Consider the following 72,089-nt stretch of genomic DNA (forward strand, 5'->3'; position numbering starts at 1 on the left):
CAAGCCCAGCCCATTCTTTTAATCAATTAAGTCTTTATATTGAAAGTGATTTTCTTATAAATAGCATGTACTCGGGTCTTGTCTGTTTAATGTAGTCTGACAATCTCTGCATTACAGTTGGTATATTTAGACCATTTACATTTAATGTAATTATTGATTTGGTAGGATTTAGGTCTACCATTTCTAATCTGTCATCAAGTTCACAAACTCCTATCATTGTCATCTGCATTCTGCTATGTAGCCTATTGAGTGAATTTTTGAAAACTATTAATAATACATTTTATTGTTTGAACAATTTCAGCTTATCAGAAAAGTGAGCAAACAGAAGAGAATTCCCATATGCCCTCTTACCCCAAACCCTCCCACCCCCGTTTCCCTTATTATTAACATCTTGCATTAGTATAGTACATTTGTTACAATTGATGAGCCATTATTAAAACTTTGTTAACAATAGTCCTTTGTGGATTACATTAGAGTTCATTCTTGGAGTTGTATAGTCTACAGGTTTTGACAAATGTATAATGACATGTATTCATCATTACAGAATCAAACAGAATAGTTTCACTACCCTAAAAATCAGCTGTTCTCCACCATTTATCCACCCTCCCCGCCCCCAACTCCTAACTCCTGGCAACCACTGAACTTCTTACTGTTTCTATGGTTTTGCCTTTTTCAGAATATATATATATAATATTATATATGATATATAATTATATATCATATATAAAGAACTATTTTTTGCAAAGATTTCCCATTTAATGGCTTACCTTTTCATTCTCTTAACAGTGTCCTGTGTGAGCAGAAAAATTTAATTTTAGTGAAGTCCAACTTACCAATTTTTTCTTTTATGAGTCATGTTTTTGATGTTATATCTAAAAAGTCATCACCAAATCCAAGGTCACCTGAGTTTTCTCCTATGTTATCTTCTAGGAATTCTGTAGTGTTGCATGTTACATTTAGGTCTATGATCCATTTTGAGTTAATTTTTGTGAAAGGAGTGAGATCTGTGTCTAGATAAGATATACTTAGGCAGGACTAGTGGCTCATGCCTGTAATCCCAGCACTTTGGGAGGCCAAGACAGGCAGATCACCTGAGGCCAGGAGTTCGAGACCAGCCGGGCCAACACAGTGAAACCCCATCTCTACTAAAAATACAAAAAATTAGCTGGGCTTAGTGGCGGGGGCCTGTAATCCCAGCTACTTGGGAGGCTGAGGCAGGATAATCGCTTGAACCCAGGAGGCAGAGGCTGCAGTGAGCTGAGATTGCACCATTGCACTCTAGCCTGGGCAACAAGAGCGAAACTCCACCTTAGAAAAAAAAAAAAAAGATATACCTCGATGTAACATTTTTGTTATTTATCCTATATGGTGTTTTTTGAGCTTCCTGGATCTGTTCCTTTATGTCTACCTTAGTTCATTTGGGCTGTTGTGACAAAAATATCATAAACTGGAGAGTTTATAAACAACAGAAATTTATTTCTCACAGTTCTAGGGACTGTGATGTCCAAGACCAAGGCACTAGCAGTGTCTGGTGAGGCCCTCCTTCCTCATAGATGGCACATTCTGGCTTTGTCCTCACATGGTGTCAGGGGCTAGCTAACTCCCTGGGGCTTCTTTCATAAGTGCACTAATCTCTGTCCTGAGGATAGAGCCCTCATAACCTGATTGACTCCCAAAAGCCCCACCTCAGTACTATCATATTGAGGATTAAGTTTCAATATAACTTTTGAGAAGACACAAACATTCAGACCATATCTTTATATATCATTAATTTGGGGAAATTTTCAGTCACTGTTGCTTCAAATGTTTCTTCTGTTTCTTTCTTTCTTTTTTTTTTTTTTTTTGAGATGGAGTCTTGCTCTGTTGCCCAGGCTGGAGTGCAGTGGCACGATCTCAGCTCACTGCAAGTTCCTCCTGCCAGGTTCACACCATTCTCCTGCCACAGTCTCCCGAGTAGCTGGGACTACAGGCATGTGCCACCACGCCCTGCTAATTTTTTGTATTTTTAGTAGAGACAGGGTTTCACCGTGTTAGCCAGGATGGTCTCGATCTCCTGACCTTGTGATCTGCCTGCCTCAGCCTCCCAAAGTGTGGGGATTATAGGCATAAGCCACCATGCCCAGCTTTCTTTCTCTTTTTCTTCTCTTTCTGGTATTTCCAAAAAGTCTCCATGTTCCACCTTTTGTAATTGTCTCACAGTTCTTGACTCTTGTTCTGTTTTTTCTTTTTCATTCTTTTTTCTCATTGTGTGTCAGCTTTTGAAGTATCTATTGACATCTCTTCGAGCTCACTGATTCTTTCATTGGCCATATCCATTCTTTTGATGAACCCATCAAAGGCATTCTTCATTTCTGTTATGGTGTTTTTTATTTCTAGTATTTCATTTTCATTTCTTCTTAGTGTTTTTATCTCTTTGCTTACATTACCCATCTGTTCTTGCATGTTCTGCCGTTTTTACATTAGAGCCCCTAGCATGTTAATCTTAGTTATTTTAAATTCCTGGTTGGATACTTCCAATATTTCTTTCATATCTGAGTCTGGTTCTGATGCTTGCTCTGTCTCTTTGAAGTGTGGGGTTTCTTGTCTTTTAGTATGCTTTGTAATTTTTTGTTTGAGGCTGTATATGATGTACTGGGTGAAAGGAACTGAGTTAAATAAGGCTTTAGTATGAGATTTTGTGTTTCTCTGGCTAGGAGTTAGGCTTTGTTTACTCTTTGCTATATAGCCATGGATGTCAGAGGCTAAAATTTCCTCTCGTGTCCTTGTGTTGTCTCCCCTGTCTTCTCTGGGGAGCTCCCTAGAGGCTTCTTTGTAAAGTAGCTCTGAGTCTTGCAGTGTCTATCCCTAATCATGGGAAAACATCAAACAAACCCATACAGCGGGACATCTGACAAAGTACCAAGTGTCAAGGATCATGGATTGAATCCTGAAACAGAGGAAGGACACTGAAGGAAAGACTGGGAAAACCTGACTGAGGTCTGGAGTTTAGTTAGTGATACTATACCAAGACTAATTTCTTAGTTTTGATAATTTGTTAACAGTTATGTTAACATTGAGGGTAGCTGCACAAGGGGTGTGAGAAAGCTGTTATATCTTTAACCTTGGCCCATGGTTAAGGTGTTTCCAGTGTAAGGTCACTGTTATTCCTTGTAGTTAACATATATTTGGCACCACAGGATTCATTCTGGAATTCTCCTTGGCTTATTTTTAACTTTTTTTCTTTTTCTAGTAGTGAGAAACCTGACTTTCATGCAGAGTTTACAAATGCCAATTTAAACTTTTGTTTTGTCATATGCAATGATTTTATTACCTGTATTTATTTCAGAGCTTATGAATTTTTAATTATTCTAAGGGCTAACACAGAACTTTTTCATGTTTTCTACTCTTCAAGAGTAGGTAAGACTTTAGTTTGTAATACATTACAAAAGGAATCCTGTGGTTCTCTAAGAGCTAATTTGTCTTGGCAAAAGGCCTTAGTGAGCTGTGAGTGGTGGCTCATGCCTGGAATCTCAGCACTTTGATCTGAGACGGGTGGATCACCTGAGGCCAGAAGTTTGAGACCAGTTTGGCCAACATGGCGAAACCCCATCTCTGCTAAAAATACAAAAAATTAGCCAGGCATAATGGCATGCACCTGTAGTCCCAGCTACTTGGGAGGCTGAGGCAGGAGAATCACTTGAACCTCGGAAGTGGAGGTTGGAGTGAGCCGAGATTGTGCCACTGCACTCCAGCCTGGGAAACAATGAGACTGTCTCAAAACAAACAAAAAAACCAAAAAACCAAAAAAACAAAAAAATTAGACGGGCGTGGTGGCAGGCACCTATAGTCCCAGCTACTCAGGAGGCTGAGGCAGGAGAATCACTTGAACCCAGGAGTTGGAGGTTGCAATGAGCAGAGATCATGCCACTGCACTCTAGCCTGGGTGACACAGTGAGTATCCATCTCAAAACAACAACAACAAAAACAAAAACAAATTAAAAAACCCAACAACAACAAAACCAGCAAACAAAAAAACTAAACAGGCTTTAGGGAAAGAGCAATCTAATTATCTGATTATATGATTGGCACTAAGATGGGAATGACTCTGGCCTAATTTCTTCAATTTACATTTTAAAATAGGAGCTTAGTTAGCCCCCAAATAATATGTAATTGATGTATTAGGGTTGGGGAGTGAATATTTTTCAAAGCAGAAGATATTTCTCAATTCTTGCTTACTTTTAGAGGTTGAAGTTCAAGGAAGCCCCTGCCTTGGCACTATATTCCATGGAGGTATTTGGAGTTAATTTCAGGGCTTAGCAGTGACTCTTTAGAAAAGCAGTATACGATTGAAACGTAATGTGTTACAAATGAGATCACTACAAGTAATTTAAAAATGTGCTAGTAGTGTTTCTTTTTCTGAGACAGAGTCTCACTCTGAAGCCCAGGCTGGAGTGCAGTGGCACGATCTCAGCTCACTGCAAGCTCTGCCTCCCGGGTTTGTGCCATTCTCCTGCCTCAGCCTCCCTAGTAGCTGGGACTACAGGCGCCTGCCACCACGCCTGGCTAATTTTTTGTGTTTTTAGTAGAGACGGGGTTTCACCGTGTTAGCCAGGGTGGTCTCGGTCTCCTGACCTCGTGATCCTCCCACCTCAGCCTCCCAAAGTGCTGGGATTACAGGAGTGAGCCACCACACCCAGCCTCTAGTAGTACTTTTATCAAAAGTAAATAGAAACATGAAATTAATTTTCACAATATATTTTATTTAAACTAATATGTTCACAATGTTAAAATTTCAACATGTAATCACTATAAAAACTACTAATGAGATATTTCACATTACTTTTTTCATGTAAGCCTTTGAAATCTGGTGTGTATTTTATATTTACTGTACATCCTGATTTGGAATAACCACATTTCAATCTTTCAATAGCCACATGTGGCTAGTGGCTACTGTGTTAGAGCAGTTCTAGAACAAAGGAGTCCCTTTAAAACTATTTTGAAGTCATCGTCTATAAGGCAATATGAAAGCTGATCTGAATGATTTCTCCTTTTCCAGGAAGGGAAACAAAAATGAAATCATGTTAGGGCTGCATATTTTATGGATCCCAGGAGAAATACACATAGTCCGAAAGAATGATCTCAGTCAGAAACTCAGAATGAATCATATGAATTAAACATTGGACAATGTCCAATGCTCAGCATGTGTTTTTGGTTTATACTAAGAGCATATTATGCCACCAAATACAGATATTTACTATTATACTTAGTGTAGGAGGTATATTGAGACATTGTTCTAGACTACCACAGTTCCATATTTTGTGAAAAGTTATATTGTATTTTTTTTTTTTGAGAGTGTGCCCAGGCTGGAGTGCAATGGCATGATCTCAGCTCACTCCAGCCTCTGCCCCACCAGGTTCAAGTGATTCTCCTGCCTCAGCCTCCCTAGTAGCTGGGATTACAGGTGCGCGCCACCACGTCTGGCTAATTGTTGTATTTTTAGTAGATATGGGGATTTGTCATGTTGGCCAGGCTGGTCTCGAACTCCTGACCCCAGATGATCCACCCGCCTCAGCCTCCCAAAGTGTTAGGATTACAGGCATGATCCACCATGCCCAGCCTTATATTTCACTCTTTGGGAATTGTATCTTACTGTAATCTTAAACTACACTAAAATAAATAATGTAAACCTTTTGTCAAATTGCTCAGAGTAGGTTTCTACTTTGGTTATAAGGAATAAAATTCATGCTTTTGTGTACACACTAGACATCTAAAGCAACCAACCATAGTTAACAAGCAGTGCTCTTACCAAAAGGTAACTCTTTCTAGAATCTGGCACACCATTTAATATCAGTATGAGCATATGGTGGGTTTAATAATTGTTTTCCATGTTTATAAGTTTTCCTTAGTTTTATAAGCAGTTAAAATGAATCCCTTTCACTGAAATACAATCTGTGGTGGGACTTCTAGCTTTTCTCCATCTTACGCTGCTAGATTTATGTCACTGCCAAAGCTATGCAATGGGTGATATTTACACTATCCTCAAACAAAGCAACCAGAAAAACACATCACTGAATAATACAGATATTCTGAAGTCAAGCAAGCCAACTTTCATTAACAGATCAATTTCCTTAGAAAAGTTGATGAAACTAAAGACTGAAGTTCAAACAAAAAGCCCTCTCAAGGGGGTATGAATTTCTGGTAACTTATGGGGTAAGAAAAAGAGCAAGAAACTTGAAAGTAGGGAAGAGAAAAAAGAAAAGGAGCAAGAGGGGATAGCCAGCTCTCAAAAGAGTCACCAATAGGAAAGCAAAATCTGTATCTAGCCAGTACCAACATGTGAAGAAAGAGTGAGCATAGCAAAATTTAGAAAGGTTGCTTGAAAACCAAACAAAAAACCAAATACCTGTAATCCTAGCACTTTGGGAGGGTGAGGTGGGTGGATTGCCTGCACTCAGGAGTTCAAGACCAGCCTGGGCAACATGGTGAAACATTGTCTCTACTAAAATCCAAAAAAAAAAAAAAAAAAAAATTAGCCGGGCATGGGCTGGGCGTGGTGGTTCACGCCTGTAATCCCAGCACTTTGGGAGGCCAAGGTGGGCAGATCACGAGGTCAGGAGATCGAGACCATCCTGGCTAACACAGTGAAACTCCATCTGTACTAAAAATACAAAAAATTAGCGGGGCGTGGTGGCGCGTGCCTATAGTCCCAGCTACTCGGGAGGCTGAGGCAGGAGAATCACTTGAACCCAGGAGGTGGAGGTTGCAGTGAGCTGAGACCATGCCACTGTACTCCAGCCTGGCAACAGAGCGACACTCGTCTCAAAAAAAAAAAAAAAGTCTCTTTTGGCCAGGTGTGGTGGCTCACACCTGAAATCTCAGCACTTTGGGAGGCTGAGGTGGGTGGATCACTTGAGTACAGGAGTTCAAGATCAGCCTAGGTAACATGACAAAACCTAATCTCTACCAAAAACAAACAAACAAAAATTAGCCACATGTGGTGGTGCACACCTGTAGTCCCAGCTACTTGGGAGGCTGAGGCAGGAGAATCACCTGAGACCGGGAGGCAGAGATTGCAGAGAACTGAGACTATGCCAAGGCACTCCAGCCTGGGTGACAGAGCAAGACTCTCTCTCTCAAAAAAGAAAAAAACAAAAAGCCTCCTTTAAAAAATGCAGTTTGATGCTATAAATTTATCAGTTAATAGTTTTTGGGGCAAAAAATGTTTTCTGACATTTCAATAAGAGCTATAGATGAAGTCCAGCATTAGTCATGACTCTGGACTAAGTCTGGAAATCTGGAATCTCTTCCCAGCTCTGGGAGGTACAAAGTTTTAAAAAATAAGGTCAAAATGCTGGAAAACATTCCATTTATTTCCTTATTAACACAATTGTTCACTCATAAACGACAGTAACACTTGGTGCTATGGGTCATGCACTGAGGTCAGAACAAGGAACAGAAGAAAATGAGGTAAACTGGTAAATCTTTTTGCAGGCTGAGAAGGGAGAGAATGCTGGCATGCCTACTCTGTGCTGGTTTTTTTTTTTTTTTTTTTTTTTGAGATGGGGCCTTGCTCTGTCGCCCAGGCTGGAGTGCAGTGGCGCAATCTCGGCTCACTGCAAGCTCCGCCTCCTGGGTTCACGCTATTCTTCTGCCTCAGCCTCCCAAGTAGCTGGGACTACAGGCACCCACCACCATGCCTGGCTGATTTTTTGTATTTTTAGTAGAGACGGGGTTTCACCGTGTTAGCCAGGATGGTCCCGATCTCCTGACCTTGTGATACGCCCACCTTGGCCTCCCAAAGTGCTGGGATTACAGGTGTGAGCCACTGTGTCCAGCCCTCTGTGCTGGGTTTTATTATGTCATCCAATAACTCACAACTATGTAATTTATTTCCTTTTTACAGATAAAGAAATGGGGGCCCAGAGCAGTCAAGAACATGCCCCAAGTTATTTGTCAGTGAGGCGGAAATTGTGGTGTCCTTGTATAAGTTCACAGTTTATACTTTACCATTATACTGTGCTCCAAATTATCTGATATTTACTTTCAAAGCATGTGTAGGAAGTTTACTATGACGATGCAGAGACATTGTACAGAATCCAGTCCCTTGATTCTAAGGTCCCCAGAACACTCACTTCACCATTTTGTTGACCTCTTCTGTCAACTTAACCTGGCACTCTCTTGGCTGGCTTTCTCTGCTCTTGCTGGGCACTCCAAAGCTTCTGTACTTACATGCTACAATTCCAGTCACAGGAAGATGCTGAGTTCTTTAGTCCCAGATCCATATTCCTGAGAAAACCTAATTGCCTAGGCTCAGGTCATAACTCTGTATCTGTTTCAGTTGATTATGGCTGGGCCTACTGCCCCTCTGTATGGTGGTGAGGCAAAAGTTCCCAGAGAGAGGCAGGGGTGACAGGGACTGTTGTCTCAAATGCCAGGCAGACATCTGGAGTGGTAACCACTACATCTGTTCACAGTGAGCACATCCTTGCAGGGAAACTGGGTTAATCATCTCTATTATTGAAACTCAGGGGTATAGTGTTTCTTCACAGGAATTTTCTTTCCTTATTTGAGATGGGGGTCTCACTTTGTTGCCCAGGCTGGAGTGCAGTGGTGTGTGATCTTGGCTCACTGCAGCCTCCCCTCCCGAGTTCAAGCGATTCTCCTACCTCAGCCTGCTGAGTAGCTGGGACTACAGGCATGGGCCAACATGCCTGGCTAATTTTTGTATTTTTCGTAGAGACAAGTTTTCACCATATTGGCCAGGCTGGTCTTGGACTCCTGACCTCAGGTGATCTGCCCACCCTGGCCTCCCTAAGTGCTGGGATAACAGGTGTGAGCCATCGCGCCCAGCCTATTTATAGGAATTTTCTATAGGTATATAAGTAATAATTTGAAGGTCACAACTAGATGCCTTTTCGTGTAACCGTATCTTGAATGGAACAAACATTTTCTTTCTACATAATTATACATAAATAACCCAATGCTTTTTAATACCCATGAAAAACCATTAGCTCAAAGACACTTGCAAAATTGTATCAGGTTGTTTTCCTTGGTGTGTATTAAGTTTGAGGCAAAGGGGATTTTCAGATACCAAGACGAAGTATAAGTCTTCCACCAAGTTGATTGAAATCATCACATTGCAATTTAATCATATGATGCAACCAATTTTTTGATGTGTTATGCCATTCGCCAAATACCAAAAAATTTTTAGGGGAAACTTTACATCCTTAATACTATACACTTCCAGCTACATCACCACCTAACATGGACTTTAAAAAGAATACAAAGTACGGTATGCCTTCTCAGTGCCTTGTTAGTAATTCAGTTACAGTTCTGCCGAACTTTCTTTAAAGGAATACAATTCTCAATCTTACACTGTTCAGAGCACAAGCATAGCTTATTGTATACAAGAGATGTGCATCAGTTCCCACTCCTCAGGGACTGTATGAATTTGGCTTTATTTTTATTTATTTTTTTGACGGAGTCTCACTCTGTCACCAGGCTGGAATGCAGTAGTGTGATCTCGGCTCACTGGACTCTGCCACCCGGGTTCAAGTGATTCTCCTGCCTCAGCCTCCCAAGTAGCTAGGACTACAGGTGCACGCCACCAAGCCCAGCTGATTTTTTGTGTGTTTTTAGTAGAGACGGGGTTTCACCATGTTGGCCAGGATGGTCTTGATCTCTTGACCTCATGATCTACCCACTTTGGCCTCCCAAGGTGCTGGGATTACAGGCATGAGCCACTGTGCTGGGCCAAATTTGGTTCTTAGAAACCAAGGAGTGATGTGTGCACCAGGCCCAGGGCTGAAGAGCTGCTTCTCACTAGATGCCTCTCTTGGTCTGGCTGCTGTGTCCAGTCCTATCCAGGGTTAGCTCTGTTCCTCCTCCTTGTGGCATCTGTGTTTCTCTTTCTGCTCTGCCTCTCCCCATCTCCTAATCCAAACATCCAAAGAAATTAATTACCTCCAGGAGATCGAGACCATCCTGGCTAACACGGTGAAACCCCGTCTCTACTAAAAATACAAAAAATTAGCCGGGCATGGTGGTGGGCGCCTGTAGTCCCAGCTACTTAGGAGGCTGAGGCAGGAGAATGGCGTGAACCTGGGAGGCAGAGCTTGCAGTGAGCCGAGATCGCGCCATTGCACTCACACCTGGGCAACAGAGCAAGACTCTTGTCTCAAAAAAAAAAAAAAAAAAAAATTAATGACCTCTGCCCCTAACTGAACAAAGCCCTTCATCTAAGGCCACCCTTTGGTTGGCAGCCTTAGCCAGACATCTGCTTCTGGTCAAATCAATGTCTTGTCCACAGGGACGCCCAGCACTGTTTCTGGTTTTAGCTGGATGCTGGGTGTCAGACATGGCAGGTACTATGGTCTACCTGGCGGGTATCAAAGAGTTGGTCGACGTTCTCTCAACAACCTAATAGGGACCAACCATGGAAGGCCAGTAGTAAAGGAGTTTGAAGTTCCCTTTCAGAAACCAATTAACAACCCCAAAGAGACAGTGTGTAACATAAAAGAGCAGCCATAAAAATATAGTTAAACATATTTAATAGAAATATTAAAATAATCATTACACTTCCTCTCATTGCAGAAACCATGAAACAATATGCCTTTTGTAATCAAAGTAATTTTTTATCATGCAAAAAAGTATTTTGTTATGACATTCGTAAGTGGAGACTATATTTCAAAACAAGTTTACACAGACTTCAAAAAGTCTCAAGTCAAAGAGAAAGTGAAATATATTTAAATATGATTCGTTACATCATATGCAGCTGGCATACTCATATTCACAGTTTATGAAGTAAAAAAACTAAACTCTTCATGTTGGCTCTGAAATAGATGCATTTTCATTCATACATTCACTAGTTAGGTCTGTTCTTCTAAGGAGGAAAGACGAGATATATGAGATATTTTTTAAAGAACAAACTCAACATATCAGCAGCAAATTTCAGTTAAACTAAATTGGAAACCAATGTTCTGTGTAACCAAAGTGCAAAGTCAGTTCTCCAGCTCAGAAAGAAAATTAAGAGTATAAACTGAAGGCTTAAGAGAACTTCAGAGAGCATACTGTGTGATTAATACATAAATATTAAAAATTATCCGATTTTTGATTTAAGAACAACACAGTTTGGATCTAGTCATTAAAACACATGCAGAGGTGTCAAAGGCAAGTAACACGACCACCTAAGCTTATTCAGAGGAACTGTGAAGATGTAGCACGGACCTCTAAGGTGTCTAAAATCCCTTCTGATGGAAAGCTTATGGAACACTATCTGCCAAAAACACTGAAAGCACCAGTTTTACATTTAGATCCAATGCTGAGTGATATAGTCCCTGTTGGGACAGGTTTTTATTTGGGAAAATGGAGAGGATTCTCAAAACAGATTCATGGCTTGCATGCAGTGACACCCTATCAAGAGCCTGGAAAGACACCATGAAATCACCTCAACTCAAGTGGTGGGCCCACCTATTCATAGTCAGTGTTACACTAGCCAGCTCTAGGGCTCTGACAACATAATGAGTTTTGAGATAGTATACTTTAAAGAAAAAAAGAAGAGTTTATTTTAAAGCAAATAACTAAACTGCATTTTAACTTAGCATAATTAACTGCAGCATATTTACTTCATAGCCCCTTAACATGTCACTTTTACCAATAAAGCTTTTTCTTTCATATTCTAATCACAAAAATTCTCAACAATTTATAACAATCTATAAATCTGACCTTGCAATAAATAGTCATAAAACGTTATTTTTATTACTATTATTATTTTTAGAGACAAGGTCTCGCTCTGTTCCCCGAGCTGGAGTGCAGTGGTACAATCACAGCTCACTAGACTCAAGCGATTCTCCAGCCTCAGCCTCCCAAAGTAGTGGGATTTCAGGCATGAATCACCACACCTGGCCTTGAAACATTATTTTTAAAGCCTAAATTCCAGGTGGTATGGTACCAAAATTTAGTTTAACTTCAAAATTCACAGTACTGCCGAGAAATGGGCGGGTCCTGAGGTTCCAGAGAAGTGTGGAGTGAATTCATTCCTGGTGGTTTTATTCTGGCAGCATGCATGGGAGATCACACGAGTTAGAGGGCTGTGGCCTGGTATCAACACTTCAAGCTGTTGTACTTTTACTTCAAGTTGAAACTTTTAAAATACATCTGTCATATAGATGTACAAATATATGTAAATGCAAACATATATACACACTTTTTGACAAAAGAATGATGGTAATATACATGAACCATTTTTGTAAATAGATTCTATTTGGTTAATAAAAATATTCCTTCCATCAACCTATCGAAGTCCAAACCAACTACGAAGATAGGATGCCCATCCAGAAGAACGGGAAGCATTTTATTCCTCACCTTTGGAAAGTAAAACAAAAAAAAAGAAAAAAGAGAGTATTAAAATTTCTCAATGTAAAATCTATATTTTAGAACCACTCTACAATGAAGAATGGAAGGTGACTAGAGTTGCATCTAGTTTGCCTGTGTTCAAGCATGATACTAGATAAAATTAAATAAAAACTGTTACTCTATGGGTAGCTAACACTATAAAATCTAAGACCATTCATATGGCTGAAAACAACCCATCCCCAGCCACCATCAATGCAAAGGGCAAAAAATTAGAAAGAGAAAAAACTTCTATATGCAACCTGTTCTGATCTATTAATGTAAAGAAGAACTTCTGGCTAAAGGAGTTTAATAAAGTAAGCCAGTCATGAAGCATGCCATGTATACCAACTGGTGACAGGGAAACATTCTGAGAGCTATGGTGTCCAATATGGTAGCCTAGCCACATTCTGTTAAAACCTCACAAGGTGACTAGTCCAAATCAAGACGTGCTAACAGTAAGTGTAAACACACACACTGGATTTTGAAGACTTGGTGAAAAACAATGTAAAATATCATTAATTTTTATATTAATTAGAAGTTAAAATGGTATTTTGGACATAATGAGTTAAATCAAATCTATCAATAAAGTTACTTTCATCTGTTTCCCTTTTTAACTGTTTCTTTTTATTCTTTTTAATATGGCTACTAGAAAATTTATTTATTTATTTATGTATTTATTTGAGATGCGGTCTTGCTTTGTCACCCAGAGCTGGAGTGCAGTGATATGATCATAGTTCACTGAAGCCTGGAACTTGTGGGCTCAAGTGATCCCTCTGCCTCAGCCTCCCAAGTAACTGGGATTATAGGCACAAGCCATTGCACCAAATGACAATTTGAAATTACATACACAGGTTATATTTTATTTCTATTGGATGACACTGCTCTGCAGAACCAGTGCCCTTCCTTTTACAATGTTAAATTTGTCCCTCTCCTTCATTATAAACAAAAACTTAGTATCATTTCCTAGCTAGGAGAAATAACAGTACACCATAAGATACAGATTCTTGTTCCACTTCTGCTATTACTCAGTAAAGACACCTTGGGTAAATCAGATAGCCTCTCTTGGCCTCAGTTTACTCATGTCTAAAGTCTTCATTTCTAAGGTCCCTTGGGACAATGACATTATCAGATTCAAAACAGAATAAGGCTCTGTGTTCTACAGTAGTGTACAGGCACATTCGTTCTTAGGTCAGGGATTCCTAACCTAGAGCTCACAGAAACTGTATGCAAGTATACATCCACTTTTAAGTTAACACTTTTCACATTTCTCAAAGACCGTATCTTTAAAATAAAAGATTAAGAGCTACCTTAGCTAGTAATAAAACTGGTATACTTAAAAAAAAATCAGAGATTGTTACTTTATCATTGTACTTGTTTGGCATGGCTAAGATGTGTTACTGGTCACTAAGGGTGAGATTTCACTTCCCTAACCTGTTCTTGAAGGCCTTCAACAGATCCCACTTCTTGCTCCACTCTAGTAGCCACACTTCTAAAAATGATCTGTGCAACATATATAATATGCAAGCTGTAGAATGCTGGCTATTAAAAATGGGGTCCAGTTTCAAATACAACATTTTTCTAAACCATGCACAAAAGAACAGCCCTACAGGGACACTCTTCCATACTGTATACATGCCGTTGCCACTACATGTGCATACTGGCAGACGTTAGTGGCTAAAGATAAACATTAGATAAAACATAGATCTTCATTGAGCAGACCTGAAATAGCAGAGCAATGAAGTACATTACAAATCAGCATCCCAGTACATTTTAAAAAGCAAACCAACAAGGGTGTCATGCCACCAGTCAAAAGGTACTTTGCTTAAACTGGCATTCTTTAACATGCATGTTGTAGTGGTAAGTACTTAATTTCATACAGCCACAGTTATTAATACTTTGCTAAGGGCTACCAGCTGCTAAAAACTGCTGTTATCTCATACTGAGAATGCTAGTTCTATACCTTTGCTCTCAGGCTGTGAGGAAGGAGTGCTAGTCCAAAAGGCCATGGGATTAGATTTAAAAAGGCTAAAATTAAATCCTAGAAAACAAAGAATATTTCATTTTTTAACATTTTAGGAAACAAAATGAATATGCTTTTAAAACATAAAAAGCCAGAATCCCTCAATTTATACCACCAATCTGACTGTCTTACATATTCATTTATCCCTGTAGTTTCATTCTTTGCTGATTTAATACATCAGCAAGACTGACATATAACATATAAAATGAGAACATCTCAGTATCATATTTTTTTTTTGGAGACAAAAGTCTCAGTCACTCAGTCAGGCTGGAGTGCAGTGGCATGATTTCAGCTCACTGCTACCTCCATCTCCTGTGCTCAAGCGATCCTCCTGCCTCAACCTCCTGAGTAGCTGCTAATTATACGCACGCACCACCACGCCCGGCTCATTTTTGTATTTTCAGTAGAAACAGGGTTTCACCATGTTGGCCAGGCTAGTCTCGAACTCCTGAGCTCAAGCGATCTGCCCACCTCAACCTCCCAAAGTGCTGGCATTCTAGGAGTGAGCCACCGTGCCCAGCCTCAGTATCATGTTTTCTGAGTGACAAAAGAAACTGGACAAATGAAAATGAACACTTTAAAAAAAGACTCACGTTAATGTGCATGATTCAAGCATGAGTCCGTATACTGTACCGAGTTCTTTTGCTCTGCCCTAGCATGACAGAAGTATCTTCCAGTTACTGAAATGTCTTTAACTAAGTTCTCTTGCTCTTTGAAACCTCACCGTGAACTTATTAAGGGAGAAAAAAAATTGCTCAAATATTTTGGGGGTGTTCACAAAGCATCATTTATATCCCAACATTAGTATCCCACAAAGAGTCTGCATCAAGCTAAACATTAAAAGAAAGAAAAATTGTGCTTAACTTTAACAACAAAGTACTTACCCTTTTCTGGTGTTTTAAATGTGTAGTTGATTGAAGATTCTTCCGTTGGAAAGGAAGCAAAGAGATTTTTGACTTTGCGCTCTGAAGACTGTTCGATATCAGAGTTCTTTGACAGTTCACATTTGTTAGGTTCCACTTTGCTTTCAGATCCACTCTGGGCTACTGAACTAGTTTCACTATTGTTACTTTTCAAAGGTGCATTAAAACTAAATCCAAACAAAGACCCAGTGGCAGAACTGTTGCCAAATGCAAATGGTTTTGATTTTTCACTACTAAAAATGCTTTTAACAGACTCTGAACCAAATACAAACTTTGGAGGAGAAACCACTGCTTTTGTTGTTGTTTCAGATGTGCTAGACACTTCAACTTCTGAAGTTGCATCTGCTACATCATCACCCTGAGTAACATCTGTCCTCTCTCTTGTGGTTTCTTCTAATACAGCTACAGCAATTTTGCCACATGGTGACTCTCTGGGAGTGCTTGACCAAGAAACATGAGGTGTTATTAAATAATCTTTTTCCTGGGCTGTTTTTGCTTCATCAAAAATTTTCTTAAATGAGTCTGCAACATCCTGTAGTTTAAAACGAACAGCTAAATGCTCTACTTTTCTTTCTCCATCTGCAAAATCACATGCAGTCCACACCCATACTCTTTCTGTCCCTTTCATATTTTGCAAAGTCATGTCTGGAGTTATTCTGTGATTGGCACAAAGTTTTAATACTTGGTCCCTTCTCATCACTATATGAACTTGCTTATTATCATAATTCTGTAAAATCTTTACATCAACAATGCCCCTTTCTTTCCATTGACCAACATCTTTATTGTATCTGTAGAGTTCTGCCCTGTGACTAAAAACAACTTGTTCATTTTCCTCACCACTGGATACTTCAACTAGATCAGGTAAACGAACAACAGGTCCAAAGTACTGTCCATCTCTCTCTTCTTCTTGAGTAACATCAGATTCTTCATCAGTGCCAAATGAAGTCCCACTCTGATTCAACTTGGCAGGAGACTTAGATAGACTCAAAGCAGATTTAAAACTGAGGTTAAATCCTGTTGTTGACTCACCAAAGCGGAAAAGATTTTTTCTCACAGGGCTACTTGCCAATGGAGAATCATGTACTGAGCTATTACTAACACTATCATCCAAAGCATCTTTCCTTAAATCATAGTTATCCCATTCTAATGTGGGCCCAGTGTTTTCAGGATTGGGTTTTATTGTTGTGTCTGAGGCACCAGCTGCACCTGTACCTGAACCCTTATTTTCTTCCTCAGTGACTTTTGTTTGATCATTTGTCAAAAATGTTTTGAAATCTTTCAGTCCACTCTTCATTTCTTCAGCTCTCTGTATTAACTTGGCAGCTCTGCCAGTATCTACAAGTTTATGGGGAGTTTGAAGTGGTATGTCTAACAGAAGCCGCTGGCATTCCTCAAATTTCTGCTTGAATTCTTCAGCCAGCTCTGGGGTTTTAAATTTTGCTGCCAACTGCTCTAGTTTGGCATCACCATCAGAGAAATCACTGGCTGAAAATGTCCACGCTCTATCTGATCCAGAGAGAGGCTTCAGGTTCATTGTAGTCGTTATCCAATGATTAGCACACACTTTTAGTACTTGGTCTCTTCGCATCAGCATTCTTAGTTTGCCATTGACCTCATTTTTGAGAATTTTTAAGTTCCCCAAGCCCCTTTCTTTCCACTGACTTACCTCAGCATCAAATCTAAATAGTTTTACCCCCTGTGAATACAGAACTTTTTCATCTTCTTCTCCTGTTACAAGTTCTACTTTTTCAGGCATTTGAACTACTGGTTCAAAATGGATGTCATCGCTGTCCTCAGTCTTATAGGCATCATCATCTTTCTCAAAGTCACCAGAAGTGTTTGCTTTCTTGGCCATTTTACCGTATTGTGATGAGGATAATTTTTCTCCAGCACCTGAAAATCCCTTGAAATTGGGGTCTTTTTTGCCAAACTGAAATCCTTCTCCTGAAGTTGATTTTGCAAGATCTGCAAATGTAAAAGTGCTACTTGTTTGGCCAAAAATCACACCACGGCCATTCTTCTGGCCACCAATATCCTGAGCCTGGAAGCCAGTATCATTTTCAAGAGGCTTTTCACTTTTCTTTTCTTCATTTCCTGGTTCCGAAATGCCAAATTTAAATCCATCAGCAGACACAGGGATGGAAAATCCTTCTTTGGTTGACTTAAATTCTGTATTAGGAGAACCCTGAAATGTAAATGAAGGTGAATTTTCTTGATCCACATGCCCAAAATAGTCATAAAATAAATACCTTCTTCATTCCTAAACAATTTATCAAATGATGTTAACAATAATGATGATGATGATGATGATAACATTTATTGAGCATTTATTAATGTGCCAGCTGGGCACTGTTCTAAGCACTTTACATTATTATCTCATTTTAATATCCTCAAAAACCCTATGAATTAAGGTATTATTATTATCCTCATTTTACATATGAGGCAACTGATGCATTGAGAGGTTAAGAAACTTGCCTGTGGTCAAAATAAGCAGAAGAACAAGGGTCTAAATGCACCCCAACACTCTGTCCTCAAAGCTGTCACATTCAACTACCACTGTAATATTGAGTCTTCAATCAATTGTTATATATACAGCTGTATCAGGCCTGAAAGTACTTACCACATAGTGGGTCAGCAAGGGCATTACAGTTCTATTTCTGTTAAAACAGAATGATGAAGGATCCACCACCACCACTCCCATTTTTAAAATATTCTAAATATTCACACTTATTAACACAAAAATAAGGTGACTAACAAGGATAATTTCTGTATTTGGAGATAAATTTAAAATATCTACATTTTAAGGGACATAAAAGTTTTAATAGTGAACTGCTCTCTTGAATTTATTTGAAGGAACCCTAAACAATTTAAAAAGAAAATAATTATAAATGTATAAATTATTCCTTTGTTACCTTTGTGGGAGTAACATTAGCTGCTGGTCTGAGAAGATACTGGGAATTATATGCTGGTGACTGACTATAATATACTGAAGGGCCAGTAGTTGCAACTAAAAAAAAAAAAAAGAAAAGAAAGAAAACACTGTTAAAGTCTATACTACAGTTAAGACTATCTAGGCAAGAGCTATAAATACAAAAGCAATAGAAATTAAAGAAAGATTTAACTACATAAATTTTAAATTTCTGTACATCAAAATACACCAATCAAGATTATCAAATGACAAACTAGAAAAAAATTGCTAAATATGACATGAAGAATAAGAGAATAGCATCGCTGCGATCAACAAGAACTACCTCACAAGCATTAAAAAAGGAATAAAGAAGAAAGTAACTGTTGCCTTTTCTAAGAAAGATCAGTATGATGTGGAATTATGGACATTCAGTCACAGAAAGGACGTAAGGAACCAAGATGCCATCTGATGGTCAATGCATTTGAAGTGGGCCTAGAAAATCTGCAGAAAGACTAGTTTGTATTTTGTAAACTAAAGCTATTACTGAGAATGTTCAGCTCAAAAATCACCTGACAAATTCATGGAAAGGATGTCATAAATAACATAAAATGTTTTCCCTGGCTTAAAATAAAAAGCACATCAACACTCATGCAGATGTACAAACTGTCTGCTCCCTCTGTTTTGTGTTTTACCAGGAAACAAAACGACTAGAAGGCACCCATGTTAATGACAAAACTACCAATAGTCATTTGCTTGGACTGTTTTATGATAGTTTTACCAGAAAACAACCAAAAGACCTTTTATGCCTGTACATGGAAGAAGAAACAGAAAGTGTGCCAAGAGGTTCCAAACAATTGCCTCTGGAAAGCACTGAAAAATCAAGACCTAGAAAAGGCTAGCCAGAAGCCCAAGTTTGATTTTGGAAACCTTACAGAGGTGAGGATAGCTATTTTGAAATTACTATGGGGAGGAAGCAGGCACAGAACACAGAACAACCTGACAGAAATGGCCCAAGAATCTTAAAGTCTTGCAAGATGTCTGTCTGCATGAAAGCAAAAAGAAAAAATAAAATATTAAATTAAAAAAAAAATCTTAGTCTGAAGTTTAAGTAGGGACTTTAATTGACTACTGACTCTAAACTGTGCAGCTCTAATAAGTCTACTAAAAGTAATCTAATTTTTTAAAGCACTGTATGAATAGACAATTTAGGAAAGAAATACAATAGGCCTCAAGGAACATGTTTTTGAAGTGAGCCTTGAAAATCCACAAAATGACGAGGTTGCATTGTGCAAATTGAAGCTATTATGAGAATGTTCAGGTCAAAAAAATTACCTGACAAATTCAAGCACAGGATCTCACAAGGAACACAAATGTGTTCGTTGGCTTTAAAAAAATCACATTAACATAACATTCATGTTGATATACAAAAACTCTTCTCCATCTGTTTTGTGTGAGTTTTACCAAGAAACCAAACAACTGGAAGGTACCCACATTGAAGACGGCAAAACTACCAACTGCCATTTGCATGAATTGTTGAGCATGACTAGTATTAAAAAAACTTAAAAATTGATATCACTTTTGTTCCTACAAATTGGCAAAGGATTTTATAAACTAGTAAGTCAGCATTAGCAAAAGTGCGAAAATGGCACTATCAGATACTAGCGGTAAGAGCATAAACTGAATATTTTGAATACCCTATAAAACTAGGACAGTGTCCTAGAATTTGTAATGGCATAAACCAGAAACAACACAAATAAAGGAACAGAATTTACAGTACTTCCATGTGATGGGATACCATGAACTCATTAATATTCAAAAAACATTTAAGTTTAAAAATGCTCAGAACTAAAGTAACATTTAAAAAACAGGCTAGCTCATCTACACACAACATAGTAACATGGTAACAATCTCATAAAAAATACTATATGTATAGAGAAAGAACCAGAAGGAAATGCTCTCAAATATAAGAAATGTTAATAAGGTGGTTAGTTTTTAGTTTTCTTCACCCTGTTCAGTACTTCTGAGTATCTCCTATGAGCTCATTAATCTTTAATTTTAATCATCTTATTTTAAAAAAACAAGGACCATCTTGATATATGTTTACTTTTATTAAGGAAAAAGAATCTATGAACACAGGAACAGAAATCAGGAGATCTTGGCTCTCTCCCTTTCAGTGCTACAAAGCTGTTTTGTGAACCTGTAAATAATCCATTTGGAGTCTCCATGTTTCTCAATTGTAAAATGAGGATGTGCTGCTTCTACACATTTCATAGGGTCATTGCAAGAATAAAATGAGACAATGAGAATGTTGTATTTACATGCTTGTATAAGAACAGAAGACCTTTTATGCCTGTACACAGAAGAAATGGAAATCATGACCCACAAGGCACCAAATAACTGACTGCACACGTCACTAAAAAAGCCCCAGGAAAGGCTAGCCAGTTTGTTTATCCTCTTACAAGGACCTATATGATGTGTAAGGTTTTAAGAAAACAAGGTTTGAACGTTAGACATTTCATATACTTATCTATGACTTACGACATTTAATAAGCTTGACTTCACAAAGATTTTCTGTTATTTTGCTTGTGTTGAGAAGATACTATCACAAAAGGCTAGTGGGGTTGCCTTAACTATATGAACCATCACACAAATGTGCTCATCTAAACTACATTTTATTCTAAATCTTTCCTGGGCTAAAAAGAGAAAAATAAAAAGGGCACTACTACTACCATTTCAGAAGTCTGTCGTACGTAAAAGGAACAATTTTGTTATTTCTGGCTGCCTGGGAGCAATGTATTATACTGGCAAGTGCTTTGGAGTTACACCACTGGAGTGTGAATCTCGGCTCTATCAATAACTAGCTGTATAATAGTGAGTAAGTTACCTAACCTTTCTTTATCCATTTCCTTATTTATAAAAAAGGGATTAATAATGGTACCGGACATTCTAAGTTACTGTAATTAAATAAAATTACATTCACAAAGCACTTTTGCACATAGCCAACCCACAGTAAACACTACTAGTAACCTTAGTTCATTAACTGTTTACTGTATACTCTAATAAATGTCTGATACACACCCACGCCCACCTGCACATACACAAATGCTCATAGTAATTATGTAAGGCAGGTATTATCTCCACATTTCAGACAGGTTGACTTACACAGCTATTATAGTAAGTGATAGAGCAGAACTTAAAACCCCAGTATGATTCAGGTCCAAACTCCTTTTCTTTCTTTATATAACCATAATATTTCAAATTAAGTAAGATTTCCTATATAATGTCCTGCCTCTCATCATTATCATCAAAATAATTCCCCAGAGGTGTAGGTTCTTAATTAAGCATTTCTTAGTGCATAACTCTATTCAATAACATTTTTCAATTTAAGGAATAATCTCATCTCAGCTCATCTGAGGTGTGGATTAAGTGTTCTTTAAGCCTTTATATACATGTGATCACATACAGCTCGTTTTTTCTGCTTGGGATTATAAAAATCTCCGTAACACCAAATACAGCTTTTGAAGTCACATATAAACCGATGTTGACATGTATATTAACAAACATATAAAAACAAGGTGATTTCACACGTTATCTACTTAAAAGAGGGAAGTAAAGCAGTTTTACTAAAATATGCGATTATCCACTTGCCAGCTCACCTGTTAGCGGAGCCCCATGAAATGTCTGTGACCCCTGATATCCATCAGGCACCGAGTCTGGTCCATAATTCTCTGTGGGCCAACGACGAGGGAATGCTGACTTAATGCTATTTAGTTTCAACTCCTGCATTTCTTTCTATTGGAAGAAAAAAAAATCAAATAATTTTAAACATTTAATTATATCATGCCAGAAACAGTGCTGGGGAAACTTACTCTTTTAAATTTAGATAACTGATTTTTTTTTTTTTTTTGAGATGGTGTCTCGATCTGTCATCCAGGCTGGAGGGCAATAGAACAATCTTGGCTCACCACAACCTCCACCTCCTGGGCTCAAGCAGTTCTCCCACCTCAGCCTCCCGAGTAGCTGGGATTACAGGCGTCAGCCAGCACGCCCAGATAATTTTTTGTATAATAGTAGAGATGGGGTTTCACCATGTTTGCCAGGCTAGTCTTGAACTCCTGACCTCAAGTGATCCACCACCTCAGCCTCCCAAAGTGCTGGGATTATAGGTGTGACCCACCATGCCCAGACCTGATTATATCTTTTGAAAGTTTCTATTTGCCAATGAGTTCTAGGTACCTGGTGCTGATTTTAAAATATGATTCTTAATTTGTTAAAAATTTATCTGCTCCCATTTTCATTCGTTAATACAAAACCTAATTCATTAACTCTCTCACCTAAACAAATAACCTCCTAAATGATCACACCTTCATTTCCATTCTACACTTGCCTACATTAACCTTTCTGACATTCACCTCCAGCCAAGACAATTCCCTGCTCAAAAAAACAAGTACCTACAAACTAAACTTCTTTTCCCAACTTTCACAGTCCTCTAACATTACACTGACCATCCTTTCAGTATGTTCTTTCTACACTGCAATCTGGACTACCTGACATTCCAAATCACCTCCCCAAACTAGCTTTTCACTTAACCCCGTGCTGAAACAAAATACAACTAATTCTCAAGGTGATGTTCAAATGCTCCACCAGGAAAGGGAAAAAAGTAGTAGCTGCAGAGAATTTATTATGTATATAATAATATGTCCAATGCACTTAAACTCTTAATTTTTATACCATCTACACTGTTAGGTAAATAATATTAGCTCCTATCTTAAAATGAGAGAAACGGATGCAGGGAATAACAGCTGGAATTTGAACCAGATCTGACTCCAAAAATGTTTTCTTAACACAACTCTGCTGCCTTGACAAGATGGCAGATAGATACAATGCCGTCTAGTGTAGCTATGTGGCTACCTGATCTCTGCTGAAGAAAACTAAATGACAGCACCATACCCAACCCTAGAACCTACAAAATGTCCCCTTACAAAACAGACACTTAACAGGAAATTCTTTTTCCAAAGAAACTGTAGTGGTATCAGAAAACAGGTAAATTTTGAAAAGTTTCAAACTTCTCTGTATCAGCCCAGGAATCCGACCAGTTCTAACAAGTGAGGTCAGGGACAGATCTAGCATGTCTGCTTTCTTTTTCTACAAGTGTCTCAAATAAAAATTTCCCAGAAAGACCTAACCATGAGGTCCAAAACTATCTCAATTTTCAAGCTAAATAAAATTTCCCCCACTCATCCATCTACAGTGCCTAGTCCAGATGCTACACATACACATCCAAGAAATAAGAAACTAGCGGAATCACCTAGAAAACTTTATGGTCACTGTTGGTATCTGCACCAGAGCTTTGAATTTGCAATCACTGCTGTAACTGTAATTTTTAACATTCAGTGTGATGAGAACTGGCTTCAATAATTCTCTCATTTTAAAGATAAGAAGCCAAACAGTCACAAAGGAAGTGACTGGCCCAAGATCATTAATTAATGGCAGAGTCAGTACTAGTACCAAGCTTTTCAAGCTCATGGACTAATGCTCCATTATACTTCCACAGAATACAATGTTGGGAGCCTGAAACCTGTATGTTAAGTCAAAATTGTATGTAATTGTCATAGGCCACGACTACACAGAATTAACATTCAAAATTTTTGTGCAAATTCAAAAATGTCTTCCCCACCAAATAGTATTCTCTTAATTTGCAAATACTGCTGATCACACTGTAATAATCGCCACACATCAGCATATCCTTGATGTAACTTTAGCAGTATAATTTAGTTCTTGCTTGATAAACATGAAAGAACCTACTTTTATTTCCAATTCCAAAAAAGTCAAGCTCCTTTGAACACTATTGTTAAAATAAGATATATATACATAACTATTTCCTTACATAATGAAGTCAAATTCATATGGAAGTATTAAAATATAGTAAGACTTTTTGAAGCTCAGACCACTTTTCGATTCCTAGCTATACATTTGAAACACATGTAATCCACAGCTAATCTGGGAACGAACTCATAGACCAGAGTATGATTAGTACATTGTAGCACTTCAATCACTCGGGAATCTTCTCTGTGTCAGGAACTCTTATATTTTAAATAAAACAGTTTCTACCTTTGAAGGTCTCAAATTTTGTGGAAGATGAGAAGAGAGACACATAAAGTACTTTCAAAAATATGGTAAAGGGCTGGGTGCGGTGGTTTACACCTGTAATCCCAGCACTTTGGGAGGCCAAGGCGGGCAGATCACCTGAGGTCAGAAGTTCAAAACCAGCCTGGCCAACATGGTGAAACTCTGTGTCTACTAAAAATACAAAAATTAGCTGGGCCTGGTGGCGGGTGCCTGTAATCCCAGCTACTCGGGAGGCTGAGGCAGGAGAGTCACTTGAACCTGGGAGGTGGAGGTTGCAGTGAGCCAAGATCACACCATTGCACTCCAGACTGGGCAACAGAGTGAGACTCCATCTCAAAACAAAACAAAACAAAATATGATAAAGGGTCAAGACCGAGGTATGTAGGCTGGGCACAGTGGCTCACACCTGCAATCCCAGCACTTTGGGAGGCTGAAGCAGGAGGATTGTTTGAGCCAGGAGTTCAAGGCCACCCTGGGCAACATGGCAAAATCCCATCTCTACAAAAAATACAACAATTAGCTGGGCCTGGTGGCATGTGACTGTCTGTAGTCCTGGCTTCGTGGCAGGCTGAGCCAAGAGGCTCTCTTGAGCTAGGAGGTTGAAGCCGCAGTAAGCTGTGATCATACCACTGTACTCCAGCCTGCACAACAGAACAAGACCCTGTCTTAAAAAAAAAAAAGACCAAAATGTCCCCTTGCCATACTGTTTGGATGGCAAGGGGACATTCTGACCAGCTTCAGAAAAAAAGTGAGAGAGTGGCCAGGGAAGGAATCTTGGAATAAAAAGTACAGCTAGAGAAATTAAGTGACTTACCTTAATTGCCTTTACTTGTTGGCAAATCATTTTCATTAAAGAATTCTGATCTTCTGCCCATTGAGGTGGTGTTTTGGGAGAATACTAAAAAAAAAATAAAAATAACAAAAGAGCATTTAAAACACTTAGAAACAATTTCACAATGAAATGATTCCATTCTTTCCTGTTTACCTTGTAACTTTTACTTGGTGATAGTGAATATTTGGTAGGAGATGGTGTAGAATGTTTTATTTCTGAATCCGCATTTCGCAAAGAACCATTTTTATAGAGAGGACCTCCTTCACTATAGGCTTCGAGTTCCTCCATGACTGACTTAAGCATCTCTTTTACAGACTCCAGGGGCACAGGCAACTAAAAATAAAAGACATTAATTAAGAGCTTTCATTTGCAAAAAATTCCAAAAGTAAAAACTCTAAAATGATATATTTTATCTTATTTACATTTTTGTCACTTTAATAAGCACTTTACACTTTAAATAATAATACACGTGAAAGTGTTTTTTAATTATCTTTTTTCTTTGTTTTTCTGTTGTTTTGTATTATTATTTTTATTTTTTTGTCTTTATTCTATTTTTTTCTTCATGAACACAGAAAAGTGTTGTACAATCTAACATCTTCTGATTCTAAAGTCCATGCTCTTTCTATTACTTCTGTTAACCATGATAATTGTAGAGGAATGTTAACTTGGAAAGCTTTTCCAAGTGAACAAAATAAGTTACTGATGTTTTCTGATTTTCAATGGTGACAGAAATACAGATGCTACAATACCCCAGACAACATAAATCCTAATAAAAGAGTAGTAACACAAATTAACCAACAAAACACTCAGAAGACTGAACATAATTTAACATCATCATGACAATCTCAAACAGCTGACAGCAAGAAAACAAGGGCGTTCACAATGGCTGATGACGATGAGAAGAAATGCTCCTAAGTTGTCAGCAACAACTTTCAATTTCAGCAAAGTTCATTAAGAATTAGTCCTGAGGTTATAATATTTGTTTTGATTACACTGCTAAGAGAACAAAATCAATGTCTTATCTTAGAAATCTTTTCTAATTCCCCGAGAAGTACTTTTTAAGAGCATATACCTAGATTCCCAAGTTTAAAAAGACACACCAAACCTAAGACAAAGCAAGCAAATATAAGCATTTAGACACACACATCCCTTCTGTGCATTAATAACAACATATTACTGAGTATTTTTGAAATTACCAAAATATAACACCAACGCAAAAACACTGACCAGTGGGTTATCAGTAAGAACATACATACCACAACCTGATACTTACTTTCTTGATCACTGAAAGATTTGAATCACTGTCATCTAAAATCTTTATTAGGTAGCCCCTGGTCTTTGTCAGATAATTTCTGCATTCTTCTTGTTCTTCAGGAGAAAGGGCATCATTTGCAATGTCTTCTGCCTTCCTGTGAAAAATCTATACAAATAGTGCTTTCATGAAATCATTAGCTTTTTAAAACAAAAAACTTTCAGCTTGGCCACGCATGGTGGCTCATGCCTGTAATCCCAGCTACTCGGGAGCTGAGGCACAAGAATCGCTTGAGCCTGGGAAGCAGAGGTTGCAGTGAGCCAAGATTGTGCCACTGCACTCTAGCCTGGACAACAGAGAAACCCCGTCTTTTAAAAAAAATAATAAATAAATAAACAAAACTTTTAGCTCAAGTACTGCATCTACTTACCAGTGCAAGATTCCAATAAGAAACAACACTTTTTACAGATTCAAAAGCAGTCATAGCATCTTCTATATTTCCATTTACTGCATCCAATATAGCAAAAGTTATGTGTGCGTCTTCTTCATATTCAACAATTTCTGATGCCTAAACACACAGAATAGTTTTTAGTCAAATTGTTTATACTCAGAATATAAAACCCAAATGATTTTCCAAAGATTTTATATGATCTTAAGAGACAAACATCTCATTACTCTTCTCTGTCATATCTTATCTGTGAGAGCTAGTGAATTTAGAAAACAAGATTACCATTAAATAACAAGGCAATTAATTTAAGCAGTTTATAGCTCCACGTCTTTGTTTATAAACTGGAAATTCCCATCTCCAATAAATTCATAAAGGAACTCTGTTACCTGAATGTCTACACTATGAAAATGTTTAAACAGAGGATCAATAGGTTCAGGAATACTGTTCTTCTTTATTATCTTCAACAATGGCAAAACTTTCTTCCAATAATGAACACTTCTCCCTATGTATTCTTGTTGACCATAGAAAGAATTAAGACCGCTGCCCTAAAAAAGAAAGTTAAAAGCACACAACTTTAAGGAACACGCATGATTAGATCTAAAGTTCATTTACAAGTTGTAAGAACTGGCTAAAATTTCAAGTCAAAACCAAATGGTACCTCAATAGTCATTTGTTCAACTTCCAAATACTGTAATAACTAAACCACCTTAATACCAGTGAACTCACTGCAACCTCTGCCGTGCAGGTTCAAGCAATTCTCCTGCCTCAGCTTCCCAAGTAGCTGGGATTACAGGCACCTGTCACGATGTCTGGCTAATTTTGTAGTTTTAGTAGAGTTTTTTTTGTATTTTTAGTAGAGACGGGGTTTCACCGTGTTAGCCAGGAATGATCTCGATCTCCTGACCTTGTGATCTGCCCGCCTCGGCCTCCTAACGTGCTGGGATTACAGGTGTGAGCCACCGCACCCGGCCTCTACACTCAACTTTTAAACGCTTCTAATGATACCACCCTAACGTAGCAATCCAAACTACTTTTTAACAGTTGCCCTTTTTAGATAGCTGAAACCTGCCTCTTCTGTAGTGTCAGTTTGTTCAAAAGGCTGACCATCTACACCTAATGGTGACACAAAACACACCTTAAATATTTAGAAAGATCTATAATGGTCTTACCTACAAAGCCTTGTGCTAATTTTTTTTTTAATTTTCAGGCTGAATAATTATCAGAACTTAATTATTAAGGAAAAACAGTAACAGCTCAGCTAATATGTAACATTCACTGTGTGCTAGGCATTGCTCCTCTAAGTGTTTATATTTAACTACATTAACTATTTTGCAGCAATAAAAAACACATCTGTCATAATATGACCAAGCTGCTGTTTTCAGAACAAAAAAACTTTCAATAAAAAGTGCATGATTTTAAAAAATTAAGGTAATGTTCTTTAAAAATGCTTATACTTTAAAACTCACCGTTTTCTGAAGGCATTTTGCCCAATGTACAAGCAGAGCAGGTTGAAGGCCATGTTTTTCCTGGGCTCTTAGAGTGTTTATTTCATGCTGAACTAGAAGTCTCAATTTTGCTGAGTTTCCAGGTCTAAAAAATAGTTCAATTTACTAAAATTGCTTTCTAAATACACAGTTCAGCGCTTACATACATATATGTTAATGGGTCACATGACAAATTAAATCTTCACATGAGGATTAAATCCCTGGTAAAACCTACGCACTAAGTGAAAGCAATATTTTTGTTTTACTACTTACCCTGCTTTTCTGTGAATCAGAGTACAAACCGCATCCCACCAAGATTTTTGTCTTTCTGTACAAAGCTGTTTACATACAGGAAGGGGCAGGCATAACGGCTGATAGGAGCTGTGGTGAGAATTACATTTCTCCTTTAATTGTAAGTGGCTGGTATATACTACTCCAAGGAGAAATACCTGTTTTATTTAAGGAAAAGTTAAGTTAGAAAAAAAAATTAAACAAAATTCAGAATATTTAATTTGTTAAAATCTTTGCTTACTTCAAGATCTAAAATACATATTGATTCAGGTGCATTTGTTTCAAGCCTTGAGGTTTCATAGGGCAAATGATGGAAAAGCTGTTTTAGCCATTTTCGGATTCCAGGTAAAGCAGGCAATGAATTCCACTGTAAGCCAAGCCAAGTAAGGTGCTGAAGACTACCATTATGTGCTCGAATAGCACCTGAAATAAAATAAAAAAATTGGCTTAAGGGTTTGAAATTTTTCCTTGTGCCATTAGTTTTGCCAACATAAACAATTCACATTATGTATATCTTAATTATATAACTGCTTTTCTATATCAAAGCTGGAGGGAATTCTATGTTAGGCAAAATCTCATGTTCTTATTAAATGCATTCTCACTTGAGTATTTCTAGAAATTTTAATAAAAATAGTAGTGATGAAGAATGTTTAAGTCCATCTTAAAAAATGACACTGACTAGAACTCAATAAACCAAAATCAACTGACAAAAGCCAAATAAAGAACACCTAACCTAATAAGAAACCCCAAAACAATGGGTTTTCCTTTAAGTCATTAAAGCAATGGAACACCACTATATTAATCCATCGGTACAGTAAAGAAATCTGTTTTTCTACAAGAAAGTCAATATTGAAAAGGTTATGCGCAGTCAGGAGTTCGAGACCAGCCTGGCCAGCATGGTGAAACTCCGTCTCTACTAAAAATACAAAAAATTAGCCGAGCACGGTGTCACGTGCCTATAGTCCCAGCTACTTGAGAGGCTGAGGCAAGACAATTGCTTGAACCTGGCAGGCGGAAGTTGCAGTGAGCCGAGATTGCGCCACTGCGCACCAGCCTGGGTGACAGAGCGAGACTCTGTCTCAAAAAAAAGAAAAGAAAAGAAAAGAAAAGGTTATGCGCTTCTGGAAGCATGAAGAGGTATGATCTTTCTGTCATTTTGGCAATTTGCAAGACTTAAAGATGTTCATGTCCTTTGTCTCAGTAATTCTGTTTTTAGGTATCTCTATGGAAATAACTTGCAATGAAGACACTTTTTGTTGAAGTTTTTATCAGAGTATGATTATTAACAGTGGAAAAGTTGAGAAAACTTGGATGCCCAATAACAGAAAGTAGCAAGCAAATTATGACTACTTCATAAAAAAGATTATATTGCCAATAAAAGTGATATTTATAGTTTTAATACAGAGACTATGGGAGAGAATTCATGAAGGAAGCAAGATAAATCATACATAAACAACCATTTAGATGAAAAATATGGCCAGATGCAGTGGCTCATGCCTACAATTCCAACACTTTTTGTTTTTGAGACGAAGTCTCGCTCTGTCGCCCAGGCTGTAGTGCAGCAGTGTGATCTTGGCTCACTGCAACCTCCACCTCCCGGGTTGAAGCGATTCTCCTGCCTCAGCCTCCTTAGTAGGGACTACAGGCACATGCCACCACCCCCGGATAATTTTTGTATTTTTAGTAGAGACGGGGTTTCACCATGTTGGCCAGGATGGTCTCGAACTCCTGATCTCAGGTGATCTGCCCGCCTCGGCCTCCCAAAGTGCTGGGATTACAGATATGAGCCACTGTGCCGGGCCTAATCCCAACATTTTGGGGGGCTTAAGCAGGAGGATCACTTGAGCCTAGGAGTTGGAGACTAGCCTGGGCAACAAAGGGAGACCCTGTCTCTACCAATTAAAAAAAAAAATTATCTGGGCCGAGTGGCATGTGCCTATGGTACCAGCTACTCAGGAGGCTGAGGCAAGAGAATCCCTTGAGCCCAGAAGTTCAAGGCAGCAGTGACCTACGATCATGCCACTACACTGCAGCCCAGGTGACACAGCGAGACCCTGTCTCAAAATACAACAAGGCTGGTCGCAGTGGCTCACAACTGTAATCCCAGCACTTTGGGAGGCCAAGGCAGGTGGATCACCTGAGGTCAGGAGTTTGAGACCAGCCTGACCAACATGATGAAACCCCGTCTCTACTAAAAATACAAAAAATTAGCCAGGCGTGGTGGTGGGCATTTGTAATCCCGCTACTTGGGAGACTGAGGCAGTAGAATTACTTGAACCTGGGAGGCAGAGGTTACAGTGAGCCGAGATCACACCACTGCACTCCAGCATGGGCGACAAGAGCAAAACTTGGTCTCAAAAACAACAACAACAACAAAAAATACATGCCACCCCCACAGCACCACATTCAAACTCCCCCCAGCCCAACCCACACACAAAAGGAATACAGGAAAACATTAAGTCGTTATTTCTGGGTAATAAGATTATGGGCAATTTATAAGAATTAAGACGGAGACCATTTCCTCTGAAACATATAACTTACCAAAATCGTATCTAGCCAAATCTTCAAGCTCTGGTTCTTGTACATCAATGTTTCCAATATCACTGCTACCAAGAAAAGATGTATCCTTAGGTGACTGACTAGAAAACAGAGCATCATATAATGCAGACTGCCCAATTTTGTTGGCAAAAGTTTCAACAACCTCTTTTAAGAAATCTTGCTTGCCACGACTTAAGTTTAGCAACATGTGCCCTGAAAAAAAAATTTAAGTTATTTCCATCACTTTAAAAATACAGATTGTATTTGCTCACGTTGTCTCATTTGTATACCCAAAGGGGAAATAACATGATCATTGCAGACCTAACCCTCCAACCCAAAAAATACAGCTGGACAACAAAATCGGTGCTTATGTAGCAAATGAAAAGAGTACAGGTTTAATATTCTCAGTATCTACATAAGACAGCAGAACGGGGAAAAAAGACAGGAATGTGTATGAAAAATGCCAAACATATTTGCATTTTAGATGAAAAGGTCTGGATTTAAGTGGCCATAGGAGAACAGGGACAAGCTCTTATTCTCTGATCTGATACACTGATTTCTGAACCTGGCTCATCAGAATCCTCCTTTAAACAGCTTTTAAGAATTATATCCGGCTGGGCACGATGGCTCATGCCTGTAATCCCAGCACTTTGGGAGGCCAAGCTGGGTGGATAATGAGGTCAGGAGATCAAGACCATCCTGGCTAACACAGTGAAACCCCGTCTCTACTAAAAATACAAAAAAAAAAAAAAAAAATTAGCCGGCCCTGGTGGCGGGAGCCTGTAGTCCCAGCTACTGGGGAGGCTGAGGGAGGAGAATGGTGTGAACCCGGGAGGCAGAGCTTGCAGTGAGCCGAGATCACGCCACTGCACTCCAGCCTGGGCGACAGAGTAAGACTGTCTCAGGAAAAAAAAAAAAAGAATTATTTCCAGGCCTTGTTCCCAGAGATTTTTATTCCATAGGTTTACAGTAAGCAATCAAAAAATCATAGTCCTCGGATAAAGTACTGATACATGCTATAACACAGATGAACCTTGAAAACCTTGCTAAATGAAAGAAGCCAGTCACAAAAGACCACATACTATATGATTCCATTTATGTGAAATGTTCAGAATAGGCAAACCTACAGAGACAGATTAGCGGTTGCCAAGGCTGAGAGGTTTGGGTAAAATGGGGAGAAACTGCTAATAGGTAAGGAATTCCTCATGGAGTGATGAAAATCTAAAACTGACTGTGGTGACAATGGTAATACTCCATGAACATACTAAAAGCCACTGAACTGTACACTTTAAATGGGTGAAGCGTATGGTATACGAATTATATTTCAATTGAACTTTTTTAAAAAACCCTCCTTCGAGTTAATTCTGCTGGGCAATTAGGTTCGGTTACCACTACACAGTTGTGTCTCAGCACACTTACAGAGGCACCCTCGGGATGCCCAGATCAAAGACATTAAAAAAAAATACAGGCAATTTTTATCTAACTGTGACACCATGCAAAGGCACTTATGAGAGCCCTGCAAGGGTAGAAGGAAAAGAGAAAAGGAAAAAAGTAGAAAGTCACTTTAAGGACTGAAAGCCTAACTCCCACAAAAAAAGTGGGCTATGGAATAAAAGAGCAATGTGAGCTTTGGCCAACAGCCTAACTATACACCAAAGCTTATAATAACTTTGATTTAATATTACATCTTGCTCTTTACAAAATTCATCCAATTTTATATCAAAACTGCTCCTTATAGAAAGCATTATGTTTCTTCAGTTCACTGCTTGATTCAATGGCCATCTAACTACCTTAAAGTTTGTATCTTAGCAAAATCACAGGTAATATGCAACAGACCTTTAGGATTCATCCCAAGCCAAAAATGGGGGAAAAAATCCACAAATTCCAAGAGCCTAATATAAGGTAAGTATATATCTTCTATCTTCCTCACTATGCTCTCAGCTCTTTAAGACAGATCCGTATCTTCATCTTTATATCCCCACAGCAGTGTTTTTAGAATCAGCTGGTGTTAAATGGTTGGCAAATCAATAATTATACTTAGTTCAGGAAGTGACTAAATATTCAGGCTAGAGGCTCTAGCAGCCAGATGAAGAAACAGTTAAGAAATCCTCTCCACATAGGAACAAACAATATCAAATATTCGTTTTTTTTGAAGAATGTGCTATTTCTTCGCATCTCTTCCATACCTATTGCTCTTAACTGATACGGCAAAAAGAAATAATTTTGACAAATTATCTCCTGGACAGATGAAGATTTTATCATAAGATATGCCTTAACAGAAATTCCTTTTTCTTTTTAAATTAAATTAGTTTAATATTACTATTACCTGATTGGCTCAGTCGGTCACAGGCCATCATTTCCAGCAGATTTTGTCCAGCTTTACCTTTTCTTAATTTAATCTTTGGTCTTGGAACCTAATAATTTTAGAATCAAAAATCTTAATTTGATGATACCCATACTTCTAATAGTAACATGGTCTTATCTATTACACTGCACTTTTTTTGATAATGAATGAACAGTTAACCATTAATTAAACTGAATTGGAAAAGACTGCAAAAACTGGGAACCAAGGAATTTATATAACCTATGAAAGATAGGCCAGGTACAGGCGTGGTGGCTCACACCTGTAATCCCAACACTCTGGGAGGCCAAGGTGGGCTGATCACTTAAGGTCAGGAGTTCGAGACCAGCCTGGCCAACATGGTGAAACCCAGTCTCTACTAAAAATAATAAAAAAAAAAAAACAAAGAGCCAGGCGTGGTGGCACACACCTGTTAATTCCAGCTACACGGGAGGCTGAGGCACAAGGATAGCTTGAACCTGGGAGGCAGAGGTTGTAGTGCGCCGAGACTGCGCCATTGCACTCCAGCCTGGGTGAAAGAGTGAGACTCCATCGCAAAAAAAAAAAAAAAAAGAGGGGCCAGACGTGTTGGCTCACACCTGTAATCCCAGCACTTTGGGAGGCCGAGGTGGGGGGATCACTTGAGCCCAGAGTTCAAGACCAGCCTGAACAACACGGTGAGACCCTATCTCTAAAAAAAGTTTTTTTTAATTAGCCAGGAGTGGTGGCACACACCTGTGGTCCCAGCTACTCAGGAGGCTGAGGCAGGAGGATCACTTAAATCCAGGAGGTCAAGGCTGCAGTGAGCCATGATCATGCCACTGTGCTCCAGCTTGGGTGACAGAGTGAGACCCTATCTCCAAAAAAAGAAAAAAAAAAAAAAAGCATACACAGAGCAGCTCTGAGAAATTAGTTTCTACTAAAAGCACATTCATGTTACATTCAGAGAAATGGAAAATTTAATTATATTACTTTTCTACCCTGCATAAATAGGACAACAGCAGATGTTGTCCTATTTGAGTAGATATGACACCCTACTTTAAAAAGTACAGGTGAAATGACACTTGGAAATGCCACATTGTAGATAACACATTTTCAGAGTATGGATAATAGGGGATAGCACTAGAATAAATGGGACAACCAGGAAATTAAAGAGATCCTAATGCAATAACCTATGAAAAAAAAAAAGCATGATGAATAGAATGGCGAAGGGAAGACGTGACAGCTGCCTTCAGATATTAAAATTATTTTATAAAAGAAATCATTAAAAGAAGAAACAAGACCAACAGGTAGAAGGCTTGAAGAATATTTTTATTCTGTATAAGGAAGTACCAAGAGCCAAACCACCTAAAGATGCACTGGGCTATCTTGAAAAGTAATGAATGTCCATCACTGAAAACGTCCAGTCACAGGCAATGCCCACTTACTAGAAACATGCCAAAAGTAACTATATGGGTGACTAGAGCATCGGCTTTTAATTCTATCACCACTTTCTTAATTGGTGGTGGAAATGTAATTTGATACAACCTCTTTAGGGTTAGATATTTGGCAACAGCTCTAAAAATTATAAATGCACAGATATACTTTGATACTGCAATTCTTTCAGGAATTCATGGCACAAGTTAATCATTGCTAAATTACTTGAAGTAGCATTAAAAAAAAAGTAAAAGCAAGCTAATGTCCTGGTTTTAGGACCCTGGTTTTAAAAACTCCAAAACTACAGTACATCCATACAATGGAATAATATGCAAGCATCCAAACTAATGAGAATGCCCTTTATATATGCTGACATGGAAACATCTCCAAGATACAGTTAATGGAAATAAAGTAAATGCAATGTTCAAATGTTTTCCTCCTTCTTTTAAAGACAGGGGATATATGTGTGTTTACTTGGAGATGCATAAAACGTTTCCTGAAGAACACACAAGAAAGCAATAACATTAGTTTCTTTGGGGGTGGAGAAAGTAAATAACTAGGGAACAGAAAGGAGTCTTCATAGCATATTCTTAAGAGCCGCCAGAATTTTAAACCATGTATATATAATTCTTTCCAAACATGCTCATTTTTCAAAATATATGATTTATGAACCTAAAAGCTTCTGATTTTGAATTTTAGAAATATTCGTATTGCCTATCCTTTTACTCACAAGTTTTCTAAACATCATGTCAAAGTTTGTCATCTATATGTTGAAAAGAGCACACAAAGTAAGAAACAAAATGTTGACATCGTTCTTTTTGTTTTCAAACTGACCTCAATTCATAAACCCGGCCTCTTTTACAAAATTATTCAACAGTTGAATCTGTGACCAGTTAATTAGTTGTGAATCCACTCAATCAAATCATCTCAATTCACTATTTCCTTTTTTTTTTTTGGAGATGGAGTCTCGCTCTGTCGCCAGGCTGGAGTGCTGCAGTGGCACGATCTCGGCTCACTGCAACCTCCGCCTCCTGGTTTCAAGCAATTCTCCTGTCTCGGCCTCTCAAGTAGCTGGGACTACAGGCACCCGCCACCATGCGTGGCTAATTTTTGTATTTTTAGTAGAGATGGGGTTTGACCATGTTGGTCAGGATGGTCTCAAACTCCTGACCTCAAGCGATCCGCCCGCCTCAGCCTCCCAAAGTGCTAAGATTATAGGTGTGAGCCACCACGCCTGGCTATTTCCTCATCTTAACTAAAAGGTTTCAAGATACTTTGTTAACTACCTAGCTGCAATGCAGATGCACTTACTAGAACCACAGTATTCCTCTGATTAAGAGTCTGAAAATCTTGCCATAAAAGTTAGCCAATTCTTAAATACCCAAATGCCAGCACATAACCTACATTTTACGCTTATAATCATTTGTTCATTAAGCTTTAAAATAAACTGATCAAATAAAATACAAGCATCTAAGATGTTTCTATTATATATTCATTCTACAGAAATATGTGGTAGTTAATAAAGACTGAGGTAGGTATCTCTGTGCTGAAGTGGAACAATGAAGAAACATTTAGAAAAGCAAGGCATCTGGCAATAGGTAAAGCACACCCACATTGAGGCACAATATTTTTTAAAAGCAGAGAAAGAATGTATTGCACATTTGCATATGCAAAAAATATGTCTGAACACCCAAGAAACTCCTAACTGTAGCTGTCATCTAGGAAAGGAGACCTGAGTGAATGGATTAAGAGGGAAACTAACTTATGATTAAAAGTTCACAGTCAGGTGTGGTGGCTCATACCTGTAATCTCAGCACTTTGGGAGGGCAAGGCAGAAGGATCACTTGAAGCCGGGAGTTCAAGACCAACCAGCCTGGGAAACATAGCAAGACCTTGTCTTTACAAAAAATTTAACAATGTAGCCAGGCATGGTGGCAGGCACCTGTAGTCCCAGCTACTGAGCTGAGGCTGAAGCAGGAGAGGATCACTTGAGCCCAGGAGTTCGAGGATGCAGTGAGCTATGATCATGCCACTGCACTCCAGCCAGAGCAAGAGTGAGACTCTGCCTCCCAAAACTACATATCAAAAAATTTTAGGCTGTGCGCAGTAGCTCACACCTATAATCCCAGCACTCTGGGAAGCTCGAGCCCAGTTCAATGTTACGGTGAGCTACGATTACGCAACTGCACTCCAGCCTAGGTGACACAGCAAGACTCTAATAGACACACAGACAGATAAATTTTAAAGTTTCCATTAAAAATAAGAACTATTGGCAGGGCGCGGTGGCTCACACCTGTAATGCCAGCACTTTGGGAGGCCAAGGTGGGTGGATCATGAGGTCAGGAGATCGAGACCATCCTGGCTAACACGGTGAAATCCCATCTCTACTGAAAATACAAAAAAATTAGCCAGGCATGGTGGTGGGTGCCTGTAGTCCCAGCTACTTGGGAGGCTGAGGCAGGAGAATGGCGTGAACCCAGGAGGTGGAGTTTGCAGTGAGCCGAGGTCGTGCCACTGTGCTCCAGCCTGGGCGACAGAGTGAGACTCCATCTCAAAAAAAAATAAAATAAATAAAAATAAGAACTATCAGTTACTTGAGAATTTCTATAAGAACCTTTTAATGTTTGTATTACCTAGTGAACCTCACTAAATCCATTAATTTTCACTAATCCATTCCTTATGAACACAGAAGTTTCTACTGAGCAAATATTAGCACTTAACATGTGAACTGTCTATCAACGGTGTTTTTAAAAGATTTACAGGCCGGGCTCAGTGGCTCATGCCTGTAATCCCAGCACTTTGAGAGGCCGAGTCGGGTGGATCACGAGGTCAGAAGATCGAGACCATCCTGGCTAACATGGTAAAACCCCATCTCTATTAAAAAATACAAAAAATTAGCCAGGCATGGTGGTGTGTGCCTGTAACCCCAGATACGTGACAGGCTGAAGCAGGAGAATCACTTGAACCCAGGAGACACAGGTTGCAGTGAGCTGAGATTGCGCCACTGCACTCCAGCCTGGTGACAGAGCGAGACTCCGTCTCAAATAAAAATAAAAAGATTTATATTAGGCAGGGCATGCTGGCTCACTGCCTGTAATCCCAGCACTTTGAGAGGCCGAGACGCGCAGATCACCTGAGTTCAGGAGTTCAAGACCAGCCTGACCAACATGGAGAAACCTCATCTCTCCTAAAAATACAAAATTAGATGGGCGTGGTGGCGTGTGCCTGTAATCCCAGCTACTCGGGAGGCTGAAGCAGGACAATCGCTTGAACCCGGGAGGCGGAGGTTGCAGTGAGCCAGATGGCGCCATTGCACTCCAGCCTGGGCAACAAGAGCAAAACTCCGTCTCAAAAAGAAAAAAAGATTTATATTAGAAGGAGGGGCCGTCCCTAAAAGTAATGAATCCTTTTTTTTCCCTCCCCAAGCAAAAAATCCTTCTCTAAAATTAATCATTTTTCTAAGCCTGGTTTAATGCTTTTTTGGAAGACTGCTTATTTCTTTTCCTTTCAAAAGTTATGCAAGCTCATTTAAAAAAAAAAAAAAAAAAAGGCCGGGCATGGTGGCTCACGCCTGTAAATCCCAGCACTTTGGGAGGCCGAGGCAGGTGGATGACTAGGTCAGGAGATTGAGACCCTCCTGGCTACCACGGTGAAACCCCGTCTCTACTAAAAGTACAAAAAAAAATTAGCCAGGCATGGTGGCGGGTGCCTGTAGTCCCAGCTACTCAGGAGGCTGAGGCAGGAAAATGGCGTGAACTCGGGAGGTGGAGCTTGCAGTGAGCCAAGATCGTGCCACTGCACTCCAGCCTGGGCGACAGAGCGAGACTGCGTCTCAAAAAAAAAAAAAAAAAAAAAGCCAGGCGCGCCAGGCACAGTGCCTCGTGCCTGTAATCCCAGCACTTTGGGAGACCAAGGCAGGTAGATCAAGAGGTCAAGAGATTGCGACCATCCTGGCCAACATGGTGAAACCCCATCTCTATATTAAAAATACAAAAAATTAGCTGGGCTTGGTAGCACAGTCCTGTAGTCCCAGCTACTCGGGAGGCTGAGGCAGGAGAATCACTTGAACCCAGGAGGTGGAGGCTGCAGTGAGCCAAGATCACGCCACTGCACTCCAGCCTGGCGACAGAGAGAGACTTGGTCTCAAAAAAAATAAAAAAATAAAAAATAAGAAAAGGTTTTATGTTTTCAAAGATTAATAGATATACTGTTACATATACACAATACAGTCATAAATGTGATATACATGTGTTTCAATTAACATGTTAAATTGCAATCATATTCTTCTATCATAGGCTATAAAGCCATTGCCCTACATCTACTTATTAGGAATTTGTCCAAGTAACACATCTTTTTGAATCAAGCTTTACCCATAATACGAGATTACATCTTTATCATGTTCCCAAAAATGGCAGAGTAAAAAGATCAAACTCTTCAAATTTGTCTACAAACAAATCATGGCAATGCATGCTTTCGACAAGAGTGCATTCAACATCCCTGTTTCACCAGCCTCACCAGTATTGTGTATGCTTAGTTATTTTCCACTGTATCAAATTGACTATTTCATTTTAACTTTAATTCCACAGGTTTGTTCACATATTGTCATTACATACCAGAGCACACCTTCATTTAAAACACATCAAGACTCCGTGAAATGTCAATTGCTCCTACAAGTGGAAGACTTACCTGAAATGCTATGAGATAGCACAACGCAGCCAGCTCAGAAAGAGCTCGCCATTGAACATTATTACCCTGCTGACCCATCTTCAAGAGCAGAGAACCAGCATGCATGTAGAAATGTCCTTTCATTTCTAAGAAAGTAGCTGACAGTCCATCATTTCCACCCAAAGAAGATTTCGCAGACTGAAGAGCACTATCAAAACTGTAATATGAAAATATCGAACAGATGATACACACTTACTGCACTGTGAATAATCATGGTTCACTTAATTCAAAACAAAATAAAAATTTTATTTCAAGCTTCATCTTCCACATTCAACTTCTAATAATTCTTATTCCCCATGTTATAAATTATGAATCATCTAATGCTTATTTTTATCCTGCATACTTCCTATACTTCATGCTTAACCTCTCAAATGATATCTTATTCCCAGTTATTTCCAGCCCTCCAATCACAGGATAAATATAAGATTAGTGATTATAGGTGCACATTTCAAAATAAACCAGGATAAAGTTGGGAGACTATTTTGTAGTTTCTTCCTGATCATATAATTTCATTATTTAATTAACAGTTGTAATTTCTCAAATTAGACATACCATTTCCAAATTAGAAGTAAATAACTGACAGGTATTTGAGTATCAATACAGCAATTGCTCTTTTTACTATATAGATCATTACAGCATTAAATAAATTGTCTTTTTTTTTTTTTGAGACGGAGTCTCTCACTATCGCCTGGGCTGGAGTGCAATGGCACGATCAACCTCCACCTCCCAGGTTCAAGTGATTCTCCTGACCTAGCCTCCTGAGTAGCTGGGATTACAGGCACCTGCCACCATGCCCCGCTAAACTTTTTTTATATTTTTAGTAGAGACAGGGTTTCACTATATTGGCCAGGCTGGTCTCGAACTCCTGACCTCACGATCCACCTGCCTCAGTTTACCAATGTGCTGGGATTACAGGCATGATCCACTATGCCTGGCCTATTATTTGTAATCTATTTTCTAAATTAGTTCTTCTAAATCCTAATGTTTCTCCAAATCCTCACTTTGGAAGAAAAGTAAAAGCAAACACTTAAACGTGAAGCATGATTTTAAAGTGGCTTACAATAAAGCAACCAGAGCAAGTGAGGTCTAAAGATCTCTGAGGGTGCTCAAAAACCCCTTCGGGGGATCCATGAAGTTAAAATTACTTTTACAATAATACCAAAAAAAATTTATATATTACATACTCATTTTCTCATGTATGTAGAGCTGAGTTTTTTTGTTTTTGTTTTTGGAGACAGAATCTCACTCTGTCACAAGGCTGGAGTGCAGTGGCACAATCTTGGCTTAATGCAACCTCTGACTCCCAGGTTCAAGCGACTCTTCTGCCTCAGCCTCCCAAGCAGCTGGGACTATAGGTGCGTGCCAACATGCCTGGCTAATTTTTTGTATTTTTAGTAGAGACAAGGTTTCACCATTGTTAGCTGGGATGGTCTCGATCTCCTGACTTCGTGATCCACCCGCCTTGGCCTCCCAAAGTGCTGGGATTACAGGCCTGAGCCACCGCGCCCCGCTGAGCTGAGTTTTCTAGAGGCTTCATGACATGTAATAGTTTTACAGACTGAAAGAGGAAGTAAATGAGAATCTAGCTATGTTCTATTAAGCGAGACATTAAAAAGATTTACAAAAATGCAAAAACAATGACACTTTTCTGACTACTATTTGCTGTTGGGAAATAATTATTTTTCATAAAAAATGCTATTATTGGCCCTGCACGGTGGCTCACACATGTAATTCCAGCACTTTGGGAGGCCGAGGCGGGTGGATTACCTGAGGTCAGGAGTTCAAGACCAGCCTAGCCAACATGGTGAAACCCCATCTCTACTAAAAATACAAAAAATTAGCCAGGCGTGGTGGTGGGCACCTGTAATTCCAGCTACTTGGGAGGCTGAGGCAGGAGAATCTCTTGAACCTGGGAAGCAGAGGTTGCAGTGATCCGAGATCACACTGTTGCACTATAGCCTGGGCAACAAGAGCAAAACTCCGTCTCAAAAAAAAAAAAAAAAAAAGCTATTATTATTAACACACAATAGGGCTTATTACATTTTTAATGGATTACATTTTTTATTTGTTTTAATTTCTAATGTAATAAACACTGACAGAAATAACCCACATACGGCCGGGTGCAGTGGCTCAGACCTGCAATCCCAGCACTTTGGAAGGCCAAGGTAGGCGGATCACGAGGTCAAGAGATTGAGACCTTCCAGTACTTTGGGAGGCCAAGGTAGACGGATCAAGAGGTCAAGAGATCGAGACCAGCCGGGCGTGGTGGCTCATGCCTGTAATCCCAGCACTTTGGGAGGCTGAGGCTGGCGGATCACAAGGTCAGGATATCAAGACCATCCTGGCTAACACGGTGAAACCCCATCTCTACTAAAAATACAAAAAATTAGCTGGGTGTGGTGGCGGGCACCTGTAGGCCCAGCTACTCGGGAGGCTGAGGCAGGAGAATGGCATGAACCCTGGAGACAGAGCTTGCAGTGAGCCGAGATGGCGCCACTGCACTCCAGCCTGGGCAACAGAGCAAGACTCCATCTCAAAAAAAAAAGATCGAGACCATCCTGGCCAACATGATGAAACCCTGTTTCTACTAAAAATACAAAAATTAGCCAGGTGTGGGCTGGGCGTGGTGGCTCACGCCTGTATTCCCAACACTTCGGGAGGCCGAGGAGGGCAGATCACGAGGTCAGGAGATCGAGACCATCCTGGCTAACACGCTGACACTCCGTCTCTACTAAAAATACAAAAAAATTAGCCGAGCATGGTGGTGGGCGCCTGTAGTCCCAGCTACTCAGGAGGCTGAGGCAGAAGAATGGCGTGAACCTGGGAGGTTCACAAGGGGGGTAACAAAGGGCCCATGAGGCCTGATTAACTGATCTGACAAACCATCTGTCACCCACAGCCCTAAGCCACACTGTGAAACTGCCTAGGGTGGCACCAGCTTTTTATCTTCCTCAGGGTCCTCCCCTCAGGCCCCCAAGTCACCCCCTCATGGTCCAGATTCTCCCCTGAGTGACTCCATCCCCATGGTCATCTCCCCTCCTGAGCCTCCCCCTCTGAGGGCCAAGGGCTGTCCTCAGGGCCCTCCTGGGGCTTCCTGGTGGGGAACAACCTGAGGCAGGAGGATAAGCTCTTATTCAGAGCATTGAGAGGAAATTGTGAAGCTTGCAGTGAGCCGAGATTGTGCCACTGTACTCCAGGCTGGGTGACAGAGCGAGACTCTGTCTCAAAAAAAAAAAAAAAAAAAAAATTAGCCAGGTGTGGTGTCGGGCACCTGTAGTCCCACCTATTCAGGAGGCAGAGACAAGAGAATCACTTGAACCCAGGAGGCAGAGGTTGCAGTGAGCCGAGACTGCACCACTGCATGCCAACCTGGCGAGAGCAAGACTCAGTCTCAAAAAAAAAAAAAAAAAAAAAGAGAGATTGAGACCATCCTGAACCCCGTCTCTACTAAAAATACAAAAATTAGCTGGGCATGGTGGTGTGTGCCTGTGGTCCCAGCTACTTGGGAGGCTGAGGCAGGAGAATCGCCTGAACCCGGGAGGCGGAGGTTACAGTGAGCCAAGGTCGTGCCACTGCACTCCAGCCGGGTGACAGAGCAAGACTCCATCTCAAAAAAAAAAAAAAAAGAAAAAAGAAAGAAAGAAAGAAAGAAAAAAAGGAACCCACATACAAAGATCTTTGATGTCCTTAAGAAAAATGTAAAAGGAACTTGTGACCAAAAAATTTGAGTATACAAAGAACACAAAATAAAACATCCTACATGTTTTCTAAAATAATCTTAAAGTTATGTTAGTTCTTTTAGATACTGCTCTTACCCTACCAATTTAGGACACTATGTACTTTTTCAAGAAAATTACCTACTCCCTGCACTCAGTGAAATGAACTTCTTTCCTTATACCAGATGGGGAAATAAATTAACTTCCAAACAAATGGACAGCCTAAACTAGCAATCAGTAAACTTTTTCTACAAAAAGGAGGAGATTACTAATCTGGCTTTACAGGCATACAATCTCTGCTGCAACCACTCAACTCCAACCTTGTAGTATGTAAGCAGCCACAGACTATACATAAACAGAGGCATGCTGCATTCCAATAAATATTAACAAAATTAGGCAGGGGCCATATTTGGCCCACAAGTTCTAATCAACCCCTGCTCTAAACTAACATCTTTATACAAATCCAAGTGATGTTTTTGTTCAATGGAATTTATTTTCAAAATGGAGACACTGGTTTTCAAAATCAAAATTTAGGAAAAAAGGTAAATCATATAGTTGAATTATTTTGTTTCTTAGCTAAAACAGTATTTTCTGAAATACCAGTGATGCTAAGTGCTTATACTAGTACATGTGAACCTAGCCATCTGATGACAGATGAACTTTAATTTTCACTTGATTATACTATTATAAAAAAATAAAATATGAAATAGCAGTTAGAACATTCATTTTAAGCTTGACTATGACAAAATTGAGTATTTAACCATATGGCTAATTTTAATGAAGCTTGAACTATAAGAGTTCTCTAAAAAGGAAAGTCATATAAAACCAATCAGAACTTCCCCGTAAAAGAAGAAAAATAAGACTGCCTCCTAGTGGTTCACTGTATTAACTATAACTCCTACGTACATTATAGAAATAATGATTCAGTAAAGAAATTTAGAGCAATGAACTTACTGCAAAAAGAAAAACTACAATTTATACTAAAGCATTCTCCTCAAAGTCAACGCACCTTTCCAGTAATTCTCTACTTTCCTGCACATCTCTAGTGGAAAGCGTAAGAAGCATAAGATTAGCATAGGCCAGCAGTAAGTCTGTATTGGTTGCTCGCCAGTCACTTTTATCAGACTCCAAACACTGTAAAGACTCCAGATATTCCTATTTTGTGGAATGAATAGTAAGTTACAAAACTTAATCAAGTGTTAAGAAATTAACCATTTTATGCCTACAAATTCCTTTTCTCACTCCAACCACGTTTGTGAAACTACATTGATTTTTACATCAACCTTATAAATGAAAACACCAAAAATATATACATTTATCATAGTTATCTCCCCAATCTTCCCATTATAAATTTAACTGATCCTGGTAAAAATTTCGTTTTATAACTGTTCTACATAAATAAAAGAAATTTAAGTCCTGCGGGGCACTGCTGCTTTAGTACAAAAAGATGTATGCTAATTGCCTACATAGAAATGTAAAGACCCAATAGCTTTTATCTACCTTAAGGGTCTGTACAACACACGAATTCCACTCTAAACTTGAACGCAAAGCTATGTTCCTCTCTGCCTCACGGCAGCGGGCCACAGCATCCTTCAATCTTTTATTTGAGCGATAGAACTCCACTAGCCGGATGTTCACATGGACGTCATCAGGTCTTACATAAAGTTCTGACTGAATCAAGTCAAAAAGTTTATTCCGTCCATCTTCACCTTCTAGAAGCTGTTCCTATTTAGAGGGGAAAAAGAAAAATTATTAGAGTAACACTTGTGCAATTTTAAACAAGTCATGCTCCCAAAAAGCACCATTCCACTATGTCTAGTTTTATGATGATGCCACCAAAAACACCATCCTAAATACCTTATTCGTCCCTTCTGAGAGTTGCTTACAACCCAGAAACTAAGCCTCAAGAACTGTATGTGAAGAAAAGCATCTGTGATTACTGCAGTAGCTCATACTCTCTTCAGAGACTACCAGGACTATTGCCACACATCCCTGTCCATCTGAGTCACCACCAGAAGCCTAGACCTCCCCAGTCAATCCTCAGCAACAAGGTCCTTATGCTCAAACTGCTCTGTATCTCCTTAAATCTGACTCAATCTCACATCCCCTCTCCTCCCACTGTTCTGCTACCTTCATCATCATCTCAAAGCACTGTCATCACCTCCTGACCTTAAATGAAGACAGTATCATCTCAGGATAACCCCCACTACCATGATGGCTTTTTCTCTCTGAACTTACATACAAGGAGAGGAAGTAGGGTTTGTGGCCACTCGCTTCTCATTTGCGATGCTCTTCCATCAGCCTCTCAAGAAGCTAGGACCATAGGCATCCACCACCATGCCCGGCTAATTTTTTTTTAACGCTCTGTAGAGATGGGGTCTTGCTGTGTTGCCCAGGCTGACTACTCAGTTCCTTAATCACCTCATCTCCAGTGATGTTATCCTCTACTCCAACCTCAACCATCCACTTGCCACTGACACAGGTCTTCAAAATCTGCATTTTGGTCTTACCACTGAAACCACCATACCATCCTTCTTATTCTTCCACCTCACTGAGGGCCTACATACCCTTACTTTCAGAAATATACTTCTCCACCATATGAAAGTTCCCTTCAAGACAATAACATCATGAAGTTTTAAACACCTGTAAACACATATAAATACACATACTTTCTTCTGTCAGGCAAAAAATGCTATAATCCCTTATATCCATAATTACTGTTTGCTTACAGATCCCTTCAACTAATTCCCTCTTTTCCTCAGAAGAACCCTCCCAACTGGTTTCTGTGTGCTTAGATTTGGGAAATCATAACCCCAAGCTAACTGATTTCATTTGCATTATCTCAACCATCAAACTGGTGCTGCCTAAAACAAAATACCATTTTAGTACTAACAGACTCACTTTCTCCACTCCCTGACACTTCACACCTCCTATTTCCCCAACTTCCCCATACCTTCCTTTGACCCTCACTTTCAACTTATAACCTAGATTCATCCTTCACTGAGAAACCTGAAGCTATCACATATAAATTCCATTTTACCTTACCTACTTAAACTCGTCTTTCCCCAACTCTCAAGACCAAGCTGCCCATTAGTACTCTGTATTTCATTCCCCTCTCTCCTTTATCAATTTCTCCTCTTCTGGATGAGATGGATGATACCCTGGTCTCTCCCTATTGCAAAAGCCCTAGTCTTTGACTCTATGTTAAAAATTTTTTTAAAAACCACTATGAGTGCTTTTAAAAAGTTCTATCTCATACTTGAGAGAAAAAGCCTTCTCAACAGTAATACTCTCATTCATTAAACAAATGTCAGAAACTGTTTACCTTAGCAAGCCTTAAATTTTAGGAGAAATGGAATTACTTTGCATGACAATTATAAATCTCATGGATTTCAATTCCAAAAAAAAAAAAATCTGATACAGGAAAGGTGTAACAGTGCCTTCAAGTTATTAAAGAAAATCTTTTTTTTTTTTTATTATACTTTAAGTTTTAGGGTACATGTGCACATTGTGCAGGTTAGTTACATATGTATACATGTGCCATTCTGGTGCGCTGCACCCACTAACTCATCATCTAGCATTAGCAAGAATGCTTCAAAGTATCTAACTTGTTACACTGCAAGAAAAGAATCTCCTGCCATTACATATGTTCTTTAACACTACCGACACCAGACTAACTGGATTGCCACGCCCAATATGGGAGTTATGTTTGAGGCATAACACCTAAGAGAGTAAAGAAATCTGCACAATTAGACCTCGCGTTTTAGACTAATATTTAAAATCCAGCTGCTTATTACTGGGGAGAAAAACATCAGTAATATTTATCTTTGGAAGCATCTTCAATGCTTTTTCAGCTTCAAAAATCTGTACATGGTTGTTCATAGCAGTTGAACAATAGCCAAAACCTAGAAATAACCAAAATGCCCCTCAAAAGTGAATGGTTAAGGCTGGGTACAGTGGCTCACACCTGTAATCCCAGCACTCTGGGAGGCCAAAGTGGGTGGATCACCTGAGAACCCGGGAGGCAGAAGTTGCAGTGAGCCAAGACAGCACCACTGCACTCCAGCATGGGTGACGGAGCAAGACTCTTGTCTCAAAAAAATAAAAATAAAAAAACTGAATGGTTAAATTGTGGACCATGAAATACTACTCAGAAGTAAAGGAACCAACTATGGATATACAAAACTTAATATGGATCACAAATGGTATTATGCTGACTGAACAAGCCAACCTCAAAAGGTCACATGCTTGGCTGGGCGCGCTGGCTCACGCCTGTAATCCTAGCACTTTGGGAGGCTGGGGTGGGCAGATCACAGGAGGTCAGGAGTTCGAGACCAGCCAGTTTCTACTAAAAATACAAAAATAAGTGGGACATGGTAACACGTGCCTGTAGTCCCAGCTACCCGGAAGGCCGAGGCAGGAGAATCGCTTGAACCTGGGAGGCGGAGGTGGCAGTGAGCCGAGATTGCGCCAGTGAACTCCAACCTGGGCAACAGAGCGAGACTCCGTCTCAAAAACAATGAAAAAAGAAAAAAAAAGTCAAACATTTCATGATGACATTTACATAACATTTTGAAATCACCAAAGTATAAAGATGGAGAACAGATTAATGGTTGCCAGAGGTCAGGCATAGTGAAGAGAAGTAAATAGCATGACTACAAAAGGGGCAGCATGAGGAAGATCTCTGTGGTAATAGAGTAGTTCTGTATCTTGACGGCAGTGGTGGTATGAATCTACACATGATAAAATGAAAGAAAACTATACATACACATTGTACCAATGTCAAAATTCCTGATTTTGATATTGTGCTTTGGTCAGGTTAAACAGGTTGAGTATCCCTTATCCAAAATGCTTGAGACCAGAAGTATTTCAGATTTTGAATTTTTTCAGACTTTGGAATATTTGCAGGATATTTAGCAGACAGAGCATCCCAAATCTGAAAATCTGAAATCCAAAATTTTCCAATGAGCATTTCTTTGAGCATCATGTCAGTGCTCAAAAAATTTCAGATTTTGGAGCATTTAGGATTTCGGATTTTAAATGCTCAACCTGTATAAGCATTGGGGGAAAATGAAGTAGCATATAGGATCTTTCTGTGCAAACTTTGCAACTTCCTGTGCAAAAAAATCTATAATTATTTCAAAATTAAAATTTTTTAAATTTCTATCAGAAACATATATAATGGGGGTAGGAGGAAGCTAAAGGCAAATATACATTTATAATTTTATATTGTACACACACAATAAAGTATACATTAATATATAAAACATTACAATATACATTTTAAATGTTTGCCAAACATATTTGTGTATATTTCTCCAGAACAGTTCCTTAGTAAACTATATTTTACTCTATAAAGAATATCAGGACCAGTCAACACACTAGCAAGAACTTCCTACCATTTTTAGTAATTACGTCTTATATACTAGAGAAACCACCTTTTATCTTTTGCTTGAAAACCTTACTATCTCAAAATACAATCCCTTCTACTTTCAGACAATAGTTATTAGAAAACTCTTCTTTAAAATATCCCTAAATTGTCATCCTGTAGGTAATTTTCACTTAATGAAGCAAAAATTGTATATCAGACAGAATTTAATGTAAATCTTAGCTCTACTTAGTTTACAGCTACTCAACTGTAAAATCCCTAAAATATTAATTATTCCAGAAGGGTTAATGAGATGTCACTTATAAAGTATAACAATGCCTAATAAGACAGTAGATGCTCAGAAAGGTTTTAATACACTTTTTAAAAGAAAAATGTTAAAGGAAACACAAACACCTGGGCTTAAGGTTTGCTATTGAAAAGTAATTTAAATTCCAAATATTAGAAATGGTTATGTCTTAAGTTTTCTCCCTTTGTGTTTTGTTTGTTTACCTTTAGTTTATAAATTGCAGGACTTCCTGGGAAAACTTTAGCTGCTCTTTCAACCCAGTATTTTGCTCTTCCATCAGTAACATCATTTTTACAAAGCAATTCTGCAATCTTCAACACAAGATCTTTTTGTGTTGGGTTTAATTCCACTGAACGCTAATATCAGAAAAGAAATTAAAGATTAGTAAATAAATTGTATGTATGTATGTAGGAGTATATATACTTATATATAAAGGTTAAAAATTATCACTCCAACCCTTAAAAAATTCTACTTCTAGAGAAAACATGTTACTTCAAAGGTGTTAAAATAAAAGTGTCTTGGAATTTTCTAGAAATGAATCAAATAAAAATTATATTTGTGTCATTTGAATGCAAAAAACACAAAAGAACACCATTTCTGACCGTGTTAGACTTACAATTTATAGGTGTTAAACAATTCTAAATCTGTTCCAAGCTGTGTCACATAATTGTACTATGACACCAATGCCTGTTTTATGATATTCATAAAATATATTTGACTTACTTATATAAATTTCTCTGGGCATCATGTGTTTGGCTATGCAAAGGCTATATTTGAATCCTATAACTTACCCTGTAACATTCAACGGCTTTCTCTGTGTTTTCTTCCAATTCATAAAGAAGACCCAGAAATCTGTGAGCTTTGGGATCCCTCTCTCGCACATTAATGTAAGTACGTATGTATCTGTTTTTTAAAAGTAATACAAAAGTAAATTAAACTTAGAACTGTACTTTTAAATGCTAACCGAAGAATACATCTTAAACCAAAGCAAGCACTAAACTCGTTTATATTGTTACTCAAAACTACCACTATTTATGCAGATAACTCAAAAGTATTCATAGAAAGAAACGGGTAATACTTAAAAACACGTACATGGAGTTGACCACATACTTGTTTTACCATTAAATGTCACATTTACCATATTTTTCTCCAGTGTTATCCACGCATAAGAAATGAATATATAAATTGCTTTTTCTTCCTGATCACATTTTAATAAAGCACTAACAGTTTTGCCAATAAATTAGAAGTGATTATAATAAACATTTTTAAAGTTATCATAATGCAAAATACTAAACAGCAACAATTTCCCAAACAACAAAGGGAAATACATTTACCCTTTAAGCAAGAAAGTAATTTCTAACAGTACTATATCCAGCTAAAATCGAACAGAAGAAAAATTACTAATTACAGTACCAAATACAGGAAATTTCCATTTCTCAAATCAAGTAACAACTAAAATAAGTAAATATCCTCTAGGTTCCTTGACGGTATTACGATCAGAGAAATTAGGCCAGATCCAAACTAAGGGATTAAAGTCTCACAGTAAAAAGGTACAAGAGTTAACAGTCACAGTGCTGCTAGTTACATAATTTATGTACCACCATTTTCCTTTCTTACCAGCATTTCCATCTTCCTTTGGATGCCTTTAAAAGCCTGCCTCCCAGCTGGGAGCAGTAACACACACCTGTAGTCCCAACACTATGGGAGGCCGAGGCAGGCAGACTGCTGTGCTCAGAAGTTCAAGACTAGCCTGGGCAACATAGTGACACCTGTCTCTACCAAAAAATGCAAACCTTAGCCAGGTCCACATGGTGGTGTGCATCTGTATCCCCAGCTACTTGGGGCGCTGAGGTGGGAAGATCGCTTGAGCCCAGAAGGCAGAGGTTACAGTGAGCAAAGATGGAGCCAGCTGCTGCACTCCAGCCTGAGCAAGAGAGACAGATACTGCCTAAAAAAAAAAAAAAAAAAAGCCTGCCTCCCTCTTAATTTCCTGCTTTAATCCACTCCAAGTCAGGAAATCAGAATCACCAAGCTTCTTATCCCTAGGATAGAGCCTTAGAGCATCACATGTTGTGTCAATTAAAGATCTTTTATACAAGCTATTCTCCTGCCTTACAATTACAGTTTAGTTTTTTATTCATTGCTATTTTCCATCTGATTAAGGTATCAGATATCTAACCAAAAACAAATTAAGATATAGGCATGGTCCTCTTTTACTCCAACAGAAGACAATTTTTAGAAAAAGTGTTTTAAGCCAAACAATTTCTTGCCCTTGGTATAAAGCAGCAGCATGCAGAAAACACTAATTACAGTTTCAATCTCAATGGAATCTAGGCTGGTCCTTAGCATCAGTCTGAGTGATAAATCCCTTATTCCAGAATACACTTAGGAAGAACTACTAAGAACATATTTTTACCTATTTCAAAGAAGAAAATGAGAAAAGGCATTGATTTTTAAAAAAAGAATACGTTATGGTTTGTACTTACTTTTTAGCAAGATCATATTCTTTAGCTTCATAATACAGCTTTGCAAAATAGAATCCTTTCATTGACTTCTAAAAAAATTAAAAGTTGTTTTATGTTTCATACAGAAATATTTTCCAACATTTTTTTCAAAAGTAGTTAAAGCCTGACAAATGCATAATTCCATGTTTTATAATTTCCTATCACAAAACAAAAAATAGAGCTGGGTGCAGCGGCTCATGCCTGTAATCCCAGCACTTTGGGAGGCCGAAGTGGGCGGATCACCTGAGGTCAGGAGTTTGAGACCAGCCTGGCTAACATGGTGAAACCCCGTCTCTACAAAAATAGAAAAATTAGCCAGGCATGATGGCGGGTGCCTGTAATCCCAGCTACTCGGGAGGCTAAGGCACAAAAATCAGTTGAACCCAGGAGGTGGAGGTTGCAGTGAGCCAGAGGTTGCAGTCAGCTGAGATCGTGCCATTGCACTCCAGCCTGGGCGACAGAGACTCCATCTCCCAAACATCATCATCATCATCATCATCATCATCATCGTCATCATAAATAAGCTGGGTGCAGTTGGTCACACCTTTAATTCTGTTTAATTCTAGCACTTTCAGAGACCAAGGTGGGAGGCTAGCTTTGAGGCCAAGAGTTTGAAACCAGCCTGTGCAACACAACAAGATCCTGTCTCCAGGGGGAAAAAAATAGCCAGGCATAGTGGAGCATGCCTGTGTTCCTAGCTACTCAGGAGGCCAAGGAAGGAGAATCACTTGAGCCCAGGAGGTTGACACTGCCGTGAGTTATGACTGTGACACTGCACTCCAGCGTGGGTGACAGGGAGATCCTCTCTCTAAATAATAAATACACAACATACAAAAAAATAAATTCAAGAAAGCAAGACAAGCAGACAACAGAAGTTAAGAATTTTCATCAGCCTTGGAAATCTTGGAAACCCTGTGGTACCACTCTCTCACTTAACAAACAAAAGAAACCAGCTTTCTTTGGGGAGGAAAGGTATTCCAGAAATCTCTTCTACCATGTGTAAGCCTCTATGGGAAAGAATAAGTAAGTACTTAGGATCTATTAAGGCACTGAGGATTCCCTGTGCCTTAATAGTACATGTACTGTTCTCTCTACAGATCAGATCAGTATTTTACAGTCAAGGAGTCAAAAAGGCAGAAATAAATATTGAATTCTTCAAGTAATAGATGAGGTCCACAGCCTGGCTCCTTGGTTACATAAACTCCAAAGTCCAAAATGCTGATGCACACCAGGCTGGGTGTGGTGGCTCACACCTGTAATCCCAGCACTTTTGGAGACTGAGGCAGGTGGATCACTTGAAGCCAAGAGTTCGAGACCAGCCTGGCCAACATACAGAAACCTCCTTTCTACTAAAAATACAAAAATTAGCTGGGCATGGTGGCACACACCTGTAATCCCCGCTGCTTGGTAGGCTGAGGCAAAGAATCGCTTGAACCCGGGAGGCAGAGGCTGCAGTGGGCCAAGATCGCACCACTGCACTCCAACCTGGGCAACAGAATGATTTAATGATTTAATGGTAATGAATGATTCCATCTCAAAAAAAAAAAAAAATGCATGGTGGCGCATGCCTGTAGCTGGCATGCCTGTAGTCTCAGCTACCCAGGAGGCTAAGGTGGGAGGATGGATTGAGCCCAGGACGTCAACGCTGCAGTGAGCCACGATCCCGCCACAGCACTCCAGCCTGGGAGACAGAAAGAGACCTTGTCTCAAAAACAAAATAATGGCCGGTGCAGTGGCTCACGCCTATAATCCCAACACTTTGGGAAGTGGAGGCGGGGAAATCACTTGAGCCCAGGAGTTCAAGAACAGCCTGGGCAACATGGTGAAACCCAGTCTCTACCAAAAATACAAAACAAAACAAAACAGCCGGTGTGGTGGGTACACCTGTGGTCCCAACCACTCGGGAGACTGAGGTGGGAGGATCGCTTGAGCTGGGGAGGCGGAAGCTGCAGTGAGTCGAGATAGCGCCACTGCATCCAGCTGGGTGACAGAGTGAGACCCCACCTCAAAAAAAATAAAATAACACAAAAATTAAAGTCTTTAATTTCAGAAGTTACAGGAACCCTCAATTAAGGTCTGTTTTAGACTCTATCATCACATTCATATTTATACTATGCTAGCAGTTTGAAATTACAACGTACAAGTAGATATCTATCCTTCTCTGGAGGAATAGACTGTAACTTACTCCACTGTTCCCAAGAGAAACTAAATCAGACCCACTGCCAAAATTCTGCTGCACTACCCATTTGACCCTGAACAAGTATCTTAAATCTCTACAGGTCTCAATATCCACAGGGTTGCTGGAAGCGCAAAATAAGATAACCTATGCTTAGTTATGATAAGAGACACAATTATGCTACTATTATAATCATGGTCATCCGTGAGTTTCCGGTTTTTTTTTTTTTTGGAGTCTCCCTCTGTCGCCCAGGCTGGAGTGCAGTAGCGCGATCTCGGCTCACTGGAACCTCCGCCTCCCGGGTTCAAGCGACTCTCCTGCCTCAGCCTCCCAGGTAGCTGGGACTACAGGCGTGCACCACCACGTCCGGTTAACTTTATTTGTATTTTTAGTAGAGACAAGGTTTCAACATGTTAGCCAGGCTGGTCTCGAACTCCTGACCTCAGGCAACCCGCCCTCCTCGGCCTCCCAAAGTGGTGGGATTACAGGCGTGAGCCACTGCGCCCCGCCAATATCCTTTTAACATCAACAATAAAAACAGTGACTTGTAGCTAACATTTAGTGCTATGTGTCAAGCAATACCCTAAATGTTTAAAATGGATCATCCTATCAAATTTTATTAATGTTACATCTCCATCTATGGATGAAAAGTGTAACTGGCCCCAAATACCCAGCTTATAAACGACAGTACTGTAATTATTCAAGGCAAAGCAAACTGACTCAAGATTCTGTGCACATCCACCTTTAATAGCTTCTTCCGTCACTCTTTAGATCCAATTACTAAAGTCTTATTGAATCCAAAATAGATCACATTATTTACCTGTAAAGAGGAAAAATACCCTAAAAACATTTGTGGAAAAGGTTAAAAATTGTAAGCCATACTAACGATTTGTAAGAACTTTAGAATTTTTTTTTTTTTTAAGCAAAGGCAGCTACCAGTGTTCTGGGCGGGGAGGGGGGCGAGGAAGATGAGTATGAGGAGTGGAGTGGAGCTGGACCCTTATAAAGGGACAGCGACAAACACCTCATACTCAAAAGGGGACTTCCCGTGTCATTTGCGCCGGCGGGCCACTGCAAATGTCCGCGCTGAGATGCCTACGTTGTCACTCGACACAGCCGCCAAAGCTCACCCGGAGCTGCGTCAGTCCCCACTGGGTTCCTCCAGGCCAAGGAGGTACGACCTCCGCCGCAGCATATAAAGTAAATGTCCAGGAGATGGGAAGAAACCCGCCGATAAAGCACCCGGGTGCCCAAGCCCCCGAGAACTAGGCCGCACGGGTACTACGGGGCGCGCAATCGGCCAGAAAGCCCGGGCCAGGGCGGGCCCACGAGCGAGCACCGTCGGGAACAAGCCGGGAGAAAGAGGAAGCGCCGGCGCCAACGGTCTCCAGACCACCGCGGTCCCCCCAGGACTCTTCCTGCGCTTGCAAGCGCCATGCCGCCCACAGGACTGCGCTAGCCGGCCGGCGCCTCAACAGAGCGCGCCAGGGAGCAGCGCCCGTCGGGAGCCATGACGCCTGAGCCATCGGGGCCGCCGCCGCCCGGCCGGCCAGGTCGAGGCCGCCGCCGGCCAACGCCGGTCTCTTCGAGACCCACTCACCTCTCGAGGCGACGGGATGCAGCCCAGCACCGAGAGGACGTACCGCTCCACATCAGCCTTGCTGCGCCTCATCGCGCCGCCAACCTGGCTCCCGAGACGCGTGAGAACAGCGCTAAGCCCCGCAGCAGTCGCCACTTCCAAGACGAAAGCGCCAACAAGCCACTGACGCAGCGGTGTAGCCGGCGGAGAACCACTGTGACGAACTTGCGTTCTCCGTCAGCGCTGTGTACCCTTGGCGACGTCGGCGCTCCAGCTGCACTCCGCCGGGCTCTTGGCAGCGCCCTGTGGTCTGAGGGTGTCTTGACATGATCTTATGTATGGAAAACCCTAATGAAACCTCAAAAAAAAAAAAAAAAAGACCTAAACTATCAGTGATAATAAATGAGTTCAAAGAGATTGTACCATACAAGGTCAATTAAAAAAAATGAGTTGTCTACTTATACACTAGCAAGGAACAATTCAAGTAAAATTAAGTAAACAACTCCATTTATAATATTATCAAAAATAATAAAATAATTATGAATAAATTTAATCCAAAAGTGTAAGACTTGTAGACTGAAAACTACACAACACTGTTGAAAGAAAAGCAAGTGATTCATCTCCCGGTGCCAAACAGCAGACGCAGGTGTTACCAGTCTGGTGGGGCGCCCGAGCTGGGGACCTGGGGTCCTCTGGGAGGGGCAAGAAGGCAGCGATGCTGGCCCCCGCCTCCATCTGCCCATCCCATCTGCTTCCACACACCGCCCTGCCGTAGCTGCTTGCAGCCCTTCTCTGTCAGTTTCTCCATCTTTTGGTTTGCTGATAAATCAGACTTCCCATCGGGGGTGCCACCCTCTGTGTGACGGGGAGCAGAGAAGACCCTGCGTCTGAGTCCTTCTGGGGGAAGAGCGAAGATGCTGGGACCAGCCCCAGCTGTCAGGGGGTCTCCAATCCCAGCAGGGAGGCCCCACGCATGGCTAGGATGCCCCAGACCCCAGGGACTGAACGAAGTGGAAAGGAGGGCCCCCAGTCCTAACTAAGGGTTCAGACCCCCGCAACACACATCCAGGCACACCCCCACCCCCTAGACCTGGTTCTAGGTCTGCCAGCTCCGAGAAGGCCCCTAACAATGATGCAGTCGCAGGGGCTGTGTCCCAGGCTGGGCTCACGCTCAGTCCCGCTGCCCCGGGGGTAGATCCGGCCCCTGGCCCACGCGCTGTGGAGCCTTGGAGTGTCTGTGCGCCCCTTCCTTGGAGGGCAGCCGCTGAGGGGCTGCTGCGGGACTGGGGAGCCTCCTGGCAGCAAGCGCTCCCAATGCGTAGCGGGACGCTGTGATGGGGACAAGATCCTGGCTTTGAAGAAAGCCCTTTCCACCCTGTCCATGTGGGGGTCTCCCGGTGCCCCTGAGCCAGCGGCCCCCTCCTGCAGGCTCCAGAGGACTCCCCTGCCTGCATCTGGTCTCGCATTTCCTCCGTGACCTCCAAGCTCCCACTGGGGGCACATGGCTGCCCTGCTGACCCCAACTCTGGCCCTGTGCCGGTGGTGGGCAGCATCTGGCACGGCGGAGGCGCCATTTCTTCCACACTCGCGCGTCCTCAGCCCAGATCTTCCGGTGAAGTTTCCCCAGCAAGTGGCTCCCCCTGCCCCCTCCACCCTGCCAAGTGTGGTCCCTGGGCCGCCGCCTTCCCTTCTCGGCCTCTGCCCCTGGGTCTGGGGCGTGCATCCAGCCATCCACGCTCAGGGAGGCCACCTCCTCCCTCGCTCGCGACCACCACAAAGCTGCCCGGGACCTTGTTCTACCTTGTTCCAAAAGTCCTCAGGACCTGCCTGTCTGCGGAGCTCCCAAAACGTCCTGTGAGCTCTCCCGGGCCCCTCCTCTCCTTGCTAATAATGTCCCACACGGTGCTGCCTGCCTGGCCCCAAAAGAAAAGGACCCTGGAGTGAGTTCTGAACACAAACTCGATGAAAGTGGCCCCCTGCTCCACCTGCCGAGTCGGCCCCTCCTCAGACTCTCCCCTTGGGCAGGGAAACCTGCCGGGGCCTGATTGTTTCTTCCTGAAACAGCCTCAGGCTGGGAGGAGAGGGATCCACCCTTGGCCATTGAAGCATTCAGCAGGAATCAGCCCTCGGGGGACCGAGACCCTGCGACCAGCCCCGCCCCACAGGCGCCGGTCGTGGGCAGCCTCCCTTGCTCAGGCCACGCTGCTCCCAAGAAGCCAGGATGACCAACTCGCAATAGGCCCCCCAACACGCAGAGTGCCACGCGGAGGACGGGGGCACCCCAGAAAACTGCAGACACTGCATGTCCTCTGGGAGCCCCGGCCCTGGGAGACGATGTGCAGTGGCTCCAGCTCTGACCTCATGAGCCCAAGCTCCGCTACACACTGGGTCCTGACCTGACCTGGGTCCTGGCGGTTCTCCGGCCAGGCCTCTCCCGGTGCCTCCTGCCCCTGAGGCCGGCACCCAGCATCCAGGCCCCTGTATAGTCATCCCCTCTTCAGGAATCTGGGTCATGGCTGCAGGATAGGGGCTACCCAGAGCAGGATGTGGAGGGAGGGGCCGCAAAAGCTGGAGAGAATCTACAAGGCACTATTTAGCCACCTGCCCTTGATTCTAATTCTCAGTGACAAGATTCTTTGCTTGGCCAAACTTTATCAGGCCCTTGAACCTTCTAGGCCACCTGCACACTTCCTTGCAAAATCCGGTTTTAGCAAGAACACTGCTAAGTGACTTCAGCCAGAACTGCCCCGCCCCGTATCTGATCATCCTCGTCAGGGCAGCCTGCTCGTCCTCGGGCACCCAGGTGATGACGGATGACCCTGCCTCCCTTCAGCCAGAACCCCCTACCCCTGCTGTTTGTTCTTAGTGATGTTCCATCCGAGGACCCCACTCTGCTCCTGGGCTATCAAATCCCACTCACTGGAGCCATATTCAGAGTGGAGCCTAAATCTCTCTCCACCACTGCAAAATCCCACTGCCCTGGTCCCAGCACCCACCGCACTGGTCCTGAGTAGTCCCCTTCTGGTCTTTAGCAAAGATCATTGAATAAATCTCCTTTCATGTCAGGCACACCCTTAAATGCAGACACGTGTGTCCTGGGAGGATTACCAACACTCCCCCGGCCCTGCACATCAGCTGTGGAAGGTGAGATTGGGAAGTGCTGGCCTCCTCGCCAAGGCTTCAGCCTCCATTTCTGCTTTTCAGGTCATGTTCGAACACTGGGGGTCCCAGGAGACCCACCCAGACCAGGCCCCTCTCAGGGTGGGAAGAGCGTGGAGCAAGAGGAGGAGGCTCGGCCCAGGACGTTGGCCACAGGCTGACCCGTGCAGGGGGCAAGGGCTTAAGACGGCCCCATCTTCCACTCCAAGTGTGGTCTCAATCTTGTTGGCCAGTTTATGAAAGTCAAGCCTACTGACTCAGTCAGGGTCTTGGCAGGAAGGAGGCCAGGGCGCAGACAGAGATAGGGATCGCTCCAGGGGTGTGTGGCCCTGGGCTGTGGGGCAGTCCTGGAGCACCTCCACCCCAGCCTGCAGAACACCCAGGCGGAGCAGGAGCAGAGCTGGGCTGTGTAGGGGTTAGGGGACACGGCCAGCCCGCAACCCCAGCTCCCCTCCATCTGCCTCCAGTTTCCAGCCAGGGCCCCCTCTGCCAAACCTGGCCCGAGGCAGGGGCCAGGGCTCTGTCTACTGGGGCCACAGGGAGGGTGGGGAGGGGGCCGGAGCTTCCAGGGCAAGGGGAGGGGCCACCCCCACCCCTTCACGCGCATGGAGGAGGAGGAGGAGCCCACACTGCCCCAGTGTCCACCCCACGCCTACACCAGCCCCACATGAGCTCGGGGGTCTCTGGGGGTCAGTGTCTGCAGCTACAGATGTGAGCACGCATGCCGGTGTGCAGGACCTTTGACCGCAGCCTCCCATGCACCCCTGGAAAGGTACCTTGCCTCTCTCCCTCACTCGCCATGTGCAGGGCAGTGGGCGAGTCCCAGCCAGCATGGGCACCCCGCATTTCTCTGCTTCTGCAGCCCCGACTGACCAAGGCCCCCCAAGTGGGCTCCAGCCCTCCAGGCACCTCCTCGTGCCGTGGTGCCCGCCACAGGGCCTGGTCTCAGGGCTCCTCCAGGACTGGCCAAGTCCCCAGGCTCCTCCCCCGCCCACGGGGGGTGAGGTGCACAGCACTGACGGGCCCCTGGGCCACTCATCTGAACTCTTGAGTCCTCCTAGAGCGGTGATCCCAGCCGGACAGTTAGCTTGAGCGAGCCGAGTACTTACAGAACGTCACCAAACACAAGGTCCCAGCCCACATTCCATGACCTCAGCACTGCTGACGACATCCTCCTGAGTCCATGAACTTCTTGACGGTTCTCATGGCCTCCTCTGGGAAGTCAGGCAGGGTTCTATGCAGGAGCCGACCCTCACAGAGCTACCACAGGCCTGTGCGGACCCCAAGAGCCAGGAAGCCGCCTGCCGATGGTCCCTCTTAGGGACTGGATCGCGGGCAGCTCAGACGGCACAGAGTGCTTTCCTCCTTTGGAAATTAAAGACAGCACATGCTCATTTATCTCACACTCTTTTGTAAGAATTACAAATTAACTCATATTAATACTAAGAGTATTAATTATCGCTAATTAGAAATAAGCTGAGAAAGATAAAATACTATACAAATGTTGGCCGCTGAATGGTTACAGGGACACAGGAAGTCAAAACAGTATCAGGTCTTTCTATGTCTGCGGCAGAATGCCAAAGCCCTGACACACATCCTTTTAGCAGCTTTAAGTCACTTCTGCAAGTGAATACTAGGAGATCGTCCCTTACTCCTGATCTCTGCTCTCAGGGGGCCACTTCAGCATAAGCCTTCCACCCTCCACAGATAACCTCAGGCTCTCCTCAAGCCTCTAGATCTTATTTGACATTTTATTATAGGTAGCAACTTCTCGTGGCCTGTTCTTCCATCTTCAAAGCATATTACTTTGACCTCTGTTTCCATCCTCACATTCCTTTCTCCTCTTTCTGATCCTCCTGCATCCCTCTTATAAGGACGATTGTGACTCCCTCGGGCCCCCAGATCATCCAGGATCATCTCCCATCTAAAGGTTCTTAACCATATTTGCAAAGTCCCTTTGCCATGTAAGTAACATATTCACAGGTTTTGGGGATTAGGATCTGGACATATTTGGGGGCCATTATTCAGCCCACCACATGTCCTTCTTACACGCCTCCATCCTTTCTTTTTCTTCTGGTGCTACAAGATGTTCCAGCCTTATTTTGTGTATTCCTGGCTCCAGACCTAGAATTTCTCAGGCGTTTCTCCAGAAATACTGGGGTGTCACTGCTTCTAGGGCTTCTCAGAAGACAGAGCGAAAAAATATAGCTAAACACAGATGAGTGTATTATACATGTGTATACATAGACACGCGCACATTCATACCTCCCACTCTACTCCACAGGGCTCATTCTAACATCCCCCCTTGCTTATTTGTAACTTTTTTCTCTGAGAGTGAGACCCCGACTTTCATTATCTACAACATATTTATCTATTTATTATACTTGTAGTTTCAAAATTACTGAGAAACAAATTTACTACCTAGAATACTGTGTTAATATACAATTTTCTTTAGTTTTACAGTATCCAGTCAAAAGGCTGTCTTCCAAAGTTGCTTAGGTCAGCTCCTTCTCCATGCAACTCTTTCAGTGAGGCTGTATCATGCGTTTGTAATATTGTTAGATTCATTTGTTATAGCCTGCTTTCTCCACAGGACTTCCTAACAGCCTATTTCTTTTCTTTTTTTTTTTTGAGATGGAGTCTTGCTCTGTCACCAGGCTGGAGTGCAATGGCACTATCTTGGCTCACTTGCAGCCTCCGCCTCCTGGGTTCAAGCGATTCTCCTGCCTCAGCCTCCGGAGTAGCTGGGACTACAGGCGCCCGCCACCACGCCCAGCTAATTTTTGTATTTTTAGTAGAGATGGGGTTTCACCATGCTGGCCAGGCTGGTCTTGAACTCCCGACCTCAGGCGATCCACCTGCCTCCGCCTCCCAAAATGCTGAGTTTACAGGCATGAGCCACCCGCCCGGCCAGCCTGGTTCATTTTTCAAATTTGCGTGCACTAAAGTCCACTCTTTGTGGTGTACAGATCCATGTGTAGTTGTGTGTTTCTGGGCTTTTTATTCTGTTCCAGTGGTCAATCTGTCTCTTCATATGACAGTATCACACACTTTCCTAAAAGAGGATCTAGAAGTGTTTTTAATACCTGACAAGCTATTCTCTCGCTCTCCATAGCTTTTTATTCCAGGGTTCTCCTAGTTGTTCTTATGTTTAATTTTTTTCATATGGACTTCGGTATCAACTTTTCAAGCTCCGTTTAAAAAAGAAAGCTTGTGGAATTTTTATAGGATTGCACTAAATTGATGGTGTTGCTAAGATTCAAACATAGGCAGTTTGCTCCAACACCTACATGAAGTTTTGGGCGAAAAAGAAAAAAGTAACATTTTTGTAGTGGTATTCAGTTTTTATTAATAGAGTTCGGTTTTGTTGTAGGCTACTTTGTATTAACCCTGGAATTGAAACTTATTATGAAAATAATTTGCATGTAGGTTTACTAATAAAGAATCAGGCTCAAATGCACTAAAAGACAGACATGAAAATTGTGTTTAGACTACTCTGAAAATTCTTATCCCTATAATAGAAAATAATTCATCTGTGAAATGAAATAATAATCTAGAAACCCTCTGATGGCACGTAGAACTTGTTCTCAGTGGAAAACTCAGTCAACTAATTCTCAAATGTTTGCATACTTAAATTATACCCCAAGTCATAAATAACAACCTATTAAATAAATTTGCTTTGTCTTTGTGTCTTATTAATTTTTTTCTCATCTGACTTCTTTCCAAAAGCACTTAAAAAGATTATAATAAGTCTCTAGTTACACTTTCCTTCTTCTGCAAATTTGTCAGAGTGAAAATTTATTGTGTTCTTTGAAACAATTACCTTTTGACCACTTGCACGAAGTCTTCACAAGCTTTCGCCAATTCCTCAGCCATCTTCTCCAACGAGGCAAATACTTCATTCTCCACTTCTTTCCTCTCCATTGAGATGAGCAGATGGCAAAGCTGAACGATCATTGGTGAGATGATTCTCTCAATGCCTTTGTTCTGTATCACAGAGCTGATGTCATCCAAGAGGAAAGACTCCATCTCTCTTAGTCTGTGAACAGAAGTTACAACATAGTTTAACTCACGCTGACTGACATGTAAACCTACTTCTCTTTGACTTGATGTTCATCTAATTTTACTTCTATGATGAGAAGGAAATCTGCAAAATATCAAAGGGATAAGTTGGGGGAGATATTTTTAGGACCTCACAAGTATGGGATAGGTTGTGGCTTAGCAGAAACATTAAAAAAATGGGACAAAGGCACAATGAGATAGATTCAGAGGTTCAAACAATGGTGAATGGACTCACAAACTATATGAAACAGAGGCAGTTTAAGAAATGGTTAATTGACAAAGAAACATTGAACTTAAATAGGACTTTACAGACATTTACAGAACACTCTACCAAACAACTGCAGAATATACATTCTTCTCATCAGCACGTGGAATATTCTCCAACACAAACCTCTATCAAGCCACAAAACAACTTTTTCTTTTTTTTTTTTTTTGAGACAAAGTCTCGCTCTTGCCTCCCAGGCTGGAGTGCAATGGCGCGATCTCAGCTCACTGCAACCTCCACCTCCCAGGTTCAAGCGATTCTCCTGCCTCAGCCTCCTGAGTAGCTGGGATTACAGGCACCTGCCACCATGCCTGGCTAATTTTTGTATTTTTAGTAGAGACAGGGTTTCACCATGTTGGCCAGGCTGGTCTCAAACTCCTGACTACAGGTGATCCACCCGCCTCAGACTCCCAAAGTGCAGGGATTACAGGCGTGAGCCACAGTGCCCGGCCAAAACAAATTTTTAAAAATTAAAATCATATCAAGTTCTTCTCAGACCACAGTGGAATTAAAACTAGAAATAAATACCAAGAGGAACTTTGGAAACTATACAAATACATGGAAATTAAGCTACATGCTCCTGAATGATCATTGCATCAAGAAATTAAGATAGAAATGTAAAAAAAATTTTTTTTAATTTTTTTGAGACGGATTTTTGCTCTTGTTGCCCAGGATGGAGTGCAATGGCACGGTCTTGGCTCACCGCAACTGCTGCCTTCCAGGTTCAAGCAATCCCGCTGCCTCAGCCTCCCAAGTAGCTGGGATTACAGTCATGTGCCATCACAATGGCTAATTCTGTATTTTTATTAGAGACAGGGTTTCTTCATGTTGGTCAGGCTGGTCTCGAACTCCTGACCTCAGGTGATCCACCCACCTCGGCCTCCCAGACCATGGGGATTACAGGCATGAGCCACCATGCCCAGCTGGAAATTTAAAAATTTTTTGAAACAAATAAAAATGAAAACAAAACATACCAAAACCTTTGGGATACAGCAAAAGCAGTGCTGAGTAAAGTTTATAGTATTAAATGCCTACATCAAAAAAAAGAAAGATTACAAGTTAACAACCTAATATCACACATCAAGAAGCTATAAAAGCAAGAACAAACCAAATGGAAAGTTAGCAGAAGAAAAGAAGTAACAAAGATCAGAGCAGAGCTAAATGAAATACAGATTAAAAAGTACAAAGGATCAATGAAACGAAAAGTTTGTTTTTCAAAAACGTAAACAGATTAATAAGCCACTAGCTAGACTAACCAAGAAAAGAGAAAATATGAATAAACAAAATCAGAAAAGATAAAGGAGACATTACAACTGATAACATGGAAATACAAGAGATCATCAGAGACTATTATGAACAACTATAAGCTTACAAACCAGAAAACTTAGAGGAAGTGAATAAATTCCTAGAAACATGCAACCTCCCAATATTGAACCAGGAAGAAACAGTAAACCTAAGCAGATGAATAATGAATAGCTAGATTAAATCAGTAATAAAAGATCTCCCAAGAAAGAAAAGCCCAGGACCAGATGGATTCATAGTTGAATTTTATCAAATGTACAAAGAAGAACTAATACAAGTCCTCCTGAGACTGTTTCAAAAAAAAATCTGAGGAGAAATGAGTTCTCTCTAACTCATACTATGAGACCAGTAATACCTTATACCAAAATTAGAGAGACCATGACACATAAGGAAAGAAAACTCCACACCAATATCCCTGATCAACATAGATGCAAAAATTTTCAAAAAATACTAGCAAACCAAATCCAACAGCATATCAAAAAGTAATACCCCATGGTCAAGTGGGATTCATCCCAGGGTTGCAAAGGATGCTTCAACATATGCAAATCAATAAATAAATTTGATTCATCTTATCAACAGAATTAGAGACGATAAACCATATGATCATCTCAATAAATGCAGAAAAAGCATTTGGTAAAATTCAGCATCTCTTCATGATAAAAACCTTCAATAAACTAGGTATAGAAGGAACATACTCTGAATTAATAAAAACCATATATAACAAACCCACTGCCAACGTCATACTGAATGGGGAAAAGCTGAAAGCATTCTAAGTACTGAAACAAAACAAGGTTGCCTACTTTCACCACTCCTATTCAACATATTAATTAGTACTGGAAGTCCTAGCCAGAGCAATCAGGCAAGAGAAAGAAATAAAAGGCATCCAAATTGTAAAAGAAGTCAAAATATTCCTGTTCACTGATGATATGATTCTATATCTAGAAAAACCTAAAGACTCCACCAAAAAACTCTTAGACTTGATAAATGAATTCAGTAACACTTAAGAATACAAAATCAATGTATAAAAATCAGTAGTGTTTCTATACACCAATGAGGATCTAGCTGAGAACAAAATCAAGAAGGCAATCTCATATATAATAGCTTCAAAAATAAAATAAAATAAAATACCAAGTAACCAAGGAGGTGAAAGATCTAAACAAGGAAAACTACATAACTCTGATGAAAGAAATTGTAGATGACACAACCAAATAGAAAGATATCCCATGCTCATTGGTCAGATTTAATATCATTAAAATGATCATACTGCCCAATGCAATCTACATTTTCAATGGGATCTCTATCAAAATACCAATGTCATTTTTCAAAGAATTAGAAAAAACATGCTAAAATTAACATGTAACCAAAAAAGAGCCGGAATAGCCAAAGCAATTATAAAACAACAACAACAAAGCTAAAGGTGTCACATTACCAGACTTCAAATTATAATACAAGGCTGTAGTAACCAAAACAGTATGATACTCGTACAAAAATAGACACATAGATCAATGGGATAGAAAAGAGAATCCAGAAATAAAGCCACATATTACAGCCAACTGATATTTGACAAAATCAACAAGAACATACAGTGGAGAAAGGACACCCTTTTCAATAAATGATGCTGGGATAATTGGATTGGCATCTGCAGATGAAAGAAACTGGACCACCATCTTTTACCATATAAAAAAATCAACTCAAGATGAATTAAAGATTTAAATGTAAGACCCGAAACTACAAAAACACTAGAAGAAAATCTGGGGAAAACTCTTCTGGACATTGATCTAGGCAAAAAATTGATGACAAAGACCTCAAAAGCACAGACAACAAAAACAAAAATAGGCAAATGGGACTTAATTAAACTAAAAGGCTTCTGCACAGCAAAAGAAATAATCATCAGAGTGAACAGACAACCTGGAGAATGGGAGAAAATATTTACAAACTATGGATGACAGGGGACTAATGTCCAGAATTTACAAGGAACTCAAACAATGCAACAACAACAACAACAAAATAGAAAACAATCCCATTAAACAATAGGCAAAGGACATGAATAGACACTTTTGAAAGAAGACATACAAATGGCCAAGAGGCATATGAAAAAATGCTTAACATCACAAATCACCAGAGAAATGCTAATTAAAACCACAATGAGATATCATTTTACATCAGTCAGAATGACTATTATTAAAAAGACAAAAATAACAAATGTTGGCAAGAGTATAGAGAAAAGGTCATACACTTTTGGTGAGAATGTAAATTAGTACAACCTCTATGGAAATCAGTATGGAGATTTCTCGGAGAACTGAAAATAGAACTACCATTCAATCTAGCAATACCACAACTGGGCATCTACCCAAAGGAAAAGAAATCATTATATCAAAAAGATAACTGCACTCGGCCGGGCGCGGTGGCTCACGCCTGTAATCCCAGCACTTTGGGAGGCCGAGGCGGGCGGATCACGAGGTCAGGAGATCGAGACCATCCTGGCTAACACAGTGAAACCCCATCTCTACTAAAAATACAAAAAAAATTAGCTGGGCGTGGTGGCGGGCGCCTGTAGTCCCAGCTACTCGGGAGGCTGAGGCAGGAGAATGGCGTGAACCCGGGAGGCGGAGCTTACAGTGAGCCGAGATCGCGCCACTGCACTCCAGCCTGGGCGACAGAGCGAGACTCCGTCTCAAAAAAAAAAAAAAAAAAAAAAACATAACTGCACTCATATGTTTATCACAGCATTATTCACAGTAGCAAAGATATGGAATCAGCCAGGTGCTGTGGCTTACACCTGTAATCCCAGTACTTTGAGAGGCTGAGGCAGGTGGATCACTTGAGGCCAGGAGTTGAGACCAGCCTGGCCAACATGGTGAAAACCCATCTCTACTAAACATACAAAAAAAAAAAAAAAATCAGCCAGGCGTGGTGGTGCATGCCTGTAATCCCAGCTACTCTGATGGCTGAGGCACAAGAATAGCTTGAACCCAGAAGGGGGAGGTTACAGCGAGCCAAGATCACGCCATTGCACCCCAGCCTGGGTGACAGAACAAGACTCTGTCAAAAAAAAAAAAAAAAAAAAAAAAAAAAGATAGGGAATTAACCTATGTATCCATCAACAGATGATTGGATAAAGAAAACGTGGTACATATACACAATGGAATTCTATTCAGTCATAAAAAGAGAATGAAATCATGTCTTTGGCAGCAACATGAATGAAACTGGAAGCCATTATCTTAAGTGAAAAAAGTCAGACATAGACAAATTCTGCATGTTCTCACTTACAGGTGGGAGCTAAATAATGTGTACACATGGACATAGAGTGTGGAGTGATAGACAGTGTTGACTTGGAAGAGTGAGGGGGTGGGAGGGGAGTTGATGGTGAGAAATTACTTAATAGGTAAAAATGTGTTATTCAGATGATGTATACCCAACAAAGCCCTGACAAGGATTTTGAAGCAGATGTCATGAACATACTTCAACAAGTAATTGAACACACTTAAATTTTAAAAATTACAATTCAAGAAAAAAAAGACATAGAAGGAAAAAATTTGAAATTTTAGAACTGAAAATATAATTAAAATAAATTCATTGAATGGGCTCAATAGCAGAACGGAGATGACAGAGGAAAGTCAATTAATTTGAAGATAGATTATTACAAGTTTCTCAAACTGAACGACAAAAAGAAAATAGCTGAAAAAGAAATGAACAGAGATCCAGGAACTTGTGGGACAATAAGAAAATAGCTAACATTTTCAAGGGCTAAAATAAAAGAACTGTTCATCCTAATTCTATACCCAGTGAACTATACTTCAGGAATGAAGGGGAAATAAAAACATTTCTTGTCAAAATATAAACAAAAGTTACCCAGAAGAAACAGAAAGCCTGAATGAATTATTAGCTATAGAGAGAGTGAAATAATAAAGGCCTATATTTTAAAAGGTCGTAGATCCAGAAGATTTTAATCCCTGAATTCTTTCTGGCCTTTAAAGAAGGAACAATTCTTACAATGCCTAAACAATTTCAGTACTTGGAAAAAGTGCAAAGCTTCATTGTTTATCTTATAAGGCTAACATTGCTTTAATTTTTAAAACTAGTAAGAAATATCAAAAAATTAGAGTATATACCATTTTTATAAAGGGATACAGACACAAAAATTATAATCAAATTATTAGAATCTGAAATCCAATGATATGGAAAAAGAATAGTACTCCTTAACTAATCAGGGTTTGAGGAATGAGAGGGTGCTTCAACATTACAAACTCAACTGACCAGGATTCCTTGGACAAATGGCTGATTCAAGGACTGCAGCAGGAATAGAGAAGGTAAGCACAGAATCTCTTGAAATGACAGGAAATAAAGAAGTGCTCCCAAACACAACCAAACCCACTTTGATGGAGGTTTGTCAAAGGCACACAGGAGCAAGTGAAAGAACTTCCAGTGGCCAAAGGAGGCATGATTGGAGCAACACCATAAAGTAACATTGGATTCTAACCCAAAGTATGAAATAAGTATCTATGAACAATGATTGAGAAAATAAATAAATAGGGGAGACAAACCTCCCATGCAGAAGAATTCTAAATGATTGATGTCAATATTTCACCCTCAAACAGTGGAGAGCATAACTCTCCAATCCTTAAGTGTGGGCTGGAAAGGGATCGGGATCCCGATCTACACCCTAAGAGAGGATTCTTGAATCTTGCACAAGAAAGAATTCAGGATGAATCTGCAGTGCAAAGCAAAAGCAAGTTTATTAAAGAAAGTAGTGAAAGCACAGCTACTCCATAGACAGAGCAGGGCGTTCCTGAAAGCAAAAGGAGGAACACTTCCACCGTAGATACAATGTTGGTATACACACACACACACACACACACACACACACACACACACACACGATAAATACATACATATAGGTATATATGAGATAAATACATACATATATGTATATACGAGATAAATACATACATATGTGTATATATATACACACACATATGTATATATATGATAAAAAAAGGTCTTGGGGAGATGTGCTCTGCTACAGGGGTTTGTGATAAAGCATTAATTGTCCTAATTACTGTATTTTGCAAGAATCGATATGTTTAAAGCAAAATTAGGAATGCCCTTGTTCTCCAGATATCGGGATATCTGGACACTCCCGAGTCTGCATCTGTTTAGTAAACATTATTAATCTGTTCCCTTAACCATAAACATCTAGGGGCTAGGAATTCCTCACTTTCTGGGAATGCAGCCCAGGAAGTCTCAGACACATTTTCCTAGCCCTCACTCAAAATGGAGTCACTCCAGTTCAAACACCTCTGACATAAGGACTTCCTTCCAAAGAGTACAGTAAGGAAAGGGAAAGAAAGAGGGACTTTTCTGTGGAGAAACGTAATGGACACCGTCTCAGCCAGGTGATCAAGGTCAGCATCAACAGGAATAAATCTCACCAGTATCCCCAAAACTGTCAAGGTCATCAGAAACAAGAAAAGTCTTAGAAACTGTCACAGCCAAGTGGAGCGTAAGGACACATGACAACTAAATGTAATGTGATGTCCTGGATGAGATCCTCGAACAGAAAATAATATTAGGCAAAAACTAAGGAGATCTGGATAAAATATTCACACTAGCTAATAATAACAAATCAATATTAGTTGAGTAATTGTTGCAAATATACCATACTCGTGTAAGATGTTGGTTATAGGAAACAATTGAGTACAGGGCATATAGGTGCTCTTTGTACGAATTTCTTAATTTTTCTGTAAGTACAAAACTGTCCAAAAAGTTAAGACTATTTTAAAAAAATATTCAACTATCACAATATATTAAATCAACAATTTAAACTAGGATAATACGATTAAATCAATAAATACTAAAAAGCTTGTTTCTGATCTTTTTTCAAAGTTTCCAAGTAAAATAATTAAATATGATTAGTCATCAAGAGAAAGCTTTATACTAAACAGTAAAACACAGAGCCAATTTTATCCATCAGTTTCAAGCTGGAAATATCAGCTGCCACCATTATTAAACATATTTTTTCAAAATTCTACTCAATATAATTAGATCAAAAATTGAAATAATTGGGGCCGGGCATGGTGGCTCATGCCTGGAATCCCAGCACTTTGGGAGGCTGAGGTGGGCAGATCCCTTGAGGTCAGGAGTTCGAGACCAGCCTGGTCAACATGGTGAAACCCCGTTTCTACTAAAAATCCAAAAAGAAAATTAGCCAGGCATGGTGGTGCACACCTGTAATCCCAGCTACTCGGGAAGCTGAGACAGGAGAATCACTTGAACCTGGGAGGCAGAGGTTGCAGTAAGCCGAGATCGCGAGACTGCACTCCAGCCTGGGTGACAGAGGGAGACTCCGTCTCAAAAAAAAAAAAAAAAATAGAAATAATCAATTTAAATGTTGGAAAGTAGGCAAAACCATCCAAGATATTTTAGAAAAGAAACAAAAACAGGCCGGGCGCAGTGGCTCACACCTGTAATCCCAGCACTTTGGGAGGCTGAAGTGGGCAGATCATGAAGTCAGGAGACCGAGACCATCCTAGCCAACATGGTGAAACCCCGTCTCTATTAAAAATACAAAAAATTAGCCGGGTGTGGTGGTGGGTGCCTGTAGTCCCAGCTATTCGGGAGGCTGAAGCAGGAGAATGGTGTGAACCCGGGAGGCAGAGCTTGCAGTGAGCAGAGATCGCACCACTGCACTCCAGCCTGGGTGACAGAGCAAGACTCTGTCTCGAAAAAAAAAAAAGGAACAAAAACAATCTTAAACGAATAAGTAAATTTGGTTAAATAGTTGCACATGTTTTCTCTATGAACAGAAATCAGAAATGGAAATGGAAAACCATGTCATTGAATAGCAACTAAATTCAAAGTGAAATAAAAATAACATCAAGGACATGAGTTTAACTTGAATAAAATTTTGTAGTGGACGTTAAAACTAAGTACATTGAGAGACACCGTATCTGAATGGGGAGACTCACTATCATAGGAATAAAAATCCTCCCAACATTAATAATGTATGGATATTGCTGCAGTTCTTACACGATGTGTTTGAGCTAGCTAAAAGGATTTCAAAAATTACATGGAAAAATAAATGCTTCAGAATCACCAAGACACTAAGTCAAAGAATAATGAGAGGGAATTGCCTTTATATCCACTATATAGTGGAGAATGCTAAACGCTGCCTGCATTAGTTACCTATTTCTATGAATATACAATCTAATGTTAAAATCTCAGAGAGACCAAAGGATCACAGTCATATTCAGTCACACAAAGGTCTCTTTAAAGAGATTAAAGGTGTTGCTCTCAGATTGTCTCAAACAATTAAACCTCTAGCGAGCTTAAGAGTATTTTTCCTCAGCCTCTCAGCAGAAGCTCAAGATAGTGAAGGGTTTATCCAGAGAGATTTGTAGGGTTTCGTCTAATGTAGTTAACACATTATGCAAGCAAACAAAAAGACCCACAAATTTCCTGAGAAATCTGTGTGTCAGTTTGGAGTGGAAAAGGCAGACCCAGTACAACATAAAAAGGAATTGTTGGACCTCCAAAATTCTAGCAGGAAGCAGGCTGAGAAAACAGATGCTACCTTTTCTTTAAAAAAAAAAAAAAAAGTCCGGGCACAGTGGCTCACACCTGTAATCCCAGAACTTTGGGAGGCTGAGGAGGGCAGATCGCTTGAGGTCAAGAGCTCAAGACCAGCCTGGCCAACATGGTGAAACCCCGTCTCTACTAAAAATACAAAAATCAGCCAGGCATGGTGGTGGGAGCCTGTAGTCACAGCTATTCGGGATGCTGAGGCAGGAGAATCACTCGAACCCGGGAGGTGGAGGTTGCAGTGAGCCTGAGATTGCGCCACTACACTCCAGCCTGGGTGACAGAGTGAGACTCTGTCTCCGAAAAAAAAAGGATGATTCAGAGGGCAAAAATAAGGAGTCCAGAGGATGGAGCCAAGAGCCATGGAGAATTATTTTTAGCAGAAATGAGA

The 72,089-nt window shown here is 40.6% G+C and overlaps 1 protein-coding gene across 6 annotated transcripts; it reads right to left on the reverse strand.

The window, feature by feature from the left end:
- Positions 1-10,512: 10,512 nt before the first annotated feature.
- On the reverse strand, positions 10,513-55,606 carry RGPD8 (RANBP2 like and GRIP domain containing 8). Of its 6 annotated transcripts, none has more exons than XM_055378280.2 (22): positions 55,351-55,602; positions 51,557-51,624; positions 49,862-49,973; positions 49,274-49,426; positions 44,896-45,120; positions 44,405-44,550; positions 39,641-39,836; positions 33,524-33,611; positions 31,201-31,410; positions 28,901-29,082; positions 28,642-28,817; positions 28,351-28,474; positions 27,271-27,429; positions 26,867-27,004; positions 26,458-26,604; positions 25,338-25,517; positions 25,167-25,250; positions 21,880-22,015; positions 18,228-18,322; positions 15,277-17,500; positions 14,333-14,410; positions 10,513-12,342 (listed from the first exon to the last, which is right to left on the reverse strand). In XM_055378280.2, exons 1-22 carry the CDS (start codon positions 55,420-55,422, stop codon positions 12,332-12,334), a joined length of 5,004 nt encoding a protein of 1,667 aa, XP_055234255.2. In that variant the 5' UTR covers positions 55,423-55,602; the 3' UTR covers positions 10,513-12,331. The 6 variants fall into 6 exon arrangements, with proteins under 6 accessions (XP_055234255.2, XP_055234256.2, XP_055234257.2 ...); XM_055378281.2 differs by having other exon boundaries at positions 51,557-51,621; positions 55,351-55,591; XM_055378282.2 differs by lacking the exon at positions 14,333-14,410 and having other exon boundaries at positions 55,351-55,606.
- Between the last annotated feature and the right edge of the window lie 16,483 nt (positions 55,607-72,089).

Source organism: Gorilla gorilla, chromosome 12 (genome assembly GCF_029281585.2).
Source record: "Gorilla gorilla gorilla isolate KB3781 chromosome 12, NHGRI_mGorGor1-v2.1_pri, whole genome shotgun sequence".
In the NCBI taxonomy this organism is placed as follows: domain Eukaryota; kingdom Metazoa; phylum Chordata; class Mammalia; order Primates; family Hominidae; genus Gorilla; species Gorilla gorilla.

Bases quoted from the DNA above. Each gene is read 5' to 3' on its own strand.
- RGPD8 (XM_055378280.2), bottom strand. From the start codon at position 55,422: ATGAGGCGCAGCAAGGCTGATGTGGAGCGGTACGTCCTCTCGGTGCTG. The intron at 49,974-51,556 runs GTAAGTACAAAC...TTTAAAAAACAG, and splicing joins GAATATGATCTTGCTAAAAA to ATACATACGTACTTACATTA. The intron at 27,005-27,270 runs GTAACAGAGTTC...CTGTGTGTTTAG, and splicing joins TTCATAGTGTAGACATTCAG to GCATCAGAAATTGTTGAATA.